General features: G+C 45.8%; 1 protein-coding gene and 2 pseudogenes across 1 annotated transcript; 2 read left to right on the forward strand and 1 right to left on the reverse strand.

Moving 5' to 3' along the window:
- The first annotated feature begins 8,844 nt into the window (after positions 1-8,844).
- Positions 8,845-20,035, forward strand: LOC117458587 (solute carrier family 22 member 4-like; annotated as a pseudogene).
- A 5,387-nt stretch (positions 20,036-25,422) lies between these two features.
- Positions 25,423-35,626, forward strand: LOC117458589 (solute carrier family 22 member 4-like; annotated as a pseudogene).
- A 22,180-nt stretch (positions 35,627-57,806) lies between these two features.
- On the reverse strand, positions 57,807-60,257 carry LOC139435076 (uncharacterized). Its single transcript, XM_071205430.1, has 3 exons — positions 59,357-60,257; positions 58,635-59,275; positions 57,807-58,548 (listed from the first exon to the last, which is right to left on the reverse strand). The coding sequence occupies exons 1-3, from the start codon at positions 60,240-60,242 to the stop codon at positions 57,856-57,858; spliced, it is 2,220 nt and encodes a 739-aa protein (XP_071061531.1). The 5' UTR covers positions 60,243-60,257; the 3' UTR covers positions 57,807-57,855.
- Positions 60,258-72,089: the final 11,832 nt, after the last annotated feature.

The raw sequence follows: 72,089 nt of genomic DNA on the forward strand, positions 1-72,089 counted from the left end.
AAAGAAAGTATTCCGAAGAAGAAGAAGAAGAAGAAGAAGAAGAAGAAGAAGAAGAAGAAGAAGAAGAAGAAGAAGAAGAAAGAGGAAAGGAAGTATTCTAAAAGTAATCTGCCACCGGTACTGGCGGGGACTGTTTGTTAGCTTCTGATGCGCAGAAGAAAAATCTGGCCCACTCTATATTTTTACAGGCCCACGCTAAAGTACATTTCTGCCTACGCTACTGGTCCGCACAGCAGCGTGCGTTGACGTTGGCGGTCGGTGTGTCTGAAGCTTGGGGATTTTTTTTTTTTTTTTTGCGAGCAACGTGACCAACAACCAATCACATGAATCTCTTGCCCCCGATATACAAAGCAATAGCAATGTTAAAACGAAGTAAACTGGAAAAAAAAAAAAAAAAATCTCCAACAGGCGAAAACCTACCAGTTTCACCCACTGTCTCTGCCACCTCCCTCCATGCCTCGCTCCTCTGGTTTGTATCCCGGTAGATGAACAGAGACCGATCATTCAGCACCGGGTGATTCACTACCGCCATAATGAATTTTCCCTCCATTTTTTGGAATATGAGGTAATGACCTGCGTAGTCTCTCCCAGCATACACGCGGTTTGACTGGCTAGCGCTTGTACTGGCAGATTTGCATAAACGGGATTTCATTGTTCAAAAAATTGAACATTGCTCAACTTTTGAAGCGAGCAACGCAGCAAAGCTCCACGTCGCTTCCCAAAATACAGTTCTGCTAAAAGTGACGTCACCCTATTAAAAGTGAATGGGCAGAAGCGTTGGAAGCTTTAACGCATGCCACCGTGTGGCCGGGCCGTCACAGTAGCTCTGCGTCAGACACCTCGTGGAGGAAAAATACAATTTGGAATATCACCCCTCCACTCCCATTATCATCCCTCAGCTAGCAGCTGCGCTATCTACTCACCCAGATTCCGTGTTTGTTGACTATCTCCTGTCAGGGCTCTCCCAAGGCTTCAGGGTAGGGGTCCTCCCATCTCCCTCAGTGACTTTCGTAGCAAGAAACTTACGGTCAGCCGCTAAAGAACCCAACATAGTTTCCCAGCTCATCGACAAAGAACTTCTCAAAGGATATATAATCGGCCCTTTTAGCTCCTCCCCCTTCTCAGTGTTCCGTTCAAATCCCATCGGAATAAGCCACACGTAAATAAAAGGCTGATTTTCGATCTGTCCGCTCCCCACTCCGGCCATTCGGCAGCGTCAATAGCATCATCCCTCCAGATCAGTTCTCCCTTCACCATGCCTCAGTGGATAATGCAATAAAGATGATCAAGTTCACAGGGCACGGAGCTCGGCTCTCCAAAGCGGACATTACCGATGCCTTCAAAATCATCCCCATTCATCCGTCTCAGTGGAATTCGTTCGGTATTAAGTGGGAGTCCAAACTCTATTTTCGCCGTTCGCAGAAGCAGCCCCTGCATCTTCAATTCCTTCTCGGAAGCGCTCTGCTGGATCCTGCTGAACATCGTCAGAATCCCCTCCGTCCTTCACCTACTGGACGACTTCTCCCCATAGACCCGCCACAGGACAGCTCAGGGATCTCACTGGCCAAGCTTAAACACTGCTTCAGGAGTTAGGTGTCCCTCTCTTCAAAGAGAAAACGTTAGGTCCCGACACACGCTTAGAGTTCTTAGGCATCATCCTCGACTCCATAGACATGAAGGCGTCTCTCCCCTCCGACAAATTGTAGCGCATCCGGGACATCACCAAGTCATACTGCGAGCAACAAGTTATCACAAAACAACAGTTGCTCTCCCTTCTCGGACACCTCAACTTCGCCATGCACGTCATCCCCCAGGGGCGCTCGTTCATCTCCCGCCTCCTGGACGCAGCATCAGCGGTCGACAAACTCCATGACTGCGTTTTCTTAGACGAAGGCTGCCGCTCAGACCTACGTTTCTGGTCCCTCCTGCTCGCCCACTGGAACGGAGTTACTTTCTTTTACGATGACCTCGTGCGTTCCTCTGACTCAATGAGGTTCTTCACGGATGCCGCCCCATCCGTGGGTTTTGGGGGTTTCTTCCAGGGAGAGTGGTTTGCAGGGTCATGGCCCCTGTCCATTTCTACCTCAAGCAAGTTCTCATTAAATCCGGCCTATCACCTATATCATACCCGGGACATTCCTGGTCTCTCTACCTCATCCCTACAACAACTAGGACGGTGGTCCTCCTCCGCCTTCACAACCTACATTCGCCCGGACATCAGCGCCGTACTGGCTTCCCAAAGGTCTCTCAGACCCTAACTATGGTATCTATGCATATAACTGGTGGTGGCTCATAAACACGTCTCACTAAGGTACCTGATATTCGAACTGCATTCCCGTCCTAATTCCGTGGGCCCCGCCCACAGGAATAATGTCTCGTCTCACGCTGCAACTACATGTAACAGGCTTCATCTCCGGCACACAGGTATTTCATTCCCAGGCCTTGCTCAAACGTATCAGTGTAAAATGTATTTCCTGCAGTCAGGCGTGGACTCGGGCCAACGTACACCCCCGTGGCAGTTACAAAACAAAGAAAATAAAGAAAGAGTAAAGAAGGAAAAGAAAGAGATATCCTGTGAAGTCAGGCGTAGACTCAGGCCACCGTACACTCCGGTGTCAGTTACAAAACAAAGGAAAGAAAGAAAGAGAAAAGAGTAAAGAAAAAGATATATATATATATATATATATATATATATATATATATATATATATATATATATATATATATATAGCCTGCGAAGTCAGGCGTGGCGGAAGGCCACCGTACACTTCGGTGTCGTAGCTTCGGGCTACCGTACACTTCGGTGTCGTGGACGTTGGGCCACCGTTACAAAACGAAACCGCTTGCTCCTCGGCGTAGTCAAGCCCTGCTGGCCAGGCATGCGACCCGCAGGTCGTTTTCAGGTAAGACCGGCACTGATTTCGGCAGTCAGAGCCTCAGCATGACCCGTAAGCTCCGGCAGTGATTCCGGCACTATGTCGCTCAGTGTTAATCTATTATCTTTCCTTCCCAGATCACCAGTCACCCCACAACGTAAGCAACTCAGTTCATCTCAGTATTTCATACTTCACTGGTTTTGGGGATTTCATCGGAGCGGTGCTTTCCCTCCTGAATGATTATCCTGCAAACCGGGGCCTAATTCGCCAAACACCATTACATTCTCCTGTTGTATTATCATGGCAATCATTTCATTCATATGACGTGTAAATAATAAATATGTAATTCTTACATCACGTCTCTCCGGTTTGAACTGACAGTACCCAGATATAGACTGCTGACAAAACCTGTGGTTTCTTACACTTGAAACCATCCCCAAATAGTACTCTTAATCTAAACATTTCTAAATGATCATATGCTGTGTGAGATGTCAGTTTGAATGGTTAAAATGTCCTTAAACACTAAATGCCTTTCCTTCTTTTTGTAGAAATAACAATTTTGGAAATAACCTTTGGTTTTGGTGCATTTCTTCAGCGTCCTATCCAGGGGAGAAATTAAAAGGAAATCCCACATTATGGCCAATAACCTTTGCTAGTGGTACATGTTTACTGTATCCAAATACAGAGGACACACTATAAAAAACACATTATGGCCAATACATAAATATACATGTGTGTTTATGTATACATAACAGTTTTTAACATGACTTTTTGTTAGTAGGAAAAAATACAAGAAACCACACAGTGTATGTCATTTAAGCGATTGCATGGTTTTGGTGACTGGCTTTATTTGCAAATGTATTATCTTTTCAATTTACACACGGCATCTATTGCACGTCTGTCCGTCCTGGGAGAGGGATCCCTCCTCTGTTGCTCTCCCGGAGGTTTCTCACATTTTTCCCTTTAAACTGGTTTTCTCCGGAAGTTTTTCCTTGGACGATGTGAGGGTCTAAGGACAGAGGGTGTCGTATTGTCATACTGATATTTTGTACAAACTGTGAAGTCCACTGAGACAAATGTAACATTTGTGATATTGGGCTAATATTTAGGTTAATATTTGTGATATTATTTGTGATTGGTCAATTCCACTGGCCCTCCGGGCCGGTGGAATTGTATTTTCACTGGCCCCACCATTGTAACCACTGGCCCGGAGCATTCGTCCAAAAGAAAATCGACTAATAATGAAGACAATTAACACATTTGTTGCAATAGTAATTTATGCACTAACTACATTACTACTTGTACTACAGCATTTGAACAATCAGTTCTTCCTCATTTTCCTCAATTGTTCATATTTAGTTTATTAAAATAATGATATTGTGGTCATTGTTAAAAAATGTCTGCTATTATGAGTATTATTATTTGTATAATGCACTTTCTGCCTTCCTGTCATTAGGAGTTAGACATGTAATGGCTATAGATTAGATTAGATCCTTCATTATCCTAAACTGCTGGGACATTTCCCTTTAGCCAATACCTTTCTATTTTCTACTCTTCACTTACTTGTCAGCATAGGTCGGCATTGATGTCCAGAGCCGACAGAAGACCTTGTTTATATTGGCATCATATTGAGAGGTGCAGCCAGTGACGCGTCATAAAACCAGGAAGTAAGCTGTTGGTTCGCTCGACAAAAAGCAATGGGATTTCTCCACAGGGTTTTGGAAAATAGCTGGAAATAAGGTCTGTGGAAAACAAACCTGTTAGATAAATGCACGTTTTGTTCAACCGGATAATCTCCACGTCTACCCTACTTTTATAATTTTCGAATCATAAATCTAATCGATATATTATAAAAGGGTTTTAGGACGCGTCACTGCACTGTAATCCCATGATAATTGAGGACACAAGTTATCTAAATGACTAATGTCATCTTTATGGCTTTCAGAAAGGACAGGAGACCGACAGGTGACTATCAAAGGACTAGCAGCAGCAGCAGCAGCAGCAGCAGGATGATGATGATGATGATGATGATGATGATGATGTTAAATGTGTTGTTTTAGGAACATCCATTGCAAATACATGGAATTCAATAAACATTGCATAGCATATCATGCAGTTTGTCTGTGCCTTTTCCTCCGTGTTGTCCTGGTTTGCTGTGCTGCCTCCTAGTCGCCACCATGGTTTGCTGTGCTGCCTGGGGATGCTCAAATCGCTCCGAGAAAGGAGTACGAATGTACGGCTTCCCCACTGACACAGAGCGGAGGAAAAATGGCTGGCTCAAGTCAGCAGGAGTAATTTCACGACCAACAGCAACAAAATATGTGAGGTAATTATATACAAACACTGCATTTGCACTTTTTCACAAAACGAAAACCACACCATTGGTAAAGCTTAATGTTTTGTTTAATACAAAAAAACAGGGAAAGGCTTGAAAAACAGAGTTGAGACTCAGGGTGCAGGGTGAGGGTCTCAGTGCAGGTATTCAGGCTCCATTGAATCCCCCTCTGGTTCTTGTGCTGAAAGAGGGAGTAACAGACCGGAGAACGGGTTATACACACCTACTGTGTATATATAGCACACCTACTGTGTATATATAGCACACCTATTGGATGGGAAATTGCCTTGGGGAGATAAGGTGTGGTCTTTGTTCCCAACTGAAGTTATGGAACTTTATTATTTGTGAGTTTAACAAAGTATGACAAATGGCATCAGTAACAGATGTGATATGAATTTCTATAAAGTTGTCTCACATTCTTGGTCATATTTGATATACAGTATGTAATGAGTATAACATGTCCAGTAAGTATAAAGTGTTTCCTAATACTGTGTATTCAACCACTATGGAATGTGGGCAGACAAAACTGAGTTGTTCTTTGTGTGAAGTAACCTCAAGTCACTCCGCAGGCACATTTTGATGCAGACCAGTTTGTCAAGACAAAAAAGGGCAAGACTAGGCTGAGAGCAGAGGCTATACCCACCATCTTCGTGCATCACCCTATGGTCAAAAAGAGAAGGGCCCCTGCACCACGATTCACCCCGGGACCTGTATCTACAAAGCCCATAGCTCATGATCACAGCTGTAGGAGCTGTAGGAGCCAATTAACTGTGGGTATAACACACATGGAGAACACACACACCAAACACGGGATTACAAGCAAAGCAAAGGTATTGTGTAAACGGTAATATCGTGTGGTGAATATGGAAAGAAGCAAGTAAATGGAAACCAGTAAAATGGAAATAAATGGACTGTTTCAAACTGGAAACTTTGTTTCTGACCTTTATTCGGCAGCAAACTTGTGTGTGTCAATTACACCCACCAAGCGGATCCTCAGAGGCTTAAAGCGTTGGCTTAGCCTCTACAACAGCTATAGTGTGAAAGGTGACACGGGTATAATAAGTATGAACTCTTAGTAACAAAAGTAATATTTCTTATTTTTAAGTGGTATAATATTTAACATTTTCGAAAATGTACAGTGCCATGTCTTCTACTTACATTAGTCTCAAAGATTTAGGGAAAAGGGAAGGGATCACTGCCCTCCACCTGCCAGCACCCAGCCAGAGGAGCGCAAACAACAAAAACAAGCAAGGTGTCCCGTCATGTACCTGGAAGTTTGGGTTGGCAAAATGGAGTAAGAGAGGGACTTGAAAAACCTTGGTGGCTCTCTACTCATGTTGTTACAGTTGTCTTGGTTACAGCTCTCAAGTTTAGTTTTTTTGCCATTTCCACATCTTTAGAAAATATGAAATAAAAAATTGAAGAGAAATCAACCTCTTCTCTGGAGAACAAACTTTGATTTCTCTGTCTTGTGAGTTTACAGTCTTGCAGTTTTGCTCCTCCACCTGTAACATCACTGCCCCTCCACCTGCCATACAGTAGGTTACTAACAAGATTACTTATATAATACAGTGATATAATACATGTTTAGTATGCTTACTTATATAAAACAGTAGTATTAAACTTACCTTGTGTTTTCACTCTCACTTAAGTCCCTCTCCCTTTGCCATCAATCCAAAATCAGCTGAGCTGCAACATTATACAGACAGGTAATAATCAACATAATCACAAGGACACAATATGGCTCTGCTAAAAACACTCACTCTTACACGCACCAAAGTTATATTTATCTAATATTTAACTCCCTCCACCCCCGCATACAATCCCGTTTAGAAGCCCCTCTTCTCTAATTCAACAACGTTGGACGAAATGACATTAAGAGAACGGAATTTACAATTAAAAGGCTGTTCAACGTGTGTTGCTAACTTGATCCGGTATCCTAGCTTGATCTGTTATCTGTAAACGTTCCCTAAATCTACTAATTTAAGGATAATCCACTGACATCCTTTAATACACATGTTAATTTGAATCAGATGTACTGATAATATCCGCAATATAAATCTTTAAACTTCTTCTTACCTTTAAAAGTCCGTCACGAACGGTCTATTATGCTGCAACTCTACAGCTCTGCTAGCCTTGGCGCTAACTTCCGGGGAACGATTGAGAGGCTCCACGATCCGCCATTGCTGTAAAAAAGTGGTCCATTGGAGTGAACGGAGATGACGTAACTCTCAGTCTATATGGCGCGGGTCTGTAGTGAAGGAGCGCGCTCACGGGAGCCTGCTCGCGCTGCGCTCCGCAGCAAACAGCTGTTTGCTTTTCACCCAACAACGACAAGCGACTCATGAAACGCTATATGTTGTAGCGTTAATAAACGAAAAAATTTAACAAAATTGCTAGTCAAAATACCAATACCACAGGAAACATTTTTTTTAAACAATATTTTTAGTGGCCCGAGCGGGCAAGTGGAAAGTACGTTATGCTGGCCCGGGGTGTCTAAATAGTGCTTCCGGGCCAGCGGGCCATTTATAATGTCGAGCCCTTCAGGTACTTTCACTTTACCTGAAGGAGTAAAGTACTTCACTTAATGCAGTAGGCCTACTCCACCTGGTGGTCATATGGCTCTCTGGTATTTACAACATGCTCTCTTCACTGTTGCTCAGGAGTTGAATTGTTGACACACATCTTTTTGTTTGTTTCTTTATCTCTCTTGTTCATTTCTTATTTGTTTCTACAGACTTTATTTCAAATGTATTTAAAATCACAGCAATATGGTATTCTAAGAGGGGATTATAATGCATTGACCAGAACTGTTGGATGACTTGACCGGATGAAAATTCAATTTGATTTTAAAGATATCTCCTCATTTTCTCCGCTTTCTTTCACCAGTTCTGTGGAAACTAGTCGTCTTAAGGTTTTTCTGCATTTTTGATCTGATGGTTTGTGGTGAAGCGCAGACAGGAAACAAAACAACTAGAGTGAACAAAAAATATGTGTTGATTGGGTTCATAATAAAAACAAAAATGTATTTGAAAAGTTACAAAGCATATATTTTATATATTATATGTATGATTACGTTTTTTTATAGAGTCTCTATAAAAAAAATAAAAACTGTCTCAGACTGTAGTATTATTGGTATTTAAGTTTAGAATTACTTAAAAATGAATTATTACAGCACTGAGCATTGTGTAATTTCAAATATTTTCAGTGAAGATCTTAATAAAAATAACTGTATTTATCCATCGCTTTTTGACTTTGACAACTATTGCTTCTAAAGGTTGAAACAGTTGTTTACTTTATTGACACAACTCTGGTAATGCGATATGTATCATAATACAGGGGTTTTAATTCATTATCTCGTGATATATTGCAAAACACTGGACATATTATTGCTTAAATATAATTTTACAAAAGTGATCGTAGTCACTTGAAATGCTGGTAGAAAAACTGTTTTCTGTATGCATCTGTACAGGGTGACCTGCATTTGTGGTTATCACTGTCTTTCTTAAAGGGGAGGAACAAACAAAATAATCAGGGCGTTCCTAGAAGGAGGAGCATATCACTCGGTGAACCTGCTATGTATAAATACAGTTCTAATAAAGAGTGAATCATGCAAACAATGGTTGACAGAGGCTGTGTACTGACAGTGCAGTTGAGGATCAAGTTATTGTGTTGCATGGTTTGCTGACTGTCATGCCGAGACAAGGTGGTGGCTGAATAGGAATGTCCCATCCGAGTTTAGTTTTTTTTTTACAACTCTCTTGTATGCCACAGCCTGGCTCTATCACTACCTATATTACATTTCCAGGAAGACAGATGATGTCATCGTCATCCTAGATATTTTTACACTATGAAGGACTTTGCTGACTCCATCTATTTTCTTGGTCAGTGGGGACGTTTCCAGCAGGTTGTCTTCTTCCTGCTTTGTGTGAGCCTCGTGCCGAATGGATTTAGTACTTTCATTCTCGTTTTCCTGACGGATGTGCCAGGACATCACTGTGTTGTTCCTGGTTTCAACCTTACAGAAGACTGGAATACAACCATCATACCAATACAGGTGAATCTGCTAAAGCTTTTCTGGAAATATGAATTCATTTTTTGTACACAAACTTTTGGATTATATCTTTATGAAATGTAAAGCCTAATATCCAGAATGAAACATAGAGGTTTTCTGTCATTGAATGCATCTTCTTAGAGAAAATGTACAACTGTGTCCTACATAACATATTTGTATTTTCAATGATAGACTATTTGCACATCATTTGCAACCAGCAAAAGGTTACCCTTAATAGTTTAAGCATGCATGGGATGGCGCATCAACTGGGATGGTTTCTTGTAAAAAGACAAGGGATATAAATATCTATGTATTTATCTTTTTAAACTAAATGTGGCTACACTCTATGCTTATGTGATAGTACACTGTAGAGACAATCACGAGTATTGTTAGTGCACAGCTATATTGCCCAACGTTTGTTTCCCACATGTCCTTACACGCAGGGCTGCCCCTGGCCACGCAAAGTTATGTGATGAGGCCCTCTGTGTTTCCGGGGGGGTGGGGGCTTTCACTATGTAATGTGTTACACGCTATAACACATTACACAGTAAAAGCATACTTTCACTGAATAATCAACCTTTCTGATAACACGTGTTGGTGAATTTTGTATCACTGTGACTGTTAGGTGGTGAATGGGAAACAGGAGCAGAGCAGGTGCAGCAGGTACAGGCTGGATGTTGTCAGAAACCTCTCTGCTCAGGGCTTCATTCCTGGCAGGGACGTCAACCTCACCGAACTGGAACAGGAGGGCTGTGTGGACGGGTGGAGCTACAGCAAAGACATCTACCAGTCTAACGTAGTCTCTGAGGTGTGTGTGTGTGTGCATGCCAAACCTTTTACCCGACCTTCGCAGTCAGTTTGTTTTATGTCTTGCATTTTTTATACCATTGTTGATACTATACGTGCTTCAGTGCAAGCTTTTTTCATTTTCTCTTAATGTGTACTAAATCAGCTAAGTACTTTCTAAATGTTATATTCATATCATTTGGATTTGTCTAAAACCTCTGTGCCTTAGCACAGCTGACACAGCGGAGTGAACACAGCTGTTGTCAGTCAGTAGACATGTTAATGCTTGCTTATTATTGTACCTATACTAATAATCCCTCCACAGAACAATGTAAGCATAGAATGTTAACAAGCTTAATGTTTAACAGTTTTCTTCTATTTTTGACTGTAATACAATATTGTTTGCCTATCTTGGACGAGGTACTGTGTATTAAATGTATTATGAATTTACACAAACATCTCAAATTCAATGTGCTAGATAGGGATCTACTCTCTTCCCGAGACGTGCCCTTTGACTGCTGTGCAAATTGTCTTGTTCTCATTCATAACACTGCGTTCGATGTCTCACTATGGGATGCGCCTCATCGCGGAGCAAACAGAAGCATCAATCTCATTACGCCAATCCTGATTGGCTGGTGATCTTGACGTCAGCGTCAGGGAATTCACCCCCTATAAGTAGCTTGCGCCACGACGCATGCGTCATTCAAACACCTCTTCTCGCTTCAGAGCACATCTCTATAGTAGCCGGACAAGCTTAACGGTCCACAGACTGAACCCAAATACCCATTTCGGTCGACGGGCGCTCGTCGGCTACTCCTTCTGCTTTGCAGGAAGACGGTAGTGCTCACGCAGTTAGTATTAAAATCGACCTCGCACTTCTCTTCCCCGGAAAGTAAGGTAGGTCTGATTTTTTAAGCTAGCAACACACCTGTTGCTAGCTCGCTCCCTCACTATCGACACCACGGTAGCGAGGAAGTTTTTTATTTTCTCTTCTCCACGGAGGAAGAAAGGATTAAAGGAGCATACTGTCACACCAGTCAGTATTCTCCGGGAATAAAAGACCCACACCGTCCTTTTCTCCGGATTAAGGACAGGTTGGTAACATCTTTTTTCTCCCATCTTACCTGTTGAGAGCGGGCCCTCTCCACGCCACGAGGCGAACAAGATGGACGCCTCTCTCCCTCACACCAGAGGAGTCAGGGACTCGGTGGCTCGACTCAGTGGCTCGACTCTGCGGCTGCGGGTTGAAGATCTCGGGCGCAGACACACACCAGGTCTGCTCGGGCTGGAACACGCCCGAGGCGCTATCGACAACCCCGGCTCGTGCGGACATTGTGTCCGCTACACCGTGAAGAGCCTCCGCCGACGGCTAGCACGACAAGCTAGCCTGTCGGAACAGGACCCCCCCATGTCCACTGACCCGCCGGCCGGCAGTCAAGACACGGGGGCGTCTGCTGCAGAGAGTGAACCCCTCTCCGTGTCGGTCTGGGGCTCATTATCTGCGATGGCTACAGAACCGGAATCCCGCGCCCTGGCAGGCCGGGACCCGGTGACGGCAAGACACGCGGGAACGGGACCCCACGCTTTACCGAGCTGGGGCTCCCGGTTAGACCTCACCATGGTCTCACCCACGGAGGATGTCCTCGAGCTGGACTACGAGGAGGACGAAGAGGACGCCTTGGCGTTCCTCCTGTCCGAGTCGGATGAACAGGAAGAGAACACCTTCATGTCATCGGCTCAGGCTGCAAAGCCTGGAGCGAGGGCTGCTCTCCCGTGCGATAGCACACCAGCTTCGCCCTGTCTGAGCATGGACCTGCAGGCCGTGTGTAAACACGCTGAGGCCAGACTCGACGTCCCGTGGCCTGAAATGGCCAAGGAGACCTCCAGGTCCCGCTACGAAGGGAAACATTTTCCCCAAGCAGCGCGGACAAAGAGGCAACTCCTTCCGGTCTTCCCGGAGATGTTGGATGAGGTGTCGGTGTCGTGGAGAGACCGGCCCTTCAGCAACAAGGTCCCAATCCAGGGTGCCTCCTCCCTAGACTGTGACGGAATGGAGAAGCTCGGCCTGCTCCGCATACCGCCCATGGAACCGCTGGTAGCGGCCCACCTCCTACCGAGGATGGGCCCGTCACCAAGCAGGAACCCCACGCTGCCAGCAAAGTCGGACCGATTTCAGTCGACAATGACTGAACGGTCCTACAAAGCTGCAGCGTTGTCCACCAGGGCCCTGAATGTGTCCTCGCTGCTAACCGCTTACCAAGCAGAGCTCTGCAAGGACCTGTCGGGTAACCCGGGGGCAGCCACTCTGGACGAGATGGCAGCGGTCACGGACATTTGTCTCCGTGTCCAACGCTGCGCCGTCTTGGCCACGGGCAAGGCAATGGGGATCATGGTGGTGCAGGAAAGAGTGAGATGGCTCAACCTCACCAACCTCCCAGACCGGAAAAAGGAAGATGTGCTGGATATGCCTATCGTTCCCGAGGGAATCTTCGGCTCCGCTCTCGCCTCCATGCAAAGGAGGTGCGAGTCGAAAAATAAGGAGGACGAGGCACTCCACCTCTGCCTCCCTCGAAGGGTCCAGCCGCTGCCTTCGCAGCAGCAGTCCTTCGCAGCAGCAGTCCTTCGCAGCAGCAGTCCTTCGCCCAAGCTGCCTCGAACCCTGCTCGGTTTAAAGCACCGAAGACGCAGAGGTCGCAGCCCGCCCCGAGTCCCCAGCCCAGGCTGGAGACAAGGGCGAGCTGGCCTAGAAAATTTCCGGTTCCGGCTGCAGCTCAGGCGCAGCCAACCCAGAATTTCGGCCAGCAGTCGAGGAAGAAGAAGCAAGCGGCGTGACAGCCCCTCCTTCTCCCCTCTGTGACAGAGCTGGAAGTCCACGGTTCCCCTGCTCTATATGTGTTCCCGCCGCCTCGAGAGATGCCTCAACACCATCCTCAAGTCCGCACAAACATATGTCACACATTGGTTGATTTTTCTGTCATAAAACATTTGCCGCTGACGCATCCAGGCTTCAGGCCGAGGGCGCAGCTCAAAAAAATGAAAAGAAAAACAATAAAACCAATAAACAGCCTGTCAACTGTTCCCCTTCTGAGAGCAGCACGGCATCTCTCAAAAGGCGGATTACAGGCGGGTCTGTGAAGGCACCACCGCCACGCGCATGCGCAGTGCCGGCTGGGGCTTTAAGGGCACCACCGTCACGTTCATGCGCAGTGCCGGCTGGAGTTGTGAAGACACCACCGTCATGCGCATGCGCAGTGCCGGCTGGGGTTGTGAAGGCACCACCGTCATGCGCATGCGCTGTGTCGGTGGGATTGTCGAAAAGGGGCACCACTGTGTTCAGACACTAGAGGGCCCCATAACACAACAAATAGAGACTCAGAGGGGAAGAGATGTGACATCTCCACTGGCTCTAAGGAGCATGCAGTGGAAGATGCTCACATCATCTGCTTGAGTTTTCAAGACAGTAACACGGGGCTACAGACTCCAAATCGCTGTCACCATCCCTCACTTCTCGGGCATTCTGCATTCACAGGCCCGAGGAGAGTCAGCCCACATTCTGGAGAGATTGATTCTCTCACTCCTAGAAAAGAGGGCTATATATATTGTACCCGCCGAGCAGAGTCAGGGCGGCTTCTATTCTAAGTACTTCCTCGTTCCCAAATGGGGAGGGAACGGAATTCGGCCAATACTTGATTTGAGGGCTCTGAACAAATATCTAAAAAGATATAAGTTCAGAATGCTCACTCACACATCTCTGCTGCGGCTCGTGCGACAAAACGACTGGTTTACATCAGTCGACCTGAAAGATGCGTATTTTCACATCCCAGTATATTACCCACACAGGAAATATCTGAGATTCGCATTTCAGGGGATCTGTTATGAATACAGAGTACTCCCCTTCGGTCTGTCTCTCAGTCCAAGGGTGTTTGTACGATGTACGGAAGCCGCGATAGCCCCGTTAAGACAACAGGGTATTCGCCTGGTGACCTACCTGGACGACTGGCTGCTTCTCGCACAGTCGGAGCAGGAGGCTGTTACGCAGACAAATGTCCTCGTAAAGCACCTGCTCAACCTGGGTTTCATAATAAACACAGAGAAGAGCATGTTGTGCCCCGCGCAGACTATACTCTTCCTGGGTTTACACCTGAAGTCGGTGCCCTTTACAGCCCGCCTGTCAGCGGAAAGAGTGAAAGCTTTCAGAGCTTGTCTCGCTCATTTCCAGCTGCGCAAACATGTTCTCTTCAGATCATGACTGGGGCTCATGGCGTCAGCCATCCTGGTCGTACGACTGGGACGCTTACACATGAGGGAGTTTCAGCGCTGGGTGGCCGCCCTAAAACTAAACCCCGCGCGCGGAGAGTGATGGTTACTGTGAAATGCGTAATGGCACTGCGCCACTGGCTGCACCCAACTTTTCTACTACGAGGTGTGCCTATGGGTGCTGTCCTTTCACGGAAAGTGGTCACCACGGACGCATGTCTGATAGGTTGGGGAGGTATTTATGAAGGTCGCCCGGTGAGGGGTCTCTGGAGCAGAGACCTCCAGCGGGCGCACATAAATTACCTGGAGCTTTTAGCGGTGTTTCTCACCCTAAAATGCTTTCTGCCTTTCCTCAGGGGACATCATGTCCTCGTGAGGACAGACAATACGACCAAAATATCGTATATTAACCGCCATGGGGGTTTGCGTTCTCTCCAGTTACACACACTGGCGCGCAAACTTATGCTATGGAGCGGTAGACGTCTCCTCTCCCTGAGAGCGACGCACGTACTGGGAGTGATGAACCTCGGGGTATATCTACTGTCCAGAGGTATACCACTTTATGCAGACTGGACTCTAAATCCAAGGATTGTGAGCCAGCTGTGGGTGCGTTACGGCAGAGCCGCGGTGGATCTGTTCGCATCGAAAGACAACACTCAGTGTCAGCTGTTCTTTTCGATGCGCGATCTAAATGCACCGTTAGGCGTGGATGCACTCGCGCACGATTGGCCCCCGGGCCTTCTGTACGCGTTTCCACCCCTGGCTCTGATACCCCCAACTCTGGCCAGAGTGAGAGAGCAACGCCACACACTTATTCTGATAGCTCCGCACTGGCCAGCTATGTACTGGCTAGCGGAGATATATCAGCTGCTGTGCGGGCAGCCATGGCAGCTCCCACTACGCAGGGACATACTGTCCCAAGCGGGGGGGGGCGATCTTTCACCCACACCGAGAGCGCTTGGCTCTATGGGCTTGGCCCGTGAGTGGTACAATCTGAATACAGTGTAACATGAAGCTGACCCTGGCAGCTGCCAAGCGAGCCAGTGGCACTCATGCGCTATCTGTACAGTCTTCATGCGCTCAGTTCGCCCCAGGGCAAACAGAGTGTGGTTGAAGCCCAACCCTGCCTTTATCTTAAGGCGATTGGTTCAGGTACCACATTTGACATTAAGGCATCCTCCCCTCCACTGTATTCCTCCGGGGAACAGCGGCCGGATTTGCCGTGTCCAGCCCGTGCTTTACGCACGTACAGGGACAGATCAAGGGTGCTTCGTCATAATGACCAAACCCCTTGTGTCCTGGGCTAACCCTTATAAGGGCAAGCCTGTTACTAAGCAACGGCTCTCCCACTAGTTTGTGGAAGCAATTGCTTTGGGGCCCATACGAGTCAGAGTTTGCAGGCACCCTCGGGTCCGCGAGCTCTTTCGACTCAGGATCTGGCTGCATCCTGGGCTCTGTCCAGGATGTCTCCCATCCAAGACATTGGTGCAAGCGGCGAGCGGGTCCTCGCCGCTCACTTTTGTCTGCCTCTTAACAGTTTGGACGTTCTACTCCCAGTGTGACTCAAGCAATGCTGGGCACCTGGTTGAGTCAGAGCTCTACCTGTTAAAGTTCTGGTTGGTTTGGTGATTTTCGAGATAAGCTCATCTGGCAATACGGGAGCTACAATTTCCCATAGTGAGACATCGAACGGAGTGTTATGAATGAGAACTATAGGTTACTTACGTAACCCCAGTCCTCAGAGTAACATGAAGTGAGATGTCTCACCAGATGGCCCTCCTTGCTATGGTGAAGCGAGAAGAGGTGCTTATTTTGAATGACGCATGCGTCGTGGCGCAAGCTACTTATAGGGGGTGAATTCCCTGACGCTGACGTCAAGATCACCAGCCAATCAGGATTGGCGTAATGAGATTGATGCTTCTGTTTGCTCCGCGATGAGGCGCATCCATAGTGAGACATCTCACTTCATGTTACTCTGAGAACTGGGGTTGCGTAAGTAACCTATAGTTTTTCCACCTGCTAGTCAAGACTGGCAAGTTCAGCCTGTTTGTCTCCAGATTAGAATATTCTCTCTCTTTCAGATAGATGGTTTCATTCTTGTGATTTTAAAGTGAATATCTTCGTTAAATGTAAACAAAAAATAATAATTACAAATCTAAACTACATATCTATCAAGTGTTGTGACTGTATCTCTGCAAGATCACTGCATCATTGTCACATAATTATTAAAAGTACTAAAAAGTCCCCCGTGTCACTTGCCGCTACAGTGGTTATTTACAGGGGCACATTTTACCACACAGACTTAGCATCATCAGAGCTGCAGAGAGATCATAACATTACCGGGGAAATACCCTGAACAATGCCAACAATGTCATTTTTAAATATGGTATTGTTTGGATATTCCAGTTCGACCTGGTGTGCAGTGATGAGTGGAAGCAGCCGTTCACCGCCACAGTTTACTTCATTGGAGTTCTTTTTGGATCCTTTTTCTCAGGACAGCTGTCAGACCGGTACTATAAAACACCAGAACCATGTGATGTATACATTACTAGCATGCTGTGGCCTACTCCAACTGACGCATAAGACACATGGAGCATGATTTTATACACAGCTACTAAAACCCATTATGTTGGATTTTGTGTTATTGTGCCTTACAGATTATAAAAAGCTTTCCAGCATCAGATTACATGGTGCTCAATAATGCCGTGATATAGTATATAACGTAACCTTAAGTGGTTTTTTTTCTTTTATGTCACAAAAACTGTAAACACACATGTTTGTGTGGAGCACATCTACACTCAAATATTCGACAGAAAAAACTATTATGTTCATATATGTGTATATACTAGGTTATGCATTTGTTTTTCTTATTATGTTCACTTGTGTCTCATAGGTTTGGAAGAAAACCCTGTGCTCTTTGCAACCATGGCAGTTCAGACGTTATTTTCCTTCATTCAGGTCTTCTCTACTTCGTGGACTATGTTTACTATCCTCCTCTTCTTCAATGGTTTGGGACAGATGTCCAACTTTGTGGCTGCTTTAGTGCTGGGTACATGTCACCGTCTATAATAGTGCCTCTGTCGTAAATAAAACACAATGCAGGAATGTGTTAAAACTTCTCTCTCTTATCTCTGCACACAGGCGCTGAGATCTTGACTGGCAATGTGCGAGTCCTTTACTCATCGTTGGGCTCGTGTTTAGGCTTTGCCATTGGTTACATGAGTCTACCTCTTGCTGCTCACTTTTTGAGGGATTGGAAATCTCTCATGTTGTTTTCGTCTTTACCCGGCCTGCTTTACCTCCCTCTCTGGACGTATGTTGCATTACATGAAAGTATAAATTTAAATCAATGTTTTACATACATTCCCTATAGAGGTATTCCCATAGTCACACTAAAGTACAAGATGAATACATGTGTAATTCTCCCGTCGCTCTCCCTCTTTCCTGTCTATATTCAACTGTACTATCAATACAAAATGTTTTATACTTTGTCTTTAAAGTCTCTCTGATCCAGCCCGAGTCTTGCTTTCTGTCTATCTGAAACACTGACGCAGGTTCATCCCAGAGTCTCCTCGCTGGCTGCTCTCTCAGGGAAAAGTGGAGGAGGCTGAGGCCATAGTGAGAAAGGCTGCTAAGTGGAACAAAGTTAAGGTTCCGAATATCATCTTTGAAGATTACAGTGTAAGTGTATCTGCTTTTCCTGTTGTTGGTACTCCGTTTTATAATACTTTTCTTATGTGTATCATTGTCAGGAATGTTGTAGGCCAGGGTATTAACACATCTAAAGTGATTTAGTAATTTCACAAGCAACATATATGTGTTATAGGTCTGTAAAAATGAATGGTCAAAAACATCTCGATTAGCCTTGCAATTAGTCCTAATTTAAAATAATACAAATACAGTACACAACCACACACATTAAAAATAGAAGGGGTTCTAGCCAAAAATCCAGAGCAGGGAGAGACGCTAGCAGGACCATTCACAAAATGTACCCCAGAGCAAGGGGTTTAAATCATATAACCCACTGGTAGCGCTAGTACATAATCTCATTTTAAACAAACATTACCATGTTGTCTCATCATAGCGCCATATGATATATCCATTTGTCATTTTCTGGATGGACACATTTGTATTTAAATTAGAAAAATGCATGTTTATTGTTGTTTTCATATAGATATTAGGCCATTGAGGAAAGAAACCACAACACAGGGTTTAATTTTGTTTTCAATTCTGCAGGGTGATGAGAAAAACACACAGCCTATAGAAAAAGCCAATGTCCTCGACCTGCTGAGGAAAAGCAGCATGAGAACCACAACACTTATCTTCTGCTTTGTGTTGTAAGTATGCTGCTTTTTATTTCATTTACTTACAATGAGATTTTTCTGCATTATTAACAGCTACTATGATGTCTGAGAGGGCTCATCCCACTCAAACTCATGTAGGCTACATGTAAATGCACATTCACATAAAACAAACCATTATAATTATCACTTATTACACAACACATATTCAACACAGGAACAATCTGTTTACTCTAATCACTCAAATATACATTCATTCTATTTTCTTAACAGTTCTTTTTTTGATATATTCAATCATCTCCGATCCGTTGGTGTCTTTGTCTTGCCCAGCTTCTGTTCAACAACAGGATACTTTGGCCTGTCCCTGAACACAGCTCAGCTTCATGCTAACCCCTACATCAGCTGCTTCATCTCAGCAGCTGTAGAGGTACCAGCCTACATTTCTAGCTGGCTGATTCTGCACTACCTTCCCCGCCGACCGTCTCTCATCTCCTCTTTGCTTCTTGGAGCAATGCCGCTTTACCTCATACTACTGGTGCCTCAAAGTAAGCCCAAAACAAATATGGGGGGAGTCTCAGAACAAAGGTTTAATATAGAGAACGCTTTATATCTTTAAGAAAATTCACAATTGTTATTTATTCAAGCTATTCACCAAACATACTTTATATTTACCTCTGTTGGGTTAAATAACTGCCTACAATTATATAGGAACTTCTCACAAACTCAATTACTGGATTTTGTATTTAATGGTGAGCAAGGGAAAGAACTATTGCATTGATTTGTGCATTTAATCATCATGAGTCAGGAATTAGTTAAGCTTTACTTTAAATTATGAGGTTTGTAACCTTTGTTATTGTATTGTAGGAGAAAATGGCTTCCTAGTACAACATGGGTAAAATCAAGTGCTACAGTTGTGTATCTTATTAATGAAAAAACAACAGTTGACAAACAATTTCTTTATTCTGTAGGTCTACCCAATCTCTGTATTGCACTGACTGGAGATGTTCGGCAAATATGCTTTTACCACTACTTTCTCCCTGATGTTCACATACTTGACAGAGCTTTACCCAACAGTGCTAAGGAACACAGCAATAGGGACGTGCACGACTGTCTCCAGAGTGGGATCAAGTATAGCACCTTTTGTAATAAGGCTGAGTGAGTACATTTGCATTTGCTGCATTAATGCATGTCCAGTTTGTTATATCTTCAGAAAGTTGAGAGCCTTACACACACTCTGACATAACTTCATCTAAAGCCCCCAGACTTTTCTCCAATCTAAACCTTACCTTTTCAATTTTAGATACATACATATTATATCTTCCTTATATTATACTGTCGACTCTGGCTGTTGTGGCTGCCATCGCTACTTATTTCCTGCCGGAGAGTTTTGGAAAACCTCTACCTGAAACTATGACACGGATGCATAAGAGAGAAGGTGGGTACCTTAGGAAATAGTTATGAAGCTTCTTTAATGCCAACCTTTTTAGATATAAAGTAATAAATGATGGTTAACATATTTAATAACTATGGGGTACTTATTAAACATAATTCACATTTTAAAACATTATCATTTGACTTTCTGTTACACTCTTAAATATGTTCCTTTTTACTTGGCATGCTATACTGACAAAAAGATGAACAGCACATTAATAAAAAGCGTTTTAATGCAACAATGCCAACTAATTCTTGATTCCAGTAGGATTGAGATTATCTTAATACATTAACTGTAGTTTGAGCACTATTATCACACAGCATGAATGTCTTGCCTTGAAATCACAGTCCTTACCGTGCAGCCAGTAATGTTTTTCTTCCTTTTTATTGCTTTATAACAGGTTTATAAAGCGTCCATGCAGTGGAAAAGAAACAACAATACGATTGGTACATCTTCAAAGTCCACTTTGACAATCTAGCACTTCATTAATGAAAGTTATATTATGTGAATAATATATGTGAATATCGCTTTTCTATTGTGTTAGTATTGTTAACATTTCTCATTGGTTAACACATTTTTTGCCATTTGAAAACATCACTCTTTCATTTTCCCAAACATCTATTTTGTAACTGAAATGGTTGAATGAAAACTTGAAGTTTAAATCTACTTGTGGAGATGTATGTTAGCTTAAAAGGGAACCAGAAAATATCCTTACAATAATATTTAATAACACAAGTTTTGTCAAATGTCAAATAACTGTTGCAACTTTTTTTTCATTACATACATTAATTTCATGATAGAATGCAACAGGTGTGTTACCTTTTTTAATGCAAAAAAAACCCCACACATTTAATAAACGCTGTGTATTGTGGAAATGCAAGTGACCAGTCAACAAGTTTTTGCATTCCCCAAAAATGTTTAGCCATGGTAATAAATAACCTGACCTTTTGACTTAGTGAACTTTCAGACTGGATATGGCTAAAGTAATTTCTGGCATTTGTCTAGACATACAGGTTCTGTTATTACTGTTATAAGGGTGACCTGTTAAATGTTAATTCATGTTTTGCCGTGAAAGATTAACCTAACATCAGAGAACAGCACAACATGTTCACTTGACAAAAGTTGCACAGTTCACATGTTTGTTGTAGGGTTGCTTCTCAGCAAAAAATTGCATCCATAAACTATACCGTTTTCAACCTTTGTAATATATAACCTGACAAGGATAATAAAAAACAGATTCAAGATTCAAGGCTTTTTTTGTTATTTGTACATAGTATAGATATGTCAATGAAAATCTTACAGGAGACCGACTGACTATCAAAGGACTAGCCGCAGCAGCAGCAGCAGCAGGATGATGATGATGATGATGATGATGATGATGATGATGATGATGATGATGTGATGATGATGATGATGATGATTAAATGTGTTGTTTTAGGAACATCCATTGCAAATACATGGAATTCAATAAACATTGCATAGCATATCATGCAGTTTGTCTGTGCCTTTTCCTCCGTGTTGTCCTGGTTTGCTGTGCTGCCTCCTAGTCGCCACCATGGTTTGCTGTGCTGCCTGGGGATGCTCAAATCGCTCCGAGAAAGGAGTACGAATGTACGGCTTCCCCACTGACACAGAGCGGAGGAAAAATGGCTGGCTCAAGTCAGCAGGAGTAATTTCACGACCAACAGCAACAAATATGTGAGGTAATTATATACAAACACTGCATTTGCACTTTTTCACAAAACGAAAACCACACCATTGGTAAAGCTTAATGTTTTGTTTAATACAAAAAAACAGGGAAAGGCTTGAAAAACAGAGTTGAGACTCAGGGTGCAGGGTGAGGGTCTCAGTGCAGGTATTCAGGCTCCATTGAATCCCCCTGGTTCTTGTGCTGAAAGAGGGAGTAACAGACCGGAGAACGGGTTATACACACCTACTGTGTATATATAGCACACCTATTGGATGGGAAATTGCCTTGGGGAGATAAGGTGTGGTCTTTGTTCCCAACTGAAGTTATGGAACTTTATTATTTGTGAGTTTAACAAAGTATGACAAATGGCATCAGTAACAGATGTGATATGAATTTCTATAAAGTTGTCTCACATTCTTGGTCATATTTGATATACAGTATGTAATGAGTATAACATGTCCAGTAAGTATAAAGTGTTTCCTAATACTGTGTATTCAACCACTATGGAATGTGGGCAGACAAAACTGAGTTGTTCTTTGTGTGAAGTAACCTCAAGTCACTCCGCAGGCACATTTTGATGCAGACCAGTTTGTCAAGACAAAAAAGGGCAAGACTAGGCTGAGAGCAGAGGCTATACCCACCATCTTCGTGCATCACCCTATGGTCAAAAAGAGAAGGGCCCCTGCACCACGATTCACCCCGGGGACCTGTATCTACAAAGCCCATAGCTCATGATCACAGCTGTAGGAGCTGTAGGAGCCAATTAACTGTGGGTATAACACACATGGAGAACACACACACCAAACACGGGATTACAAGCAAAGCAAAGGTATTGTGTAAACGGTAATATCGTGTGGTGAATATGGAAAGAAGCAAGTAAATGGAAACCAGTAAAATGGAAATAAATGGACTGTTTCAAACTGGAAACTTTGTTTCTGACCTTTATTCGGCAGCAAACTTGTGTGTGTCAATTACACCCACCAAGCGGATCCTCAGAGGCTTAAAGCGTTGGCTTAGCCTCTACAACAGCTATAGTGTGAAAGGTGACACGGGTATAATAAGTATGAACTCTTAGTAACAAAAGTAATATTTCTTATTTTTAAGTGGTATAATATTTAACATTTTCGAAAATGTACAGTGCCATGTCTTCTACTTACATTAGTCTCAAAGATTTAGGGAAAAGGGAAGGGATCACTGCCCTCCACCTGCCAGCACCCAGCCAGAGGAGCGCAAACAACAAAAACAAGCAAGGTGTCCCGTCATGTACCTGGAAGTTTGGGTTGGCAAAATGGAGTAAGAGAGGGACTTGAAAAACCTTGGTGGCTCTCTACTCATGTTGTTACAGTTGTCTTGGTTACAGCTCTCAAGTTTAGTTTTTTTGCCATTTCCACATCTTTAGAAAATATGAAATAAAAAATTGAAGAGAAATCAACCTCTTCTCTGGAGAACAAACTTTGATTTCTCTGTCTTGTGAGTTTACAGTCTTGCAGTTTTGCTCCTCCACCTGTAACATCACTGCCCCTCCACCTGCCATACAGTAGGTTACTAACAAGATTACTTATATAATACAGTGATATAATACATGTTTAGTATGCTTACTTATATAAAACAGTAGTATTAAACTTACCTTGTGTTTTCACTCTCACTTAAGTCCCTCTCCCTTTGCCATCAATCCAAAATCAGCTGAGCTGCAACATTATACAGACAGGTAATAATCAACATAATCACAAGGACACAATATGGCTCTGCTAAAAACACTCACTCTTACACGCACCAAAGTTATATTTATCTAATATTTAACTCCCTCCACCCCCGCATACAATCCCGTTTAGAAGCCCCTCTTCTCTAATTCAACAACGTTGGACGAAATGACATTAAGAGAACGGAATTTACAATTAAAAGGCTGTTCAACGTGTGTTGCTAACTTGATCCGGTATCCTAGCTTGATCTGTTATCTGTAAACGTTCCCTAAATCTACTAATTTAAGGATAATCCACTGACATCCTTTAATACACATGTTAATTTGAATCAGATGTACTGATAATATCCGCAATATAAATCTTTAAACTTCTTCTTACCTTTAAAAGTCCGTCACGAACGGTCTATTATGCTGCAACTCTACAGCTCTGCTAGCCTTGGCGCTAACTTCCGGGGAACGATTGAGAGGCTCCACGATCCGCCATTGCTGTAAAAAAGTGGTCCATTGGAGTGAACGGAGATGACGTAACTCTCAGTCTATATGGCGCGGGTCTGTAGTGAAGGAGCGCGCTCACGGGAGCCTGCTCGCGCTGCGCTCCGCAGCAAACAGCTGTTTGCTTTTCACCCAACAACGACAAGCGACTCATGAAACGCTATATGTTGTAGCGTTAATAAACGAAAAAATTTAACAAAATTGCTAGTCAAAATACCAATACCACAGGAAACATTTTTTTTAAACAATATTTTTAGTGGCCCGAGCGGGCAAGTGGAAAGTACGTTATGCTGGCCCGGGGTGTCTAAATAGTGCTTCCGGGCCAGCGGGCCATTTATAATGTCGAGCCCTTCAGGTACTTTCACTTTACCTGAAGGAGTAAAGTACTTCACTTAATGCAGTAGGCCTACTCCACCTGGTGGTCATATGGCTCTCTGGTATTTACAACATGCTCTCTTCACTGTTGCTCAGGAGTTGAATTGTTGACACACATCTTTTTGTTTGTTTCTTTATCTCTCTTGTTCATTTCTTATTTGTTTCTACAGACTTTATTTCAAATGTATTTAAAATCACAGCAATATGGTATTCTAAGAGGGGATTATAATGCATTGACCAGAACTGTTGGATGACTTGACCGGATGAAAATTCAATTTGATTTTAAAGATATCTCCTCATTTTCTCCGCTTTCTTTCACCAGTTCTGTGGAAACTAGTCGTCTTAAGGTTTTTCTGCATTTTTGATCTGATGGTTTGTGGTGAAGCGCAGACAGGAAACAAAACAACTAGAGTGAACAAAAAATATGTGTTGATTGGGTTCATAATAAAAACAAAAATGTATTTGAAAAGTTACAAAGCATATATTTTATATATTATATGTATGATTACGTTTTTTTATAGAGTCTCTATAAAAAAAATAAAAACTGTCTCAGACTGTAGTATTATTGGTATTTAAGTTTAGAATTACTTAAAAATGAATTATTACAGCACTGAGCATTGTGTAATTTCAAATATTTCAGTGAAGATCTTAATAAAAATAACTGTATTTATCCATCGCTTTTTGACTTTGACAACTATTGCTTCTAAAGGTTGAAACAGTTGTTTACTTTATTGACACAACTCTGGTAATGCGATATGTATCATAATACAGGGGTTTTAATTCATTATCTCGTGATATATTGCAAAACACTGGACATATTATTGCTTAAATATAATTTTACAAAAGTGATCGTAGTCACTTGAAATGCTGGTAGAAAAACTGTTTTCTGTATGCATCTGTACAGGGTGACCTGCATTTGTGGTTATCACTGTCTTTCTTAAAGGGGAGGAACAAACAAAATAATCAGGGCGTTCCTAGAAGGAGGAGCATATCACTCGGTGAACCTGCTATGTATAAATACAGTTCTAATAAAGAGTGAATCATGCAAACAATGGTTGACAGAGGCTGTGTACTGACAGTGCAGTTGAGGATCAAGTTATTGTGTTGCATGGTTTGCTGACTGTCATGCCGAGACAAGGTGGTGGCTGAATAGGAATGTCCCATCCGAGTTTAGTTTTTTTTTTACAACTCTCTTGTATGCCACAGCCTGGCTCTATCACTACCTATATTACATTTCCAGGAAGACAGATGATGTCATCGTCATCCTAGATATTTTTACACTATGAAGGGACTTTTGCTGACTCCATCTATTTCTTGGTCAGTGGGGAACGTTTATCCAGCAGGTTGTCTTCTTCCTGCTTTGTGTGAGCCTCGTGCCGAATGGGATTAGTACTTTCATTCTCGTTTTCCTGACGGATGTGCCAGGACATCACTGTGTTGTTCTGGTTTTCTCAACACCTTACAGAAGACTGGAAACAACCATCATACCAATACAGGTGAATCTGCTAAAGCTTTTCTGGAAATATGAATTCATTTTTTGTACACAAACTTTTGGATTATATCTTTATGAAATGTAAAGCCTAATATCCAGAATGAAACATAGAGGTTTTCGTCATTGAATGCATCTTCTTAGAGAAAATGTAACAACTGTGTCCTACATAACATATTTGTATTTTCAATGATAGACTATTTGCACAATCATTTGGCAAACCAGCAAAAGGTTACCCTTAATAGTTTAAGCATGCATGGGATGGCGCATCACTGGGATGGTTTCTTGTAAAAAGACAAGGATATAAATATCTATGTATTATCTTTTTAAACTAAATGTTGGCTACACTCTATGCTTATGTGATAGTACACTGTAGAGACAATCACGAGTATTGTTAGTGCACAGCTATATTGCCCAACGTTTGTTTCCCACATGTCCTTACACGCAGGGCTGCCCTGGCCACGCAAAGTTATGTGATGAGGCCCTCTGTGTTTCCGGGGGGGTGGGGGCTTTCACTATGTAATGTGTTACACGCTATAAACACATTACACAGTAAAAGCATACTTTCACTGAATAATCAACCTTCTGATAACACGTGTTGGTGAATTTTGTATCACTGTGACTGTTAGGTGGTGAATGGGAAACAGGAGCAGAGCAGGTGCAGCAGGTACAGGCTGGATGTTGTCAGAAACCTCTCTGCTCAGGGCTTCATTCCTGGCAGGGACGTCAACCTCACCGAACTGGAACAGGGAGGGCTGTGTGGACGGGTGGAGCTACAGCAAAGACATCTACCAGTCTAACGTAGTCTCTGAGGTGTGTGTGTGTGTGCATGCCAAACCTTTTTACCCGACCTTCGCAGTCAGTTTGTTTTATGTCTTGCATTTTTTATACCATTGTTGATACTATACGTGCTTCAGTGCAAGCTTTTTTCATTTTCTCTTAATGTGTACTAAATCAGCTAAGTACTTTCTAAATGTTATATTCATATCATTTGGATTTGTCTAAAACCTCTGTGCCTTAGCACAGCTGACACAGCGGAGTGAACACAGCTGTTGTCAGTCAGTAGACATGTTAATGCTTGCTTATTATTGTACCTATACTAATAATCCCTCCACAGAACAATGTAAGCATAGAATGTTAACAAGCTTAATGTTTAACAGTTTTCTTCTATTTTTGACTGTAATACAATATTGTTTGCCTATCTTGGACGAGGTACTGTGTATTAAATGTATTATGAATTTACACAAACATCTCAAATTCAATGTGCTAGATAGGGATCTACTCTCTTCCCGAGACGTGCCCTTTGACTGCTGTGCAAATTGTCTTGTTCTCATTCATAACACTGCGTTCGATGTCTCACTATGGGATGCGCCTCATCGCGGAGCAAACAGAAGCATCAATCTCATTACGCCAATCCTGATTGGCTGGTGATCTTGACGTCAGCGTCAGGGAATTCACCCCCTATAAGTAGCTTGCGCCACGACGCATGCGTCATTCAAACACCTCTTCTCGCTTCAGAGCACATCTCTATAGTAGCCGGACAAGCTTAACGGTCCACAGACTGAACCCAAATACCCATTTCGGTCGACGGGCGCTCGTCGGCTACTCCTTCTGCTTTGCAGGAAGACGGTAGTGCTCACGCAGTTAGTATTAAAATCGACCTCGCACTTCTCTTCCCCGGAAAGTAAGGTAGGTCTGATTTTTTAAGCTAGCAACACACCTGTTGCTAGCTCGCTCCCTCACTATCGACACCACGGTAGCGAGGAAGTTTTTTATTTTCTCTTCTCCACGGAGGAAGAAAGGATTAAAGGAGCATACTGTCACACCAGTCAGTATTCTCCGGGAATAAAAGACCCACACCGTCCTTTTCTCCGGATTAAGGACAGGTTGGTAACATCTTTTTTCTCCCATCTTACCTGTTGAGAGCGGGCCCTCTCCACGCCACGAGGCGAACAAGATGGAAGCCTCTCTCCCTCACACCAGAGGAGGTCAGGGACTCGGTGGCTCGACTCAGTGGCTCGACTCTGCGGCTGCGGGTTGAAGATCTCGGGCGCAGGACACACACCAGGTCTGCTCGGGCTGGAACCCGCCCGAGGCGCTATCGACAACCCCGGCTCGTGCGGACATTGTGTCCGCTACACCGTGAAGAGCCTCCGCCGACGGCTAGCACGACAAGCTAGCCTGTCGGAACAGGACCCCCCCATGTCCACTGACCCGCCGGCCGGCAGTCAAGACACGGGGGCGTCTGCTGCAGATGAGTGAACCCCTCTCCGTGTCGGTCTGGGCTCATTATCTGCGATGGCGCTACAGAACCGGAATCCCGCGCCCTGGCAGGCCGGGACCCGGTGACGGCCAAGGACACGCGGGAACGGGACCCCCACGCTTTACCGAGCTGGGGCTCCCGGTTAGACCTCACCTGGTCTCACCCCACGGAGGATGTCCTCGAGCTGGACTACGAGGAGGACGAAGAGGACGCCTTGGCGTTCCTCCTGTCCGAGTCGGATGAACAGGAAGAGAACACCTTCATGTCATCGGCTCAGGCTGCAAGCCTGGAGCGAGGGCTGCTCTCCCGTTGCGATAGCACACCAGCTTCGCCCTGTCTGAGGCATGGACCTGCAGGGCGTGTGTAAACACGCTGAGGCCAGACTCGACGTCCCGTGGCCTGAAATGGCCAAGGAGACCTCCAGGTCCCGCTACGAAGGGAAACATTTTCCCCAAGCAGCGCGGACAAAGAGGCAACTCCTTCCGGTCTTCCCGGAGATGTTGGATGAGGTGTCGGTGTCGTGGAGAGACCGGCCCTTCAGCAACAAGGTCCCAATCCAGGGTGCCTCCTCCCTAGACTGTGACGGAATGGAGAAGCTCGGCCTGCTCCGCATACCGCCCATGGAACCGCTGGTAGCGGCCCACCCTCCTACCGAGGATGGGCCCGTCACCAAGCAGGAACCCCACGCTGCCAGCAAAGTCGGACCGATTTCAGTCGACAATGACTGAACGGTCCTACAAAGCTGCAGCGTTGTCCACAGGGCCCTGAATGTGTCCTCGCTGCTAACCGCTTACCAAGCAGAGCTCTGCAAGGACCTGTCGGGTAACCCGGGGGCAGCCACTCTGGACGAGATGGCACGCGGTCACGGACATTTGTCTCCGTGTCCAACGCTGCGCCGTCTTGGCCACGGGCAAGGCAATGGGGATCATGGTGGTGCAGGAAAGAGTGAGATGGCTCAACCTCACCAACCTCCCAGACCGGAAAAAGGAAGATGTGCTGGATATGCCTATCGTTCCCGAGGGAATCTTCGGCTCCGCTCTCGCCTCCATGCAAGGAGGTGCGAGTCGAAAAAATAAGGAGGACGAGGCACTCCACCTCTGCCTCCCCTCGAAGGGTCCAGCCGCTGCCTTCGCAGCAGCAGTCCTTCGCAGCAGCAGTCCTTCGCAGCAGCAGTCCTTCGCCCCAAGCTGCCTCGAACCATGCTCGGTTTAAAGCACCGAAGACGCAGAGGTCGCAGCCCGCCCCGAGTCCCCAGCCCAGGCTGGAGACAAGGGCGAGCTGGCCTAGAAAATTTCCGGTTCCGGCTGCAGCTCAGGCGCAGCCAACCCAGAATTCGGCCAGCAGTCGAGGAAGAAGAAGCAAGCGGCGTGACAGCCCCCTCCTTCTCCCCTCTGTGACAGAGCTGGAAGTCCACGGTTCCCCTGCTCTATATGTGTTCCCGCCGCCTCGAGAGATGCCTCAACACCATCCTCAAGTTCCGCACAAACATATGTCACACATTGGTTGATTTTTCTGTCATAAAACATTTGCCCGCTGACGCATCCAGGCTTCAGGCCGAGGGCGCAGCCTCAAAAAAATGAAAAGAAAAACAATAAAACCAATAAACAGCCTGTCAACTGTTCCCTTCTGAGAGCAGCACGGCATCTCTCAAAAGGCGGATTACAGGCGGGTCTGTGAAGGCACCACCGCCACGCGCATGCGCAGTGCCGGCTGGGGCTTTAAGGGCACCACCGTCACGTTCATGCGCAAGTGCCGGCTGGAGTTGTGAAGACACCACCGTCATGCGCATGCGCAGTGCCGGCTGGGGTTGTGAAGGCACCACCGTCATGCGCATGCGCTGTGTCGGTGGGATTGTCGAAAAGGGGCACCACTGTGTTCAGGACACTAGAGGGCCCCATAACACAACAAATAGAGACTCAGAGGGGAAGAGATGTGACATCTCCACTGGCTCTAAGGAGCATGCAGTGGAAGATGCTCACATCATCTGCTTGAGTTTTCAAGACAGTAACACGGGGCTACAGACTCCAAATCGCTGTCACCATCCCTCACTTCTCGGGCATTCTGCATTCACAGGCCCGAGGAGAGTCAGCCCACATTCTGGAGAGATTGATTCTCTCACTCCTAGAAAAGAGGGCTATATATATTGTACCCGCCGAGCAGAGTCAGGGCGGCTTCTATTCTAAGTACTTCCTCGTTCCCAAATGGGGAGGGAACGGAATTCGGCCAATACTTGATTTGAGGGCTCTGAACAAATATCTAAAAAGATATAAGTTCAGAATGCTCACTCACACATCTCTGCTGCGGCTCGTGCGACAAAACGACTGGTTTACATCAGTCGACCTGAAAGATGCGTATTTTCACATCCCAGTATATTACCCACACAGGAAATATCTGAGATTCGCATTTCAGGGGATCTGTATGAATACAGAGTACTCCCCTTCGGTCTGTCTCTCAGTCCAAGGGTGTTTGTACGATGTACGGAAGCCGCGATAGCCCCGTTAAGACAACAGGGTATTCGCCTGGTGACCTACCTGGACGACTGGCTGCTTCTCGCACAGTCGGAGCAGGAGGCTGTTACGCAGACAAATGTCCTCGTAAAGCACCTGCTCAACCTGGGTTTCATAATAAACACAGAGAAGAGCATGTTGTGCCCCGCGCAGACTATACTCTTCCTGGGTTTACACCTGAAGTCGGTGCCCTTTACAGCCCGCCTGTCAGCGGAAAGAGTGAAAGCTTTCAGAGCTTGTCTCGCTCATTTCCAGCTGCGCAAACATGTTCTCTTCAGATCATGACTGGGGCTCATGGCGTCAGCCATCCTGGTCGTACGACTGGGACGCTTACACATGAGGGAGTTTCAGCGCTGGGTGGCCGCCCTAAAACTAAACCCCGCGCGCGGAGAGTGATGGTTACTGTGAAATGCGTAATGGCACTGCGCCACTGGCTGCACCCAACTTTCTACTACGAGGTGTGCCTATGGGTGCTGTCCTTTCCACGGAAAGTGGTCACCACGGACGCATGTCTGATAGGTTGGGGAGGTATTTATGAAGGTCGCCCGGTGAGGGGTCTCTGGAGCAGAGACCTCCAGCGGGCGCACATAAATTACCTGGAGCTTTTAGCGGTGTTTCTCACCCTAAAATGCTTTCTGCCTTTCCTCAGGGGACATCATGTCCTCGTGAGGACAGACAATACGACCAAAATATCGTATATTAACCGCCATGGGGGTTTGCGTTCTCTCCAGTTACACACACTGGCGCGCAAACTTATGCTATGGAGCGGTAGACGTCTCCTCTCCCTGAGAGCGACGCACGTACTGGGAGTGATGAACCTCGGGGTATATCTACTGTCCAGAGGTATACCACTTTATGCAGACTGGACTCTAAATCCAAGGATTGTGAGCCAGCTGTGGGTGCGTTACGGCAGAGCCGCGGTGGATCTGTTCGCATCGAAAGACAACACTCAGTGTCAGCTGTTCTTTTCGATGCGCGATCTAAATGCACCGTTAGGCGTGGATGCACTCGCGCACGATTGGCCCCCGGGCCTTCTGTACGCGTTTTCCACCCCTGGCTCTGATACCCCCAACTCTGGCCAGAGTGAGAGAGCAACGCCACACACTTATTCTGATAGCTCCGCACTGGCCAGCTATGTACTGGCTAGCGGAGATATATCAGCTGCTGTGCGGGCAGCCATGGCAGCTCCCACTACGCAGGGACATACTGTCCCAAGCGGGGGGGGCGATCTTTCACCCACACCGAGAGCGCTTGGCTCTATGGGCTTGGCCCGTGAGTGGTACAATCTGAATACAGTGTAACATGAAGCTGACCCTGGCAGCTGCCAAGCGAGCCAGTGGCACTCATGCGCTATCTGTACAGTCTTCATGCGCTCAGTTCGCCCCAGGGCAAACAGAGTGTGGTTGAAGCCCAACCCTGCCTTTATCTTAAGGCGATTGGTTCAGGTACCACATTTGACATTAAGGCATCCTCCCCTCCACTGTATTCCTCCGGGGAACAGCGGCCGGATTTGCCGTGTCCAGCCCGTGCTTTACGCACGTACAGGGACAGATCAAGGGTGCTTCGTCATAATGACCAAACCCCTTGTGTCCTGGGCTAACCCTTATAAGGGCAAGCCTGTTACTAAGCAACGGCTCTCCCACTAGTTTGTGGAAGCAATTGCTTTGGGGCCCATACGAGTCAGAGTTTGCAGGCACCCTCGGGTCCGCGAGCTCTTTCGACTCAGGATCTGGCTGCATCCTGGGCTCTGTCCAGGATGTCTCCCATCCAAGACATTGGTGCAAGCGGCGAGCGGGTCCTCGCCGCTCACTTTTGTCTGCCTCTTAACAGTTTGGACGTTCTACTCCCAGTGTGACTCAAGCAATGCTGGGCACCTGGTTGAGTCAGAGCTCTACCTGTTAAAGTTCTGGTTGGTTTGGTGATTTTCGAGATAAGCTCATCTGGCAATACGGGAGCTACAATTTCCCATAGTGAGACATCGAACGGAGTGTTATGAATGAGAACTATAGGTTACTTACGTAACCCCAGTCCTCAGAGTAACATGAAGTGAGATGTCTCACCAGATGGCCCTCCTTGCTATGGTGAAGCGAGAAAGAGGTGCTTATTTTGAATGACGCATGCGTCGTGGCGCAAGCTACTTATAGGGGGTGAATTCCCTGACGCTGACGTCAAGATCACCAGCCAATCAGGATTGGCGTAATGAGATTGATGCTTCTGTTTGCTCCGCGATGAGGCGCATCCATAGTGAGACATCTCACTTCATGTTACTCTGAGAACTGGGGTTGCGTAAGTAACCTATAGTTTTTCCACCTGCTAGTCAAGACTGGCAAGTTCAGCCTGTTTGTCTCCAGATTAGAATATTCTCTCTCTTTCAGATAGATGGTTTCATTCTTGTGATTTTAAAGTGAATATCTTCGTTAAATGTAAACAAAAAATAATAATTACAAATCTAAACTACATATCTATCAAGTGTTGTGACTGTATCTCTGCAAGATCACTGCATCATTGTCACATAATTATTAAAAGTACTAAAAAAGTCCCCCGTGTCACTTGCCGCTACAGTGGTTATTTACAGGGGCACATTTTACCACACAGACTTAGCATCATCAGAGCTGCAGAGAGATCATAACATTACCGGGGAAATACCCTGAACAATGCCAACAATGTCATTTTTAAATATGGTATTGTTTGGATATTCCAGTTCGACCTGGTGTGCAGTGATGAGTGGAAGCAGCCGTTCACCGCCACAGTTTACTTCATTGGAGTTCTTTTTGGATCCTTTTTCTCAGGACAGCTGTCAGACCGGTACTATAAAACACCAGAACCATGTGATGTATACATTACTAGCATTGCTGTGGCCTACTCCAACTGACGCATAAGACACATGGAGCATGATTTTATACACAGCTACTAAAACCCATTATGTTGGATTTTGTGTTATTGTGCCTTACAGATTATAAAAAGCTTTTCCAGCATCAGATTACATGGTGCTCAATAATGCCGTGATATAGTATATAACGTAACCTTAAGTGGTTTTTTTTCTTTTATGTCACAAAAACTGTAAACACACATGTTTGTGTGGAGCACATCTACACTCAAATATTCGACAGAAAAACTATTATGTTCATATATGTGTATATACTAGGTTATGCATTTGTTTTTCTTATTATGTTCACTTGTGTCTCATAGGTTTGGAAGAAAACCTGTGCTCTTTGCAACCATGGCAGTTCAGACGTTATTTTCCTTCATTCAGGTCTTCTCTACTTCGTGGACTATGTTTACTATCCTCCTCTTCTTCAATGGTTTGGGACAGATGTCCAACTTTGTGGCTGCTTTAGTGCTGGGTACATGTCACCGTCTATAATAGTGCCTCTGTCGTAAATAAAACACAATGCAGGAATGTGTTAAAACTTCTCTCTCTTATCTCTGCACACAGGCGCTGAGATCTTGACTGGCAATGTGCGAGTCCTTTACTCATCGTTGGGCTCGTGTTTAGGCTTTGCCATTGGTTACATGAGTCTACCTCTTGCTGCTCACTTTTTGAGGGATTGGAAATCTCTCATGTTGTTTTCGTCTTTACCCGGCCTGCTTTACCTCCCTCTCTGGACGTATGTTGCATTACATGAAAGTATAAATTTAAATCAATGTTTTACATACATTCCCTATAGAGGTATTCCCATAGTCACACTAAAGTACAAGATGAATACATGTGTAATTCTCCCGTCGCTCTCCCTCTTTCCTGTCTATATTCAACTGTACTATCAATACAAAATGTTTTATACTTTGTCTTTAAAGTCTCTCTGATCCAGCCCGAGTCTTGCTTTCTGTCTATCTGAAACACTGACGCAGGTTCATCCCAGAGTCTCCTCGCTGGCTGCTCTCTCAGGGAAAAGTGGAGGAGGCTGAGGCCATAGTGAGAAAGGCTGCTAAGTGGAACAAAGTTAAGGTTCCGAATATCATCTTTGAAGATTACAGTGTAAGTGTATCTGCTTTTCCTGTTGTTGGTACTCCGTTTTATAATACTTTTCTTATGTGTATCATTGTCAGGAATGTTGTAGGCCAGGGTATTAACACATCTAAAGTGATTTAGTAATTTCACAAGCAACATATATGTGTTATAGGTCTGTAAAAATGAATGGTCAAAAACATCTCGATTAGCCTTGCAATTAGTCCTAATTTAAAATAATACAAATACAGTACACAACCACACACATTAAAAATAGAAGGGGTTCTAGCCAAAAATCCAGAGCAGGGAGAGACGCTAGCAGGACCATTCACAAAATGTACCCCAGAGCAAGGGGTTTAAATCATATAACCCACTGGTAGCGCTAGTACATAATCTCATTTTAAACAAACATTACCATGTTGTCTCATCATAGCGCCATATGATATATCCATTTGTCATTTTCTGGATGGACACATTTGTATTTAAATTAGAAAAATGCATGTTTATTGTTGTTTTCATATAGATATTAGGCCATTGAGGAAAGAAACCACAACACAGGGTTTAATTTTGTTTTCAATTCTGCAGGGTGATGAGAAAAACACACAGCCTATAGAAAAAGCCAATGTCCCTCGACCTGCTGAGGAAAAGCAGCATGAGAACCACAACACTTATCTTCTGCTTTGTGTTGTAAGTATGCTGCTTTTTATTTCATTTACTTACAATGAGATTTTTCTGCATTATTAACAGCTACTATGATGTCTGAGAGGGCTCATCCCACTCAAACTCATGTAGGCTACATGTAAATGCACATTCACATAAAACAAACCATTATAATTATCACTTATTACACAACACATATTCAACACAGGAACAATCTGTTTACTCTAATCACTCAAATATACATTCATTCTATTTTCTTAACAGTTCTTTTTTTGATATATTCAATCATCTCCGATCCGTTGGTGTCTTTGTCTTGCCCAGCTTCTGTTCAACAACAGGATACTTTGGCCTGTCCCTGAACACAGCTCAGCTTCATGCTAACCCCTACATCAGCTGCTTCATCTCAGCAGCTGTAGAGGTACCAGCCTACATTTCTAGCTGGCTGATTCTGCACTACCTTCCCCGCCGACCGTCTCTCATCTCCTCTTTGCTTCTTGGAGCAATGCCGCTTTACCTCATACTACTGGTGCCTCAAAGTAAGCCCAAAACAAATATGGGGGGAGTCTCAGAACAAAGGTTTAATATAGAGAACGCTTTATATCTTTAAGAAAATTCACAATTGTTATTTATTCAAGCTATTCACCAAACATACTTTATATTTACCTCTGTTGGGTTAAATAACTGCTACAATTATATAGGAACTTCTCACAAACTCAATTACTGGATTTTGTATTTAATGGTGAGCAAGGGAAAGAACTATTGCATTGATTTGTGCATTTAATCATCATGAGTCAGGAATTAGTTAAGCTTTACTTTAAATTATGAGGTTTGTAACCTTTGTTATTGTATTGTAGGAGAAAATGGCTTCCTAGTACAAACATGGGTAAAATCAAGTGCTACAGTTGTGTATCTTATTAATGAAAAACAACAGTTGACAAACAATTTCTTTATTCTGTAGGTCTACCCAATCTCTGTATTGCACTGGAGATGTTCGGCAAATATGCTTTTACCACTACTTTCTCCCTGATGTTCACATACTTGACAGAGCTTTACCCAACAGTGCTAAGGAACACAGCAATAGGGACGTGCACGACTGTCTCCAGAGTGGGATCAAGTATAGCACCTTTTGTAATAAGGCTGAGTGAGTACATTTGCATTTGCTGCATTAATGCATGTCCAGTTTGTTATATCTTCAGAAAGTTTGAGAGCCTTACACACACTCTGACATAACTTCATCTAAAGCCCCCAGACTTTTCTCCAATCTAAACCTTACCTTTTCAATTTTTAGATACATACATATTATATCTTCCTTATATTATACTGTCGACTCTGGCTGTTGTGGCTGCCATCGCTACTTATTTCCTGCCGGAGAGTTTTGGAAAACCTCTACCTGAAACTATGACACGGATGCATAAGAGAGAAAGGTGGGTACCTTAGGAAATAGTTATGAAGCTTCTTTAATGCCAACCTCATTTTTAGATATAAAGTAATAAATGATGGTTAACATATTTAATAACTATGGGGTACTTATTAAACATAATTCACATTTTAAAACATTATTCATTTGACTTTCTGTTACACTCTTAAATATGTTCCTTTTTACTTGGCATGCTATACTGACAAAAAGATGAACAGCACATTAATAAAAAGCGTTTTAATGCAACAATGCCAACTAATTCTTGATTCCAGTAGGATTGAGATTATCTTAATACATTAACTGTAGTTTGAGCACTATTATCACACAGCATGAATGTCTTGCCTTGAAATCACAGTCCTTACCGTGCAGCCAGTAATGTTTTTCTTCCTTTTTATTGCTTTATAACAGGTTTATAAAGCGTCCATGCAGTGGAAAAGAAACAACAATACGATTGGTACATCTTCAAAGTCCACTTTGACAATCTAGCACTTCATTAATGAAAGTTATATTATGTGAATAATATATGTGAATATCGCTTTTCTATTGTGTTAGTATTGTTAACATTTCTCATTGGTTAACACATTTTTTGCCATTTGAAAACATCACTCTTTCATTTTCCCAAACATCTATTTTGTAACTGAAATGGTTGAATGAAAACTTGAAGTTTAAATCTACTTGTGGAGATGTATGTTAGCTTAAAAGGGAACCAGAAAATATCCTTACAATAATATTTAATAACACAAGTTTTGTCAAATGTCAAATAACTGTTGCAACTTTTTTTTCATTACATACATTAATTTCATGATAGAATGCAACAGGTGTGTTACCTTTTTTAATGCAAAAAAAACCCCACACATTTAATAAACGCTGTGTATTGTGGAAATGCAAGTGACCAGTCAACAAGTTTTTGCATTCCCCAAAAATGTTTAGCCATGGTAATAAATAACCTGACCTTTTGACTTAGTGAACTTTCAGACTGGATATGGCTAAAGTAATTTCTGGCATTTGTCTAGACATACAGGTTTCTGTTATTACTGTTATAAGGGTGACCTGTTAAATGTTAATTCATGTTTTGCCGTGAAAGATTAACCTAACATCAGAGAACAGCACAACATGTTCACTTGACAAAAGTTGCACAGTTCACATGTTTGTTGTAGGGTTGCTTTCTCAGCAAAAAATTGCATCCATAAACTATACCGTTTTCAACCTTTGTAATATATAACCTGACAAGGATAATAAAAAAACAGATTCAAGATTCAAGGCTTTTTTTGTTATTTGTACATAGTATAGATATGTCAATGAAAATCTTAGGTCACAGGCTCCTCCAACAGTGCAACACAATAAAACAGATAAAATAATGCAAATAAATACAAATGCAATAGAACATAAATACTGCAAGGAGAGTCTGTATACAAGTAATTGGAATATGTGTAGCAATGTGTCTTGGAGAACCCTTCCGACTGGATTGACTTGATAAATATTGCTTTGCATTTTATTACAACTGACATACGAGTGACTTGCTTATATGTGCTTGATTCCTGTCAGCTATGGCTAGGAAAATGAATAGTGTTGCAGCAAAGGAATGTTTCAGATGAAAGGCAAAATAACTTGTACTGTACTAGGCAGTGATAAAAGCAAGTTATAACAACATTAAACAACTGTCTGAGTTGTTGCATCGCCATGCTCCAGCTAGAGCATTGCGCTCAGCTCATATGTTGGTAGTTCCTCGGTGCAGGAAAAAAAAAACAGAGGTGGCAGGGCTTTCAGTGTTGCAGCTCCCAGACTGTGGAACAGCCTCCCAGCACATATCCGGACTGCTGAGTCTATTGAACTTTTTAAATCTCAGCTAAAAACTCACCTCTTTGCACTGGCTTTTAATACTAGTTGAACATTACATTTTTATATTTGTATGTTTTTTATATATTTTTTTGTATGTTTGTTACAGCCGCTGGCTTCCTGGTGCTATTCATTCTGTGTGTGTGTGTGTGTGTGTGTGTGTGTGTGTGTGTGTGTGTGTGTGTGTGTGTGTGTGTGTGTGTGTGTGTGTGTGTGTGTGTGTGTGTGTGTGTGTGTGTGTGTGTGTGTGTGTGTGTGTGTGTGTGTGTGTAAATGAGCTGTGCGGTTCCCTCAATGTCATTGGCTGTCCCGCCCTCGTATCCGGAGAGGTGATTGGATCGACGTCCTCCAATCCCTGCCTGCATCCGGCACATCTTCCGGGGGAGGAGTACAAAGGCCGTGGACTGAGATCATTCGGGAGGCTCTGTGATGTGGGACACACGCCTCTAGCCTCTTGGTGCATTTACTCGTTTGATTGACGTTTAGTGCTGTTGTGTTATGTAGTGATGGCAAAATGAAGCTTTGAATGAAGCGTCGAACCACTTGGACAATTGTGTCGGAAATAGGTTCATTTCTCGAAGCTTCAGTTACAGCGACCTCTCCTGGCGAAGTGCAAGGCTGCAGTGGGTTTAACGTATCTTTGCCTTGAAAAATGTTCGATGCACACACACACTAAGACTGAATATCATGTTCTATTTGCAATTAAAGATTGATAATTGTGTGTATTGGGTTATTGAGAAGAGACTAGAGAGTGCTAGACATGTTTTTGGGCGGAGAGGGCCTTTTATCAGTCATTACATTTGAAAAGCAATGATTAAAAGTTTAACTATGCCGGGCTTTGAACCAGCGGAGGACATCGCTGCATCCTGGCCGCCGGCTCTATCCACTGGGCTATCTATTCCTTAGACCATTGAAGTGTTTTTATATTACTCAATTTATTTTTGTTCAGTGCTTCTCCACATTTCGAAGTGTTTCACGAGCCAGAACGACCTATCTTTCTTCCTGGCTTGCTCTATAATGATCCAATTCAAATGCAATGCCAACAACAACTCAACAGCAACAAGGCAAACTACGACAACAACCCACACATTGCGCATTGTTTAGAGCGGTTATAAAGTGTTGAAGCGCTCAAATTTGAAACTGTTTCAACCCGTCACCTGTCAGAATCGATACGAGGCAGTGCATTGAATCGCGTGAATGGACTGTGAACCAGTCAAGTGATTCATTCAGGAAATGAAGCAGTTGCTGGTTCGGACGTCACATGTCACGTGATTTGAAGCAGTTGCTGCTTCGGAGGTCACATGTCACGTGATTTGAAGCAAGCTTCGAAGCACTGCTTCTATGGAATAGGAAGTCCAGGGTTGAAGCTCCGTTCGAAGCTTCAGTGTCAAACTGCCATCACTAGTGTTATGTGTTAAAGCTATACTGTTTAGCAGCGTGTTAAATCCGTGCTTCTGTACTTAGTAAGATATTGCCGTATAATTGTGTGAGTAGGATCCAGGGTAGCTTAGCGTTTAGCGCCTGTTGATTACTAGCAGCTGTGTTTTTGTACAGCCTTTTTTCGTTTACCAGCGACGTGCAGTCAGGGGAGTCAGAGCCTCACCTGTCATACTCCAATGTAACGGAAAAACAACTAAAGAAAAACTAAATAGTAATAATAATAAAATGTCTCCACTGATCTGTTTTGTAAATGTGATTTATATATGATTCCAATCGCTTTTTATAGTCAAAATCAGCAAATTTGCCGATCATAGTCTATTGCCTTAATCAATATCTTGTCAACTCTAAAATACCACATATATGCAATGGCATGATGATATTATTGTGACAAGTGGGGTATTCACCTGGTGTTTCCAGAAATTAGACGTAGATGCAGCCAAAATCGACGAAGGCCACTTTTCGCTACAACTACGGGTAGCGATGAGAAGTGAGGCAGGGACGAGCTCTGCCTCTCATAAGCCCACAGTAATTGGCTGGAGCGCGGGCACTAATTTAGCACGGGCACTTATTTTGTGAGCACGCTCAAGCCAGTTATTATGGGGTAAGGTGAGGCAGAGATGAGCTCTGCCTCACCTCAGAATGCGTCACCCCACAGAAACTGGCTGGAAAGCGGGCCCTAAGCGCATGCCTGCACCATCTCACTGTATGTCACAAATGTAATGTTTGTAGATCCCTTTATTACATTTATCCTCACCATCCATATTCTCTAAATAACTTATTTCACGAATATATGATATTTAGGCTTGCTGGTCTCATCATACAACGGCAATGAAAAAAAGCACCAGGGGAGGCAGCCACAACCTCTGCCGCACTGAAGGGGGCGCAAGTGAGCCCACAGGTTCTTGTTGCTACTGTTATTCTACGCAGGGACGGTAGACGCGAACAACAAACTAGACTTTTGAAACTACAGGAAGATAAGGAGGACTTTTACAAAAAAGTAATAGAGATTGTTGTCCAGAAGGATAGCATGGACTTCATCTTCAAGTCAAGGTAAGACCACAATTGTAATGAAAATGGCATCTGACTTAAGAACAATCCAATATTTAAATTGTGGGTAGGCCTATCCTTTTGTTGAACGGTCTGTTTAAAATGAATTGAAGCATCAGACTAAAAAAGCTTTTGAAAATAACCGAATATTTCAAATCTCAATAAAAGCTTATAGTTAGATTAGATTCAGCCTATAGTTTAGCTGATATAGGCTTAGTTTGTCGGGGGATATCTTACTTCTTCCTTCTCTCTGTTTATACCTGTGTACTCTCATGTTCCGATTAACCCAGCTTCCCAAAATGTCTTTGTTTTTGGTGTCTATATACGCCGGGATCCTGAGTCATGGATGATCCTGCGGTCGTGTGTCCTGGATCGCGAGCCCTGGATCTTGAGTCGTGGCTGTGGTCCTGGATCATCGGTCCTGGATGGATATCCTCGTGGATTCATCTTCCTATTATACACACATGCATTTCCAAACATTTGGACTACCTATGTTACAAATATATTATCTTTTCAATTTACACACGGCATCTATTGCACGTCTGTCCGTCCTGGGAGAGGGATCCCTCCTCTGTTGCTCTCCCTGAGGTTTCTCCCATTTTTCCCTTTAAACTGTGGGTTTTCTCCGGAAGTTTTTCCTTGTACGATGTGAGGGTCTAAGGACAGAGGGTGTCGTATTGTCATACTGATATTCTGTACAAACTGTGAAGTCCACTGAGACAAATGTAACATTTGTGATATTGGGCTATATAGATACACATTGATTGTTAGCCAACATTATTTGGCATTTTGTGTATGCCAGGCTGCACGCCTTTATTATTTTGGTTACCACTATTATTATAATAAATACATATAATATTTACCAATTCCACACTGGTGTATGTTGTTTCTCTCTACCTCTAGAGTGGGGAGTAACAATGTTTCTAGTTATTTTTATTATGTTTTTAAATTAGTGTAACTGTTATTCTACGGACGAAAATGTTATTATTATTCCGCCGGTATTTTGTCCCTGTTCTCCTCCCGCATTGAACATCGCAGAAACTCCGTTCAAACATCAAAACGTTCAGCTCGGTCGCGAATCGATGGCTATTACTTTTCTCATTCATAACTTTCATCATTCCAGAGATACATCCCATAACACATCACATTTGTAACATTGAAATGGAGGAAATCTTCAGACTTCAACAAATCTTCATGCGACTTCAACTGCTAACTGTTCATTCATACTTTCACTCAGAAACCTCATTCCAACTTTAAAATGTTACACATCTTTCTGATATTATTCGTGTAAAACATTTAAATCTGATTCTTACTTTTAGAGATATTAAACATTGTTCAGACCTTGTTTTAGAGGTTTTCTTCACATTTTAACATTAACTAGAGCGTGTCATGTCACAGCTAGAGGGTAGGAAATCTTGAAATTTGCCTTCATATATTTTCCAAACTCTACATTCCTGAGACATAATTTATCATGACAAACGTAGGAAAACATCTCGTAGCTTGAAAATTGACATTAAGCAAAATAATTAAACAAAATACCTCTTGAGGGCATGAAGTGACAACAACTTTCAACATGCCTCCATTAAAGCCCATTGTAATTTCAGGCTGATATTTCCTCACGGCAGCAGCCGCACACCTTTAGTTAAACTCCCAAAAAGGCCACATTATTAACCCGAAAGTACACAAAAAGCACACTTCAGATACTCAAGGTCCTTGACATGCTTCACGTTTTGAAATTTCAGATATCTGTTACGGTTCTTCCACAAAACGTTCACATGTAAGAGGTTTATCTCTCATTCAGAAAAATGCAAACCTTTGATCTCTACAGAGCTCGTTAGCTCAAATATAAACACCTGTGTAATGGAACACGATGATGTCATCACTCCAACTGACAGGCGTGGTTACATTGAGCTACAGCTCTGTCAAGTGACTACTGCTGCTAGCTTCTTGTCTCTCTGCTACCTGCTCCGTGAAGCTAGCTACAGGGACTCTGCCTGCTCAGTTCATCCAGGGAACACAACTTGAAGCCGGCACTGGTTGTTTGTTCTTCATGCTTATATATCGGACTATTGTAACTCGCTCTGCGGTTGAAACAGACGGTGCATGAATGCGGTTTTTGCGGTAAGTGAAATTTGAGTACTTGTTGATGTGTTTATGATTTGAATCAGCTACGTAATGAATGTTAAGGCTTGGGTTAGCGTGTAAGTGAGTGGTAGCTATATCGGTGCTAACGATGCTAATCGTAGCCTGTGTGGTGACACGTCATGGGACATAATTCACCTCTCTTATTGTGTTGCCACACGGACCCTTTAGTGGGAACACCTGTAGAGTTAGCCCTCATTCCTGCTAGCTCGTTAAGCAGAGCAGACGATGTGTTGACCTCTCTATAACTAAAGGGATAATAAAGATTAGAACTCCGTTCTGAATACACCGCCTCCGACTCCCTTTTCCTGGCGCTACACTGGTGACCCTGACGTTTCCGAGAAAGTTTCCGGAAAACTGACGAGCATGGCTGAACGCGATGTGTTCGTAAAGCTGCCGGAGTTCTGGGAGCACGCCGCGGAGGCATGGTTCGCACATGTGGAGGCGCACTTCGCCTGCCGACAGGTCCGTGACGGGGACCTGAAATACTACCATGTAGTAACAGCGCTGGGCAGCTCTACGTCGTCCAGGTTGGTGGGATTCATCGCAGCCCCCCCACATCATGGCAAATATGAGGCGATTAAGGCCCTTCTCCTTAAGACATTTAGCTTATCTGCTAAGGAGAGGGCCCGCCAGTTGCTTGACATTCAAGGCCTGGGAGACAGCAAGCCATCTCAGCTAATGGAGAAAATGCTAAATCTGCTAGGGGGGGAAGATCCCCGGATTTTGTTCATGGAGATTTTCCTGCGTCACTTGCCTCCCCGGGTCCAGACGGCGCTGGCCAACACGCCTGCCACGGAGCCGCGGGCCTTGGCGGAGGAAGCGGATCGTTTTTTCCTGGCTACACAACAGCCCGGTGCAGAGACGTTAGCCGCGACGCGCAGCAGCCCATCTGCAGTCAAGAAAGCATGGCGAGGGCCGGACACGGCTGTGGCGAGCCGGCGTGGAGACACCGGAGAGTGTTTTTACCACGCACGTTTCGGGACAATGGCGAATAAGTGCATTGCTCCGTGCAGCTACAAACCCCCGGGAAACGGAGGGGCCGGCGCTCGGTAGTGGCCCTGAGCGTCGGCGGCACGTGCAGGCTCCTCTTCGTCAGCGACAGCGTTTCGGGGAGCCTGTTTCTGTGTGACACGGGCGCTCAACGGAGCGTAGTTCCCGCGTCGAGTGAAGACGTCGCCCGTGGGGGGCACGGACCGCGATTGACGACGGCTAACGGCGGTCCCATTCGCACGTACGGCGTGAGGCCTATGTGTTTGTGCATCGGAGGACAGCGTTTCAGCTGGGATTTTGTGACAGCGGACATTTCTTTTCCCCTCCTCGGAGCGGATTTTTTGTGTGCTCATGGTCTCTTAGTGGACGTTAAGAATAGGCGTTTGATTGATGCCTTGACATTTTCTTCCCTCGTGTGCACACTTGGCAGCGCAGCGTACGACGGGCTGTCGGGCTCGCTGTCAGGGGCAGACATTTTTCTCAGACTGTTGGCCGAGTTTCCAGACCTGTCGCTGCCCACCTTCTCTGCGCTTACCACTAAGCATGGCGTGGAGCACCACGTCACTACCGAGGGGCCTCCTGTCTACGCCAGGGCCCGGCGGTTGAACCCTTCTAAGCTGGCTGTGGCGAGGGCGGAGTTTGCAACCATGGAGCGCCTGGGCATTGTCCGCCGCTCTGACAGTCCTTGGGCTTCACCCCTGCACGTCGTCCCCAAACCGAACGGCGGGTTCCGCCCGTGCGGGGATTATCGCCGACTCAACGACGCCACTACGCCTGACCGCTATCCAGTGCCGCACATTCAGGACTTTTCGGCGCATCTGGCCGGTACAGGGGTGTTTTCCAAGGTGGACCTGGTGCGTGGATACCACCAGGTGCCCATGCACCCCCTGGACATTCCCAAGACGGCAGTGATAACACCTTTTGGACTTTTTGAGTTCCTGCGGATGCCTTTTGGACTCAAGAATGCCGCTCAGACGTTTCAGCGCCTGATGGATTCGGTACTGCGGGACCTGCCGTTTGTGTTTGTCTACCTCGACGACATACTCGTCGCCAGCGCTTCAGTGCAGGAGCACCTGTCCCACCTCCGAGCCCTTTTCACACGGCTCAACGAACACGGATTAATCATCAATCCGGCAAAGTGCCAGTTCGGGGTGTCTGACATTGATTTCCTGGGGCACCGCGTCAACAAGGGCGGTGCGACACCTCTGCCAGCGAAGGTGGAGGCTGTTGCGGCTTTTCCTCGCCCGCTCACAGCCCGGTCGCTCCGTGAGTTTCTGGGGATGGTGACCTTCTACCACCGTTTCATCGCCCGGGCCGCACACATCATGCGGCCGCTGTATGAAGCTTTGAAAGGCAAGACCCCCGTCCAGGCGATCGACTGGACAGCAGAGGTGGACGTCGCTTTTGCTGAGGTCAAGACCGCGTTGGCTCAGGCGGCTTTGCTGGCACACCCATCATCTACGGCTCCCATCTCCATCACCACGGACGCGTCGGACTACGCGGTCGGCGCAGTGCACGAGCAGTGGGTGGAGGGCGCTTGGCAGCCGCTCGCCTTTTTCAGCCGCCAGCTGACGCCCAGGGAACGCAGGTACAGCGCCTTTGACCGAGAGCTCCTTGGACTTTATTTGGCCGTGCGGCACTTCCGTTTCATGCTGGAAGGCCGTGAATTTACGGCGTTTGTCGACCACAAGCCGCTCACCTTCGCCATGTCAAAAGTGGCGGAGCCTTGGTCGGCACGTCAGCAGCGGCAGCTTTCCTACATATCAGAGTTCACTACGGACATTAAGCACGTGGCTGGCAAGTCGAACCTGGTCGCTGATTGCCTCTCCAGAGTCGTCATCGGTGCCGTCCAGTTGGGCCTGGACTATACTCGCATGGCGGCGGACCAGGTCACAGATCCCGGCGTCCAGGCTCTGAAGGTGGAGGGCGCGGGGCTGCGCTTGGAGGACGTAGTGTTCGGCGACGCGGGCATTACCCTCCTGTGTGACGTTTCCACGGGCCTGGCGCGGCCTGTCGTCCCTGCCAGCTGGAGGCGCTCTGTGTTCGAGGCGGTGCACGGCCTATCACACCCCGGCGTTAAACCTTCGGTGCGCTTGGTGGCCGCGAAGTTCGTCTGGCATGGGCTGAAAAAGGATGTGAGGACTTGGGCAAGGGAGTGCGTGGCTTGTCAACGCGCTAAGGTGCACCGCCACACGAAGGCCCCGTTGGAGCGTTTCCTGGTGCCTGAGAGGAGGTTTGATCATGTCAACATTGACCTGGTTGGTCCGTTGCCTTCCTCTCAGGGGTTTTCCTACCTCCTCACCATGGTGGACAGAACGACCCGTTGGCCGGAGGCAGTTCCGCGCGTTTCGACATCAGCCGCAGACGTTGCCCGGGCCTTCATTGCAACGTGGGTTTGTCGTTTTGGCACCCCGTCAGACATTTCCTCAGACAGGGGCTCTCAGTTCACGTCCGAGCTCTGGAACGCTGTGGCAAGCGGTTTGGGGGTCAAGCTGCACAGGACTACCGCTTACCACCCTCAGGCTAACGGCCTCTGCGAGCGCTTTCATCGCTCCATGAAGGCGTCCCTCAAGGCCGGCCTTACGGACGGTAACTGGGTCGACAAGCTGCCTTGGGTGATGCTGGGCCTGAGGACCGCACCTAAGGAAGATCTGCAGTGTTCTACAGCGGAGATGGTCTACGGTCAGCCGCTGAGAGTTCCGGGGGATTTCCTCCCAAATGCATCAGCTCCCTGGTCTGCCACGGCCCAGCGAGTTTTTCTGCGTGACGCGGCGGAGGCTTTCGCTCCAGTCCCGACTACTCAGCACGGTGCGCCAGGGTCTCAAGTTCCCGCGGAGCTACGCTCAGCTGGGCACGTCTTCATCCGTCACGACGCACACAGAGGCCCCCTGCAGCCCCCTTACGACGGACCTTTCCGGGTTTTGGAACACGGTGAAAAACACCTGGTGGTCGACATGGGCAGTAAGGCTGAGCACGTCTCGGTTGACCGGGTGAAGGCTGCTCACTTGGACGTGGACCGGCCGGTGGTGCTGGCTCGGCCGCCGAGACGGGGCCGACCCCCGGCTTTGATTCCTGTCAGGGAGTGTGGACCTGTTGTTCCGGTCCCTCCTCTGTCAGGGGCCGCACGGGCGGAGGTCGCTGTACCGACTCCGGTGCGCAGGTCTCGTGGGGGCAGGCGGATTGTTCCTCCCCGCCATACGGATTTTGTTTATACGTGAATTCTGGGGGGGCTTGTGTGGTGACACGTCATGGGACATAATTCACCTCTCTTATTGTGTTGCCACACGGACCCTTTAGTGGGAACACCTGTAGAGTTAGCCCTCATTCCTGCTAGCTCGTTAAGCAGAGCAGACGATGTGTTGACCTCTCTTATAACTAAAGGGATAATAAAGATTAGAACTCCGTTCTGAATACACCGCCTCCGACTCCCTTGTCCTGGCGCTACACCTCCAAGTTAAAACCATAGACTGTATATATAAAGGTTAAAACGAAATAGACAAGTGTTAAGCGTTAAGTGGGATAATACTGTAGAACAAACGGCTTCTGTTTGAGGTTATAAAATAAGGTCATCCTTGTAACTTAGAGAGATATTTTATTATGTAGGTAAGAACTGTATGCATCGCTAAGGTTAATTTAAATTGGCTATGCTCAAGTATGTAGACAAGCTCATGTCGAAGTAGTGTATGTGAAATCAACCTCACAATAAGATGTGTGTATATTACAAATAATAATGTCATATTTCAAGATGATTAGGTTAGATATTACAATATGGTTGGTTGAGCTGGAGTTCATTATTGAGCTTACACGTTAACGTCGCAGTCATCTGAAGAACGAACCCAAACCTTGTTGTTTTTATTAATTGCATTCCCAAATTGGTATCAAATAAACATTAAGCATTGGAAACACAACTTCCAAAGTTACAGTAAAATAAAAAGGACCCTGACTCGGACAATACACAATCCAACATGTTCAACAGAAGAGAATCAGTTATATTGTTTGTACACATGATACTTTACATATATATATATTAGGGCTGTCAAGTTAACGCGTTAATAACGCGTTAATAACGCGTTAACGCGTTAACGCAAAAACAAATTAACGCCACTAATTATTTTAACGCGATTAACGCATGTGTATTTTTTTTCCTCGGCCGCCCCATAGTTTCAGAGTGCATCGAGTTTAAAATACCATCTACAAGCTGATGCTGACAGCCCCGCTCCTGCTGCCCGCTTGCAGCAGACTACACTTCCACGCTCACCGGCAGGCACCGACTGGCTATTGGGAGGACCGGGAGGGTGTGTGTATGTGTGGCCCGAGCGAGCGAAAGAGAGACCTTACGTGTATTGTTGTTGTTAGCATCTGGTGCTAGCTAGCTGCGCTAACGGATATACTGTAAGGAGCTGTTTAAATGAAAACAGAGGAGCGACATTTCGCCACAACTGCGCCGAGCACTTGACTTTATGCAGGCAGCCAGACAGTGGGACATTGTACGAAAAGTCAGCACACTCAGCACGGATAGTGCGCGCAACACGATTGCAGCGTCCAGGCAGCTCCCGTTCGAGCATATGCCTTGACTTGCACATAGCTCCAACGATCCATCACACACACACACACACACACACACACACACACACACACACACACACACACACACACACACACACACACACACACACACACACAATTTGTATTGTATTATTGCATGAGAGAGGTTCCAGGTTAAATTGAGGCGAATATTTGTAATGTTCAGAGGTTGTTGTGTTTAATATTCATGAGAATATTTGTCATTGTTCAAATGATAATGAACATTAGCCTAAAGCATATTTGTCCACTCATATGTTGATAAGAGTATTAAAAACTTGAAAAATATTCCTCTAAGGTACATTTAGAACAGATAAAAAATGTGCGATTAATTTGCGATTAATCGCGATTAACTATTGACAATCATGCGATTAATCGCCATTAAATATTGTATTCGACTGACAGCCCTAATATATATATATATATATATATATATATCTCTGTTTGTTTAACCTCTTAAGCCCGAAGGTGCCCCCAGTGGACCCCTCCCACCGTTTTTTTACGAGACTATGTCTCAGGGCTTCTTAACATTTATGAAACTATTAATGTTTCATACCCTTTTAAAGGTAAGAAACTCCGCTAACTGACAATAAGAACAATTGTTAGCTAAAAAAAACACAAGAGTAATACCAAGCCTTTGAATTAGCATTGAGCGAACAAATGCTAACGCTTTTTTACACAGAACTCACGGTAGAAATGCCCTTATTACTATCTTAACTGCACAAACAAGATATAGGATTTAAAGCTGAGACTCCACAGATTCCACACATGTAATTTCATCACTGTACGACCTCGAATTCCTGGAGCTATCAGCCAGAAAAGAGAAAGTAAACAACATCCGGTTTAAAAAATATTACAATAATTACGTCTTACCTTTTTTGATTTGTGATCAAAATTTGTGTTCAACGGAATAAAAACGCCGCTCAAGGTTAATCCAATGTCTTTGTGTCACGTAGACATTTTTACTGATAATCCATCATCATATTTATGGCAATATACTGGGTATAACGTTTTGCCGTCCAGGCTTGTACTTTAAGATATGTTTCGTTTGCTTCTCTATTACGTCCACAATGGTAATGTTTACGTGGATTTGGGAACTGCCCATCGATTCTATTGGATGTAATGGTTAAGAAAAAGGTGTAAATCACCCAAATCGACCAATGGGTTCCAGAGATATGGTCCTGTGTAAAGTATAAAGAATGCCAGCCAGCTTAAGTACATTATGCAGGAGACTTTACTTATTGTTTACTACGTAAGGAAGCAGGAATTGCAGGACCCAGAGCGCATGGAGCACAGAGCGGACAGCAGATAACGAAATTGCAGTTCTCATTCATAACACTCCGTTCGATGTCTCACTATGGGATGCGCCTCATCGCGGAGCAAACCGAAGCATCAATCTCATTACGCCAATCCTGATTGGCTGGTGATCTTGACGTCAACGTCAGGGGAAATCACCCCCTATAAGTAGCCTGCGCCACGACGCATGCGTCATTCAAACACCTCTTCTCGCTTCAGAGCACATCTCTAATGGTAGCCGGGCTAGCTTAACAGTCCACAGACTGAACCAAAAGCTAATTTTCGGTCGACGGGCGTTAGCCGGCTACCCTATTCTGCCTCGCAGAAGAGTATAGTACTAACACACCAGTTAGTATTATAATCAACTCGCCATTCTTCCTCAGGAATTAAGGTAAGGTTTTGATTATTCAAGCTAGCAACACACCTGCTGCTAGCTTGTTTTTTCCCTCACTGCCGACACCACGGTAGCGAGGATGGATTTTTTACTTTTTTCTTCCACGAAGGAGAAAAAGGATTAAAAGGATATTATCACACCAGGTAATATTCTTTGAGAAAAAAGACCCACACCGTCCTTTTTCTACGGATTAAAGACAGATTGGGAACTATTTTTTATCTCGACGTACCTGTTACGAGCGGGTCCTCTTCACGCCACGCAGCGTATAAGATGGACGCCTCTCTCCCTCACACCAGAGGAGTCAGGAACTCGGAGGCTCGGCTCTGCGGCTGCGGGTTGAAAGTGTCAGGCATAGACTCACACCAGATCTGTTCGTCCTGCCTCGGGCTGGAACACGCCCAGGAGGCCATTGACCACCCCGGCTCGTGCGGGCATTGTGCCCGCTTCACCATGAAGAGCCTCCGCCGAAGGTTAGCACAACAAGCTAGGACCCCCTCATGTCCACTGGTTTGCCGGCTGGCAATCAAGACATGGGGGCGTCCGCTGCAGAGATGGAGCCCCTCACTGGGTCGGTCTGGGGCTCATCGACAGCGGCAGCCGCAGAACCGGAATCCCGCGCCATATCAGGCCGAGACCCGGTGGCGGCAAGAGACGCGGTAACGGGGCCCCACGCTTTACCAAGCTGGGGCTCCCGGCTGGACCTCACCATGGTTTCACCCGCGGAAGATGTCCTAGTGTTAGACTACATGGAGGACGAAGAGGATACCTCTGAGTTCCTCCTGTCTGACTCGGATGAGCAGGAAGACGACATCTTCATGTCATCGGCTCAGGCTGCAAAGCCGGGAGCGATGGCTGCTCTCCCGGGCGATAGCACACCAGCTTCGCCCTGTCTAAGCATGGACCTGCAGGCCGTGTGTCAGCGCGCTGCGTCCAGGCTAGACATTCCGTGGCCCGAAATGACCAAGGAGACCTCCAGGTCCCGTTACGAGGGGAAACATTTTCCCCAAACAACGAGGACGAAGAGGCAACTCCTTCCGGTCTTCCCGGAGATGTTGGATGAGGTGTCGGTCTCGTGGAGAGACCGGCCCTTTAGCAACAAGGCCCCAATCCAGGGTGCCTCCTCCCTTGACTGTGACGGTATGGAGAGGCTCGGCCTGCTCCGCATACCGCCTATGGAACCGCTGGTGGCAGCCCACCTCCTACCGAGGATGGGCCCGTCACCAAGCAGGAACCCCACGCTGCCAGCAAAAACGGACCGATTCCAGTCGACCATGACTGAACGGGCCTACAGAGCCGCAGCATTGTCCGCCAGGGCTCTGAACGTTTCCTCGATACTAACCGCGTACCAAGCGGAGCTCTGTGAGGATCTGTCGAGCAATCCTGGACCGGCCACTCTGGACGAGATAGCCGCGGTCACAGACATTTGTCTCCGTGTCCAACGCTGCGCCGTCCAGGCCACGGTCAAGGTAATGGGGATCATGGTGGTGCAGGAAAGAGCTAGATGGCTCAACCTCACCAACCTCCCAGACCGGCAAAAGGAAGATGTGCTTGACATGCCCATCGTTCCCGAGGGGATTTTCGGCTCCGCTCTCGCTTCCATGCGGAGGAAGTGCGAGTCGAAAAAGAAGGAAGACGAGGCCCTCCACCTCTGTCTCCCTCGAAGGGTCCAGCCGCTGCCATCGCAACAGCGGCCCTTCGCCCAAGCTGCACCGAACCCTGCTAGGTTTAAAGTACCGGGAAAGCAGAGGTCGCAGCCCACCCCGAGTCAACCGACCCAGGCAGGAGACGAGGGCGAGTTGGCCTAGAACATCTCCGGTTCCGGCTGCAGCCCAGGCGCAGCCAACCCAGAATTTCGGCCAGCAGTCGAGGAAGAAGAAGCGAGCGGCCTGACAGCCCCTCTTCCCCCCTCTGTGACAGAGCTGGAAGTTCTTTCCCCGGCTCTAAAAGTGTCCCCGCTGCCTCGAGAGATGCCTCAACATCATCCTCAAGTCCGCATAAAACACATGTCACATCTTTGTTGTTTAAATAAACCATTTTCCGCTGACGCATCCAGGCTTCGGCAAAGGGCGCAGCTAAAAAAAATTAAAAGAAAAACAATAAACAGTCCGTTAACTATAAATCCCCTTCTGAGAGCAGCTACGGCCTCTCTCAAAAGGCGGATAATAAACGGGTCTGTGAAGGGATGCGCAGTGCCGGTTGGGGCTTTAAGGGCACTACCGTCACGCACATGCGCAGTGCCGGCTGGGGTCGTGAAGGCTCCACCGTCACGCGCATGTACAGTGCCGGCTAGAGCTGTAAAGCATGTGAGGAAATATTTGTATGTATTCATGTTAGTAAACTATGAAGAAGCTTAAAAAGGGAAAATGATTTGTGTAGAAAACTGAGCTGGTTTTGGGCCTGCTAACATGTGGTTTTTGAGGACAAAGGAAGAGGGGGAAGGAGAGGAGTTAACATACAGTCATCTCAGATCCCTGTGATAATGAAGCTAAGCCACTGGGATTGGGGAACTTAAGATGTGAGGTGTTGATGATAATTTGGGCAGCCAATCACGGAGGTCTGGAAGGGAGGATCAGATAACTCCTCCCTTTGTTAGCAAGGCATTAAATACAGGAACCACGCTGTTTTTCGCCCTCTTTCTCTGGCTGGCTGGCTCACGTGAGTATCAGGTAAATGTGGGATCCCACAGATCTGTATTTATTTTGTACTGTATTGATTTGTATTGCATTGTTATATTACCATTAAAGTGGATTATTGTTTAACGGTTAATTGTATGCTCTGGATTTCCTTCATGTAAGATATCAGCTTGTTTAGGGACGCGAGGAGATTTGAGAAAGCGGACTAGTTGTCCACCAAATCTCCTAACATACCCTAGGGACCAGAGGGTACAATGGTTGGACATTTACTACCGGCCGCGGTATGCCTAGTGTACAGGGTCCATATAACCGACTTAATGCATAGCGGGAAGTCGGTTATATAGACATCAACAGAATAAGTGTTTAACGGTGATTTAAACTAGTTTATGCGGGGAAAAGAGTGCTCAAAATCGGATTCAACAGGCCATCCACACCGACTCCCATTAAAAGTGATTGAAATGTACAGGAATCTGTCCATTTCAATCACATTTGATGACCCGTCCAGGGTGACTTTCTTCCCCAGGAATTAGTGTCTGAAAGCTGGCTAACATTACTTTAAATACAGTGTGCACATGGCTTTATTACCCATGAAATAGTGTGTGAAAGCTGGGTGACTTTGATGTGAATTTAAGGAAGATATGGCCATTTCATCCACACCTCACGACTCCCATTAAAAGTGATTGAAATGTACAGGAATCTGTCCATTTCAATCACATTTGATGACCCGTCCAGGGTGACTTTCTTCCCCAGGAATTAGTGTCTGAAAGCTGGCTAACATTACTTTAAATACAGTGTGCACATGGCTTTATTACCCATGAAATAGTGTGTGAAAGCTGGGTGACTTTGATGTGAATTTAAGGAAGATATGGCCATTTCATCCACACCTCACGACTCCCATTAAAAGTGATTGAAATGTACAGGAATCTGTCCATTTCAATCACATTTGATGACCCGTCCAGGGTGACTTTCTTCCCCAGGAATTAGTGTCTGAAAGCTGGCTAACATTACTTTAAATACAGTGTGCACATGGCTTTATTACCCATGAAATAGTGTGTGAAAGCTGGGTGACTTTGATGTGAATTTAAGGAAGATATGGCCATTTCATCCACACCTCACGACTCCCATTAAAAGTGATTGAAATGTACAGGAATCTGTCCATTTCAATCACATTTGATGACCCGTCCAGGGTGACTTTCTTCCCCAGGAATTAGTGTCTGAAAGCTGGCTAACATTACTTTAAATACAGTGTGCACATGGCTTTATTACCCATGAAATAGTGTGTGAAAGCTGGGTGACTTTGATGTGAATTTAAGGAAGATATGGCCATTTCATCCACACCTCACGACTCCCATTAAAAGTGATTGAAATGTACAGGAATCTGTACATTTCAATCACATTTGATGACCCGTCCAGGGTGACTTTCTTCCCCAGGAATTAGTGTCTGAAAGCTGGCTAACATTACTTTAAATACAGTGTGCACATGGCTTTATTACCCATGAAATAGTGTGTGAAAGCTGGGTGACTTTGATGTGAATTTAGGGAGGGAGAGCAGCAGCAGCAGCCGCCGCAGCAGCAGCAGCAGCAGCAGCAGCAGCAGCAGGCTGTGACCCTGGCGGAAATACATTGATTGTTTTAGCCAGGAATAAGTGTTTAGAAGGCGGGTAAAGTGTTCCTGCAGCTCCTCCATGACGGTAATAATGATTAGATATAATTGCCAGGGCAGAAAGCTCTTTTTAAAAGTGAAAAAACGATTTGAAACCGTTTGAAATGACTGGCGGGTGCTGATGGAAAGCAGGCGGAAATACATGGATTGTTTACCCAGGAAAAGGTGTTTAAAAGGCGGGTAAAGTGTCCCTGCAGCTCCTCCATGACGGTAATAATGATTAGAAATCATTTACAGGGCAGAAAGCTCTTTTTAAAAGTGAAAAAAACGATTTGAAACCGTTTGAAATGACTGGCGGGTGCTGATGGAAAGCAGGCGGAAATACATGGATTGTTTACCCAGGAAAAGGTGTTTAAAAGGCGGGTAAAGTGTTCCTGCAGCCCTTTAAATACAGTGTGCACATGGCTTTATTACCCATGAAATAGTGTGTGAAAGATGGGTAAATTTGCTGTGAATTTAAGGGAGATATGGCCCTTTCAAACAGGGAGATGACTGGCGGGTGCTGATGGAAAGCAGGCGGAAATACATGGATTGTTTACCCAGGAAAAGGTGTTTAAAAGGCGGGTAAAGTGTTCCTGCAGCCCTTTAAATACAGTGTGCACATGGCTTTATTACCCATGAAATAGTGTGTGAAAGATGGGTAAATTTGCTGTGAATTTAAGGGAGATATGGCCCTTTCAAACAGGGAGATGACTGGCGGGTGCTGATGGAAAGCAGGCGGAAATACATGGATTGTTTACCCAGGAAAAGGTGTTTAAAAGGCGGGTAAAGTGTTCCTGCAGCCCTTTAAATACAGTGTGCACATGGCTTTATTACCCATGAAATAGTGTGTGAAAGATGGGTAAATTTGCTGTGAATTTAAGGGAGATATGGCCCTTTCAAACAGGGAGATGACTGGCGGGTGCTGATGGAAAGCAGGCGGAAATACATGGATTGTTTACCCAGGAAAAGGTGTTTAAAAGGCGGGTAAAGTGTTCCTGCAGCCCTTTAAATACAGTGTGCACATGGCTTTATTACCCATGAAATAGTGTGTGAAAGATGGGTAAATTTGCTGTGAATTTAAGGGAGATATGGCCCTTTCAAACAGGGAGATGTACAGGCCTTTATTACCCACGAATTAGTGTATGAAAGCTGGCTAACATTACTTTAAATACATGGTGCACATGGCTCTGTTACCCATGAAATAGTGTGTGAAAGCTGGGTGAGTTTGATGTGAATTTAAGGAAGATATGGCCATTTCATCCACACCTCACGACTCCCATTCAAAGTGATTGAAATGTACAGCACTCTGTACATTTCAATCACATTTCCCGACCCGACCAGGGTGACTTTCTTCCCCACGAATTAGTGTCTGAAAGCTGGCTAACATTACTTTAAATGCATGGTGCACATGGCTCTGTTACCCATGAATTAGTGTGTGAAAGATGGGTGAGTTTGATGTGAATTTAAGGGAGATATGGCCATTTCATCCACACCTCACCACTCCCATTCAAAGTGATTGAAATGTACAGCACTCTGTACATTTCAATCACATTTCACGACCTGTGTAGACTGGCTTTCTTACCCATTAGGTACACCGACAAAGCCACCTCTTCGGGGCCGCTCCAAGACCCCCAAAACAAGGACGCAGCAGCCCCAGCATCTCTCCCTGACATGAGCAAACAGGTTATTTCAAACTTCCATGACATACCCCGGGGAAAAGCACCTCTCTGTGGCCGCTCCAAGACCCCCAAAACACGGACTAAGGAGCTCCAGGATCCCTCCCTGCCTTGAGAAAACAGGCTAGTTCACACTTACATTACGTACACCGACAAAGCCACCTCTTCGGGGCCGCTCCAAGACCCCCAAAACACGGACGCAGCAGCCCCAGCATCTCTCCCTGACATGAGCAAACAGGTTATTTCAGACTTCCATGACATACCCCGGGGAAAAGCACCTCTCTGTGGCCGCTCCAAGACCCCCAAAACACGGACTAAGGAGCTCCAGGATCCCTCCCATGTACCTCCAGAACCTCGAGCACCTTGGGTCCCCGGGCCCCCGAACTTAAGCACTCCCCCACGGACTAAACCAAGATGATCACACCCTCAAGAATCTCGTGCCCCTGGGAATCTTAAAGGGGGGTCTACTTTGCGGTGCTTTACCGTCCGCCCATCAGCACCCATAGTCGGCCTTCCTCACAGCAGCAGCACCCAACCTCCATGGAGGATGTTTCTCGTGCCCCTGGCTACACTTAAAGGGGGTCTACTTTGCGGTGCTTTACCGTCCGCCCATCAGCACCCATAGTCGGCCTTCCTCACAGCAGCAGCACCCAACCTCCATGGAGGATTTTGCTCGTGCCCCTGGCTACACTTAAAGGGGGTCTACTTTGCGGTGCTTTACCGTCCGCCCATCAGCACCCATAGTCGGCCTTCCTCACAGCAGCAGCACCCAACCTCCATGGAGGATTTTGCTCGTGCCCCTGGCTACACTTAAAGGGGGTCTACTTTGCGGTGCTTTACCGTCCGCCCATCAGCACCCATAGTCGGCCTTCCTCACAGCAGCAGCACCCAACCTCCATGGAGGATTTTGCTCGTGCCCCTGGCTACACTTAAAGGGGGTCTACTTTGCGGTGCTTTACCGTCCGCCCATCAGCACCCATAGTCGGCCTTCCTCACAGCAGCAGCACCCAACCTCCATGGAGGATTTTGCTCGTGCCCCTGGCTACACTTAAAGGGGGTCTACTTTGCGGTGCTTTACCGTCCGCCCATCAGCACCCATAGTCGGCCTTCCTCACAGCAGCAGCACCCAACCTCCATGGAGGATTTTGCTCGTGCCCCTGGCTACACTTAAAGGGGGTCTACTTTGCGGTGCTTTGCCGTCCGCCCATCGGCACCCATAGTCGGCCTTCTTCACAGCAGCAGCACCCAACCTCCATGGAGGATTTTGCTCGTGCCCCTGGCTACACTTAAAGGGGGTCTACTTTGCGGTGCTTTGCCGTCCGCCCATCGGCACCCATAGTCGGCCTTCTTCACAGCACCACCTGCCCTGCTGGAGGTTCACACTTTAACTTTTTTTACCCTCTTCTACCTTACAAATCATCCCACACTTGAGCACTCCTCACTCGGACTAAACACCTACATGCTACCACCAGAACCAGAATATCGTGCCCCTGGGGATCTTAAAAGAAGAAAACCCATAGTGGGATTAAAAACAGAACACTTAGTAATTTTAACAAACTTTATTTACAGTAATATTGACAGTAATAAATAAATTCAAACAGGATATAACGTATTTACAAGGGGACTGATTACAACAACACACTGCATATTTACAAGTTGATCACTGGCAACAGTGGGTGAAGTTGGGGCAGAGTATGGCACCCTCTCTTCACCCATGTCTGAGGGGTTGTGTTCGGCCAGTGACTGGTCCCTCTTCGGGACATGTCTTGGTAGGGAGTCTTGGTAGGGAGCCGGGCTGTGCTCCTCTCCAGAGTTGTCACTGTCGATGTCAATACCCGCAAAAGTGTCTTCATTTCCCGCTGCTGCTGTCGATGCCGCCGCCGCTGCTTGAAGTGACTGTGTGAAGAGCAACCGAATGTCCGCAGCCTCCTTCAAAGAAGGATTATTCGCGTAAAATTTGTCCGCAGTTGCAGTGTTGTGACACATGAAATCACTCACTCTTTGGCGGTTGCCTTTGTCTTGAAACCTCTTCGCATTATCGGCGTGGACTGTGCGGAGGTCGGTGAAGTTAATGGGACTGCGGAGCCCCACATCAGCCCATGCCAACCTCAGGGAGTAGGCAAGCTTCCTGAACGGGTTCTTCCCCTCTGTGTACAGAAAGTAACGGCTCTGGGTGCAGGTCAGCGTACCCTTAATTTCCAGCCACCTCTTCATCCATCCAAATTCTTCTACGGTGAGGTACAGCTGCGCCTCCCCGAACGCGTTGGCCGTCTTGTGGTTACTTACCTGTTATGACAGAGATAGAGAGTGTCAATACAATGTCAATCATGCATATAACTGCCAGAATAAATACATTGATTAATAGCACTCACATGAACCAGGTAGCCGAAGGCAGTGCCAGTTGTATCCGCCTTTCGGACCTCGGCGTTGGTCATGTTGGAGTAGACCCCCGGACGGTGGCCATAAATGCAGCTCCAATGAAGAGTCATATACCCATAGAGCAGTGTCCGGGTCGCGGTAGTCGGATTGCTGGCCATCACATCCAGGAGCTGAGGGATGCGAGTGGTGGTCGAAGTCAAGCATGTCATTAGGTCGTTGTGGCTCGGCAGACCTTCCATCTTGTCACGCTTCACTTGCATCTGGTGGATAAGTACTTTTCTCTTCAGGGACTTCAGGATGGCAACTACTTCCCGTTTGATTAAAATCATGTCCGTTTGGCTGAGCCTGCTCCCCTTGCACGGTGTGTCGGCCATGTACTTGAGAAAGTGTGATATATTCTTGATGTAGAAGTCGGAGGTCGTGACCTGAAGGCTTGACTTCATCAGGCTCCGGGACCACCCGCGTATCCTCTTGAGATCCCTCAAAAAGAGCCAGTCAGACAGGCGATTGAAACCGTGTGCCATGAAACTGAGGAACGACTTCACTCTGCTTAGTTTGGAGACTGTGTTTTCCTGGAGCCTCACTGGTGGGTCGATACCTGCATAATGCTCCCGGTATCCTTGCAGATACTCCTCTGTGAAATATAAACAGTACTTTAATGACAACACATGATGTGTTACAGAAACTGCATGTGTCACATAGCCAAAACACTTACCCATGATCCGTGGGAATGTTATGTCCCGCATTATATTTCCCCGGCCCCTGCCCCGGAACCAGGGGGAATTTATGGGAGGGGAGGTTGACGAGGCCTCGGTATGGATGGATGCAGGCTCTGAGGAGCTGGGTGAATGGGTGTGAGAGCCAGTGGGGGACTTGCTGCAGGCGGGAATGGGAGACGTGCTGCAGGCGGGAATGGGAGACGTGCTGCAGGCAGGAATGGGAGACTTGCTGCAGGAGGGACCTTTCGACTTGGACAGCCTCGTTGGTGTCGACTCTGGTCGGGGTCGTTTCTTCAGAATGACCCGCTCTCGTTCCTCCCCATCGAACGCGGGCATGTCCCCGGCCCGCTGATCCATCCTCTGTCGCTTGTCCTTTATCCTCTGCTGCAACTTGCAGCGCAGGGATTTCACCTCAGCAGCATATATGTCCCGCTGAGCCCTCACTGCGTTAGCCTCCAGCCTCCATTCTTTGCAGTCCGGGTTGTCACATTCATTCACCGGGGACAAGGGTGGAGGTTGTGACAGTATATCGTCGTCTGCCACCGTGTCAACAGCCCAAGCGGTAATCATTTCTATTGTGGGGTTTGTCATTCGGAGTTCATAAAGCTCCTTCTTGGCCACTGTCATTTTCATTTGATTTTGAACCACATGTAGTTCCTCCCGGGCCAGCTCAACATGGTCTCTGGCCAAGTGGCGATCCAGCCTTGTGCCGTGGTACTCGCATCCCAGAATGGTACAGGGATGGAGCCTAATGTTGGTCCGTCCGTTGGCCAACAACAGCAGAATTTTTCTTTCATCCAAGTTACGCACACCATGGTTCCTCTGTAGGTGCTTGCTCAGGGCACGGTAGGAGCTATTGCAGATCGGACAACGGACCGCCATCCGACCTGTATTCTTGAGCATTTCGGTACCGGAAAATGTCACCAGAATCGTGGGTAAAAAAGAAGGAAGCGTGAAAAGACTCACGAAAGACGCACTCAGCTTATTTTCAAATCTGTGTTTGTTTTCATTTGCATCATGGTGCGGTGTCCCATTTAGGCACTCGTTAGGCGGGCAGAGATCCCTGTAATCTCCCCTCACGTTCCTCCAGAGTCTGATTCTCCCAAAGGATACCCGACAGTTTCGGGTACGACCCAGAGGGCGCACGGTGGACGGCCAGGGCGAGGCCGCCACACCGCGCTGGAGTCAGGGTCCCGGTGAGGCGCAGGACGGAGCACCCGGCAGTAGCCTCCAGCAGACCCCCGCGCGGTTCCCTCGTCCCTCAGAAGAGGTGGAGAGGCGGAGGGGTGGGTCTTTTCATCTGCTGGCGGGTTGCCGGGATAACAGTATCCTCCGGGGAGGCATTGAACCCTTCTCAACTGCCCCCCGGAGGAGGCAGGGGAGTCAGGTACCCAGAGGGTGGACGGCCAGGGCGAGGCCGCCACACCGCGCTGGAGTCAGGGTACCGGTGAGGCGCAGGACGGAGCACCCGGCAGTAGCCTCCAGCAGACCCCCGCGCGGTTCCCTCGTCCCTCAGAAGAGGTGGAGAGGCGGAGGGGTGGGTCTTTTCATCTGCTGGCGGGTTGCCGGGATAACAGTATCCTCCGGGGAGGCATTGAACCCCTCTCAACTGCCCCCCGGAGGAGGCAGGGGAGTCAGGTACCCAGAGGGTGGACGGCCAGGGCGAGGCCGCCACAACCAGAGAACCAGAAAAAAGGGGTGAAATGGGAAAAAAGTACCCCAAAATAGTGTTCCATAAGGCGGGTAGAGTCCCCTGACAACTCCCCATACCTTTCTCCAGGGTGGGAACAAGTTTAAGTCAACTTTTGGAAGAACCAGAGAAAAGGGTGAAAATGGATAAAGTGTATCCGAAAATAGTGTTCCAAAAGGCAGGTAGAGTCCCCTGACAACTCCCCATACCTTTCTCCAGGGTGGGAACAAGTTTAAGTCAACTTTTGGAAGAACCAGAGAAAAGGGTGAAAATGGATAAATTGTATCCGAAAATAGTGTTCCAAAAGGCAGGTAGAGTCCCCTGACAACTCCCCATACCTTTCTCCAGGGTGGGAACAAGTTTAAGTCAACTTTTGGAAGAACCAGAGAAAAGGGTGAAAATGGATAAATTGTATCCGAAAATAGTGTTCCAAAAGGCAGGTAGAGTCCCCTGACAACTCCCCATACCTTTATCCAGGGTGGGAAAAAGTTAAAGTCAACTTTTGGAAGAACCAGAGAAAAGGGTGAAAATGGATAAATTGTATCCGAAAATAGTGTTCCAAAAGGCAGGTAGAGTCCCCTGACAACTCCCCCTACCTTTCTCCAGAGTCGGAAAAAGTATAAGTTAACTTTTTGGAAGAACCATAAAAAGGGGTGAAAATGGATAAAATGTATCCCAAAATAGTGCCTCTTGAGGCGGGTAGAGTCCCCTGACAACTCCCCTTGCATTCCTCCAGACACCAGTTTGAAAACTTAAAGTTTTGTGAGAACCATGATTGGGGGTCCTCCAGGCAACAATTTCATCCGATCCAAAGTGCTCATGAGGCGGATACATTCCTCCATGATTTCCCCATCATGTGAAAATAGCTCGTTTTTTTCTAAGTGCTCTCAAAAACCGGGTTTCCGATTTCGTGCAGATGGTAGCTTGGAAAAGATGAATAAAAATTTTGGACGGAGGAGGGGAGCTCTCGTTTCCCCTCTCCGTTGTAAATTGCAACGGGGGAGTGCAAAAGTCTCCGGGGCTTCGTTCCGAAGCGCCGAAGACTTGACCCCCTCCCCCGTTGGCACTTAGCCGTTTTTCAAGAATTTTCAAAAACTTCATTTTTGATTATTTTAACATATAATTGACCGTTTTCTTTACTTTTTTTTGCTTTCCACGGGTGGAGGCGCATGGCAGGCCGCATATGAGCTTCCAAATTCGGCCTGGAACGTCCGGGAATTATGGGTTAAGCTCCATATACTGACGACTCCCATTAAAAGTGATTGAAATGTACAGGAATCTGTCCATTTCAATCACATTTGACGACGCATGCAGGGTGACCCTGGCTACACTTAAAGGGGGTCTACTTTGCGGTGCTTTACCGTCCGCCCATCAGCACCCATAGTCGGCCTTCCTCACAGCAGCAGCACCCAACCTCCATGGAGGATTTTGCTCGTGCCCCTGGCTACACTTAAAGGGGGTATACTTTGCGGTGCTTTACCGTCCACCCATCAGCACCCATAGTCGGCCTTCTTCACAGCAGCAGCACCCAACCTCCATGGAGGATGTTTCTCGTGCCCCTGGCTACACTTAAAGGGGGTATACTTTGCGGTGCTTTACCGTCCGCCCATCAGCACCCATAGTCGGCCTTATTCACAGCAGCAACACCCAACCTCCATGGAGGATGTTTCTCGTGCCCCTGGCTACACTTAAAGGGGGTATACTTTGCGGTGCTTTACCGTCCGCCCATCAGCACCCATAGTCGGCCTTATTCACAGCAGCAACACCCAACCTCCAGTGGAGGATGTTATCATGCCCCTGGCAACACTGGTAAACACTGGTAACATATGTCTAGCCGCTGACAGGAACTTGACATCGGAACTTGACATCGCATTTCCATTGAGCGGACTCCCGTACATGGGAAGGGCAAGTCCCACGGTACCTCCGTTCATAAGGCTGACATTTGCCTTACACTTAAAGGGGGTCTACTTTGCGGTGCTTTACCGTCCGCCCATCGGCACCCATAGTCGGCCTTATTCACAGCAGCAACACCCAACCTCCAGTGGAGGATGTTATCATGCCCCTGGCAACACTGGTAAACACTGGTAACATATGTCTAGCCGCTGACAGGAACTTGACATCGGAACTTGACATCGCATTTCCATTGAGCGGACTCCCGTACATGGGAAGGGCAAGTCCCACGGTACCTCCGTTCATAAGGCTGACATTTGCCTTACAAATGGTGATCTCGACGTGCCGAATAAACAGAGCTGTGGAAGGATTCTGACGGCCAGACTGGGTCGGGAACAAACGCTTTCAAACGCCTCAGACAATTGGCAGGGCCCTGCAACAACAAGACAAAAGGTACCACAGACGCCTGTTATGAAAATCAACTGTCTGTGATTGGGTATATCTAAAACATTAGGATTGTCTGTAGGCGTTTCACGGTGTTTTTTGGTTTTTACAAACAAAACGTTTAAATGGAATATACGATGCATATTTTACCATGTTAGGAAAGTTATATAAAACACGTGAACGTTGATCGCAAGGTACAGAGAGTCCTGCGTGACGAGATATAAAGCAGTTAGCGTGGATCTCAGGTAGTTTATTCCTGAGTGGCGTGGAAACGGTGCAGTTCGTGGGTGGTGAGGTGAAATTCCTACACGACGAAACCTGGAAGCTCGATATTTCAGATCGAGCCGCCATTTAAAACTGGGGGTAAATAGCAGACTAAGGCCAAATAAGCTAAAGTGTCAGCGGGCTGCTATATGTTAAATCCTTGGGAGAGAACGCTAACGTCACCTACATTGTGACGAGACCGGCTCTCGTTTCCCTTGTCTGTAAACATTAATTTGAAAAGCCAACGTGTGATAAAGGGCTCGCTGAAACCTGGGCGTTTAAGCTCCATGGAATGGTCACATTCCTTATGAGTGTTGAAGCACCGTTCATGGTTTGGTCTGCCTGTTGAAATAAACATCACATTATAAAGCTGGACAAACTGTACGGGGAATAAATCTGTGTGATTTTTACCTAACATAATTGTGTGAGCACAGACAATGCACTCAGAAGAGTGAAGCTCATTTGTGCTCTGCTGCCATCTAGTGGCTGAAAGGGGGGGAAGCACGTTAACGACGACAATAGACAAGTGAACACATATTAATTAAGTCAGATAAATAAAAGCGAAGTCAAAAGGGAACATAGATTGATTTTAAATGGAATCGAACGGGGAGCTAAAGAAAAGGCTTGTATATTTCAATAAATAAGCTGTCTGTAGGTTGTCATTGTTGATTAGTAAAGACCTTGTTTTATGTTGGTAAATGTAATGGTACAAAAGACAGGGGTGCTTATGCCCGCTTCGGTTTTCAATGTCCGCCATCACGTTAAAACAGAGGATTGGTGTCATTTTCAGTTCATTGCTTGCTTCCACACGCCTTCCCCCTCCTTGTCTCTTTCACGACTATAGTTAATGCATTAGAACGATTGTCAACTTGCCGTGTTTCTAGAAATCGGACTCGCTGTTCCGGAACGGCCTTTCAAAATAAAAGCCAAAGGCCGCTGTTCGCCAGAGATGCCTTCACAATAAAACCGTAATTAGCTTAACAATATATTTAACTTATATTGCGTCCTTAAATATTGATTTTAATTCATTACAGATCTAACCTGCTTGTAACACAACTTAGATAAACAATTTCAAGTGGTTAAAGGGGGTTTCCTGTCTGGCTCATTTGATTTAGAACTGAAGTCATTCCTCATGGTTTCTAAAGATAAATCATCAGTTTGTCTGGACTTTGATATAGAGATAGGATCATGGTGGAGAAGGAAGACCTTTTTTGGTTTCAAATTAAAGAAGAGTTTAAAGATGAAGTAAGCAGGACTTCAACTGGCCAAAAGAGATTTTAAAGTTTAATATTCTTGGTTAGCAAACAAGACATCTGATTATTATGTCACACATGATAATCTTGTTATAGAAACTAGCTTAAAATATTGGAGAAAATATGTAGATGTTCTTTCGTAGTGTGTGGAATATGTGATGCTGGAAACATGTACGTTTTTAAATGTATAGGAGCAAATGGTTTCCTGAAAGACTTATGTTGGGTAAATATGTAACAATGGATGAAACAATTTTTAGAGTAAGTTTTTGTGATATCATTAGTAGACATCAATTATGTTGTTTAGATGGCATTTCACAATTAAGACAGATAGTATGATTAGAAAGAGTCAGAGTGGAAAGGGTTGGATTTATTTAACTTCAGTGTGCTAGATTTTTTTATAGGTAATGCGTCCCGAGACCTGGACTCCCCCTCTGAGTTAGAAAAGGCTACGATCCCGACCCTCCAAGCAGACAAAAGACCTAACCCAACAGGAGACTCCTCCTTCTCCATCGGACAGACAGAGAACCAGAGCTGAAACAACAACAACAAGACTGCAGCCAGAACTATCTCCACCTGTGGCATCCAGAACCAAACAGCATGCTGACATACAGAGAGATACTCTCATCAGTCCCTCAGACGGGACCATGAAGTTCCAAGCTGAGCCACGACATTTGCCACAAGAGCAAAGTGTGGGACATGAGAGCAGAATCCGCCCTCCATAAAAACAGCAGGGAGACTGTAAAGGAGGAGATGAAATGCAAAGCAGTGCAAGAACATTGGCATGATGGGGGATGCAGATGTAACTGGGCCAATGGTTGCCTAAAAGAGTTACGGCGGATGAAGTTACAGCTGATGGACTGAAGAGAACACAGAATCAGAGGAGTTGGTATGGTCGATTAGAAGTGAGGAGGCCGGGGTCACGGCTTGAGAAAACCAGAGGAGGAGAAAATGAGAACGGGAATGAGTGAGTTTACACATAAACACACTTATTCACAAAACGCACATTTAAAGCATAAATACGTAAAGACAGAAAGATTTATTAAATTAAAAATAGCAGTAAACTATTAGAGTAAAATGAGAACACACTGAGGGTTAAAGGGGGAGACATGACAGAGTACAACCATATTCTTCAATCTTTTCATCATGTTAACAAAATATTCTTTGACATTTTTTATTCACGTGTGAATAAAGTAGTGGGATAGTTTTAGGAACCACTCTATAAGACAAATCTTTATCTGTATGGATAATGTTAAAGGGAGAGCTGGTGCCAAGCCAGATATAGTATTCCAATCTAAATAATTGATTTCACCATTGTAGCATAGTTATTACCATAGGAAATATGAAATTACTTCTGTTTTTAAATCCTTGATAAAGGAGGGAGTAATTGTTGCATGTTCGGACATCCAGGGTTCCACACACTGCTAAAGAGTTTAACATTAATTTTTAGGTGGACCAGAATTGAATATGTGTGGTTGTTATACCATTGTTATCATGAACAAAAGATAAATATAAATAAGTGAAGATAAGAAGATGTATTGACCATAAATTAGTCAATTGGTAAATAAAAATAGCGGAAAAGAGGAGAACTATTAAAGTGAAGCGGAAAATCAGTCTAAAACACACTGATAGGAAAAGGGGGGGGCATGTAGGAAGTATGCACTGGACTTTTTATTCGTGTGTGAATTTGGTAGTGTTTTAATTTGTTACAGTATTGATCAGTTCAAAGGGAGAGTTTTAGTAACAGCTCTATAAGATCAGATAAATATTTATTTATATAGGTCATGTTGAAGGGAAAGCTGGTTCTAAACAAAATATAGTATTTCAATTTGAGGTACTGGTTTCATGTTCAGACACCCAGAGTTCCACGCACTGTTAAAGAGGGTAACATTGTTCTTTAAGTGCACCAGAATTGAAGATAAATTGATAGAATGAGTTATGGAATACATAGCAGATCTGTACAGATCCTAGTAATGTTTTGACACAAGATAGTGATGTACACATGTTTCTGAAATAGATCTATTGGTCATTTTAATACTAATTAGGTGTAAATGAATGACAGTAATAGTAATAGTACAATAAGGAAGTGACATTTTTTTGGCTAGACACTTTTCAGGGAATGTGGGAAACAACAAGGAGGGGTTGGAGATATCTTGAACATTATAGTTGTAATTGTGAATTAATAAATGATGGCGCTCCATATATACAGATTTGTATAGACGAAGGATGCTGGCCTGTGCTGGAAGACGGAGTCTCTGCAGAGCACGACACATGGCCAAAAAGACTGAGACCCTGACCGACAGGGTAACTTGGGAAGGCACTCTCAATGACTGACTCTGAGGTGTACCTGACCAGACCTGACTTTACAACCTGACAGTGTGAGTGTGAGTGAGTGTATGTCTGCACCTGATCAGTGCAACTGCATGATTTAAAACGATGACTAATCAAGCATGTTTTTGGACTAACACATTATTTTTGTGTGATAATAATGTGTGAAATGAGAGGTTTCCTAACATTGCACAAAAGGGGAAACCGTATCTAATCTGCTTGATGATGTTTCACTCCCACAGGAGGTGGCTGTTTGCAGAATGTGAAGCTCAAACTAACACAGGAATATTCAGTTTCTTTTAGGACTGAAAGATGGAGAGAGACACTTACTGGAGTGTTTACTGGGGAAATGATTGATGTACATTTGGGGAAAATGTTTGGTATTGTCTTATAATCCATTATGACCTGAAGGTTTTCTTCCATACAGGTTTTTGTTTACACATGGGATAATGTGTAAAAAAGGGGGAGTGTAAACTTTAAAATGTACATTTTTCATTTAGGGACTGAAAGGAACCTGCTGCCCCAACTCGATTGTTCAATCTGACCATTGATTGACAGTTTTAGAATTGACCTGCTCCATATTTGGGGATAACACACTGTTTGATGAATGTTGACATGTCTCTAATATTGATTGAGTTATAGCAGGTAACACAGATAAAGAATCAGTGGCCAATGGGCTACCAGAGAGATGTAAGTCCAGAATGAAATACTGAAGAAGCTGACCTGTGAGTAATGTGTCAACTAATGTTTCAACAGGTATTAAAGTAACTGAGGTTTGAAATGTAGAAAGAACATATTTACAGTTAAAGTTAAAACATAGTAATGTAATGAGATAGAATGTAATTTGGACAACATCATGTAACTAGCCTGGTAAAGAAGTAAAAGCCATAGACTTTATTGTTGAGGTCATTATGGGGATATACATTTAATCTAAATACATAATAGAAAGACATTTGATGACAGTTTGTTGGAATTCTGTATTCATTTTTCCAGTGGGATAATATCTAAGCACTGACGGGTAGAAGCAGTATCACCAGGAAGCCATTCACTTTGTTAGTATTGTGATTTTGGTTGTTTTTGAATCCATAACATTAGTGTGTTTCTTTACCAGAAACATTAGCAGTTCAAATCATATTTTTAGATTTGTAATGGGATCTCAGGGATTTTATTTTTAAATAAACACAGATGCTTGTCAGAAATTCAGAGCTATTGAAATATGTTATTTAGTTTACCTAAAGATGTTGGGGTTCTTATTTAGTTGGCACAGTCCAAGTATTAAGATTCTGAAGCTGCACAATTAATTTAGAAAACCTGTTCACAGACGTCTGTTTTAAGACACCCCACCAACAGGCTCAAAGTGGCCACGCACTGGTGGGTCAAACAGCCGAGGGCCCCAGAGCGTAGGCTTGAGGGATTTGTATCAGATTTCTCCACACAGGTTGTGGATGCCAAAAGGGGGACCCGAGACGCAGGAGGCTGACTGTCAACCCCAGGCTCTCCGGCCCCGACCGAGTGACCCAGAGGACATCCCATGCCGCCCGCCTACAAGGAAAGGGGGACAACTGGTACCACGGGAGCCAGTGCGCGGCGGGGGAAAACACCTGCGAGGACCCTAGACGACATCAGGACGGATCTGGCTTTCGTCATGGAGGTCGACTCGGATGCTGTCATCAGCGGATTGGAGGAGAAGGACCTCGAGGACATCCATCCAGCAGTCGTCCCAGGAGGCATCATCATCGGAGCGGAGAAGGAGGATCGAGAGGACATCCATCCAGCAGTCGTCCCGGGAGGCATCATCATCGGACCGGAGAAGGAAGATCGGGAGGACATCTATTCAGCATCGACTCGGAAGCCGCCATCAGCAAGCCGGAGGAGAAGGAAGACATCTCTCTAGCAGGCAGCCCAGAAGCCGCCGTCAGCGGATGAGAGGGGACAAAGACACGGCAAGCCAGGACGGCACAGGGGACTCCACTCTCCGCGGAAACAGAAATGTGTGTTAAGTGCAACAAGACGGTGTATGGAGCCAGCCAGGCCTGCCACGCTATGGGCAGCCTCTACCATGACAGCTGCTTCACCTGCAGCGCCTGTAGTCGAAGGCTGAGAGGGAAGGCGTTCTACTATGACGCAGGAAGGGTTTTCTGTGAAGAGGACTTTCTGTACTCTGGGTTCCAGCAGTCTGCAGACAAGTGCAACGCAGGTGGACATCTGATCATGGACATGCAGGCCGGCAGGCCCTGGGGAAGTCTTACCGCCCCGGTGGCTTCCGCTGCGTCATCTGCAGCGAGAGCCTGGACGGAGTGCCCTTCACTGTGGACACTGAGAATAAAATCTACTGTCTGAAAGACTACCACAGGGTCCTGGCGCCTAAATGTGCTGCGTGTAACCTGCCCATCCTGCCCTCAGAGATGGTCTGATGAAACCATTCAAGTTATATCTGGAGAGGACAAGTATGGAGACTCAGCAGACAAGGATGCAGTTTTGACATTTTTTGGTCTCCCTCTCATTCTGCCATAAGAAATTGCTATGAAGGGCGGTTTCCAAATGTTTAAAGGGCTCTAAATATAATGTTGAGAGATGAACACAGTGGAGAGGAGCGACAATAGTTATGTTTCAAGTGCCTTGTGTAAGTTGCACTCTTTTTTAAGAGTGCAAAAGGGGGAATTGTGAGGAAATATTTGTATGTATTCATGTTAGTAAACTATGAAGAAGCTTAAAAAGGGAAAATGATTTGTGTAGAAAACTGAGCTGGTTTTGGGCCTGCTAACATGTGGTTTTTGAGGACAAAGGAAGAGGGGGAAGGAGAGGAGTTAACATACAGTCATCTCAGATCCCTGTGATAATGAAGCTAAGCCACTGGGATTGGGGAACTTAAGATGTGAGGTGTTGATGATAATTTGGGCAGCCAATCACGGAGGTCTGGAAGGGAGGATCAGATAACTCCTCCCTTTGTTAGCAAGGTATTAAATACAGGAACCACGCTGTTTTTCGCCCTCTTTCTCTGGCTGGCTGGCTCACGTGAGTATCAGGTAAATGTGGGATCCCACAGATCTGTATTTATTTTGTACTGTATTGATTTGTATTGCATTGTTATATTACCATTAAAGTGGATTATTGTTTAACAGTTAATTGTATGCTCTGGATTTCCTTCATGTAAGATATCAGCTTGTTTAGGGACGCGTGGAGATTTGAGAAAGCGGACTAGTTGTCCACCAAATCTCCTAACAAGCACAGCCCGCCAATGCTTCCCCTTTTGAGAGCAGCTACGGCATCTCTCAAGAGGCGGATTATTGACGGGTCCGTGAAGCCACCGCCACGTGCATGCGCAGTGCCGGCTGGGACTTTAAGGGCACCACCGCCACGCACATGCGCAGTGCCGGCTGGGGTCGTGAAGGCTCCACCGTCTCGCGCATGCGCAGTGCCGGCTAGAGCTGTAAGGGCACCACCGGCACGCGCAGGCGCAGTGCCGACTGCAGCTGTGAAGGCACCACCGTCACACGCATGCGCAGTGCCGGCTGGAGCTGTAAGGGCACCTCCGTCACGTGCATGCGCAGTGCTGGCCGGAGCCGTAAGCGTGACATCTCAGCTGGCTCCAAGGAGCATACAGCAGGAGATACTCACGACATCTGCCTGGGCTTCTCAAAACAGTTATACTTTATCTGTTTTCACAAACCCAGAGAGAGTCAACCCATATTCTGGAGAGAGAGGTTCTCTCTCTCCTAGAAAGAAGGGTTTTATCTATAATGCCCACCGAGCGGAGTCAGATTACGGGGAAAAATGTCCTCGTAAAGCACCCACTCAACATGGGCCTCATAATAAAACTAAACCCCGCGCGCCACGGCGTGCGGAGAGTATTGGTTATTATGTAATGCGTAGTGGCACGACACCCGACTTTTCTAGTGCGGGACGCGCCTACGGGTGCTGTCCGTTCACGGAAGGTGGTCACCACGGACGCAGGTCAGACAGGCTGATAGGGTATTTACGAAGGTCGCCCGGTGAGAGGTCCCTAGAGCAGAGACCTCCAGCGGGCACACGTAAACTACCCGGAGCTTTTAGCGGTGTTTCCCACCCTAAAACGCTTCCTGCCTTCTCTCAGAGGACACCATGTCCTCGTGAGGACAGACAACACAATATCGTGTATGAACCGCCAGGGGAGGTTGCGTTGTCTCCAGTCACACACACTGGCACACAAACTGATCCCTTGGAGCGGCAGACGTTTCCTCTCTCTGAGAGCGACACAGGTACCGGGAGTTATGCACCTCGGGACAGAATTACTGTCCAGAGGTGCACCACTCTATGCAGACTGGACTCCTCATCTAAGGATCGGGAGTCCGCTGTGGGTGTGTTACGGCGGAGCCGCGTTAAGTCTGTTCGCAAAAGGAGAAAATGCTCAATGACAGCTGTTCTCTTTAATGCACGATTTAAACGCACTGTTAGGCGGGGACACACTCGTACACGATCGACCTCCGGGTCCTCTGTGCGTGTTCCCACCCCTGGCTCTGTTACCCCCAACTCTGGCCAGAGTGAAGGAGCAACGCCACACATTTACTCTGATGTTTCCGCCCTAGCCCGTAATGTACGGGCTGGCGGAGATATATCAGCTGTCGTGCGGGCAGCCATGGCAGCCCCCACCACGCAGGGACAGATTGTCTCAGGCGGGGGGGGGGCGATCCTTTACCCACGCCCAGAGCGCGGGGCACTATGGGCCTGACCCGTGAGTGGTACAATCCAAAAAAAACAACCAAGATTTGCATGCTTTCCTCAGGGAGTACAAAGCACCAGAACCATTGACCCCCCGCGATTCTCTTTACGGAGGAAGGACTTGTGCTGTAAAGTTGAGGCACACGTCAGCGGCAGATGAATTGG

Source organism: Pseudochaenichthys georgianus, chromosome 14 (assembly GCF_902827115.2).
Source record: "Pseudochaenichthys georgianus chromosome 14, fPseGeo1.2, whole genome shotgun sequence".
NCBI classification, from domain to species: Eukaryota; Metazoa; Chordata; class Actinopteri; order Perciformes; family Channichthyidae; genus Pseudochaenichthys; species Pseudochaenichthys georgianus.

Excerpts from the sequence above, each read along its gene's own strand:
- LOC139435076 (XM_071205430.1), bottom strand. The coding sequence starts at position 60,242 with ATGGCGGTCCGTTGTCCGATCTGCAATAGCTCCTACCGTGCCCTGAGC. Across the intron at positions 59,276-59,356 it reads AACATTCCCACGGATCATGG|AGGAGTATCTGCAAGGATAC; the intron begins GTAAGTGTTTTG and ends TATATTTCACAG. Across the intron at positions 58,549-58,634 it reads CCTTCGGCTACCTGGTTCAT|GTAAGTAACCACAAGACGGC; the intron begins GTGAGTGCTATT and ends CTGTCATAACAG.